Source organism: Argopecten irradians, unplaced genomic scaffold (assembly GCF_041381155.1).
Source record: "Argopecten irradians isolate NY unplaced genomic scaffold, Ai_NY scaffold_0485, whole genome shotgun sequence".
NCBI classification, from domain to species: domain Eukaryota; kingdom Metazoa; phylum Mollusca; class Bivalvia; order Pectinida; family Pectinidae; genus Argopecten; species Argopecten irradians.
This window is the reverse complement of record NW_027187952.1, coordinates 1-54,836: the sequence shown is the minus strand read 5'-3', so window position 1 is coordinate 54,836 and position 54,836 is coordinate 1. Positions and strand designations below refer to the sequence as shown.

Below are 54,836 nucleotides of genomic sequence, written 5' to 3'. Positions count from 1 at the left end.
TGCTGCCTTCCCATTAACCAATGACTAACCATCTCTTCAGAGACTCGTGGAAGGCATTTTTTCTGCACTGTGAGATATATCTATTTGACAACGGTCATTTCGACCCAACAATACAAATATAGATTAGGGTTTGTTTAATGATCTTTTGCGCGAGGATAATTTCGTCCCCCTGAAAAATTAAGTCAAAAGACAGTGTTCTCTAAATTCTTGTCAGCAGTTTTAGCAGTAATCGGGTGTTGCCCAAAGCGAAACCTTATTCAATCATGGACCATTTTATGAACCTTTTTATGGGATGCATGTTAGATACACTCTTTTTAAGCGAGTCGCGAGTTACACGGTGTTGAGGACTTTCTACGATTGTGATGCTATTCATTGCATTCGCATACCGGCTTTCCAGCACCTCTATTTTACACCGAGCTACTGTTTACCAAAACGTGCACTATTGCGCCTGGGTCGATGTGACTTTGGCGGACAAAACCAATTCTTTTTTTTATCTATGGACTCGTTTCTGTAGTTTCAGTGTCATAAATATTTTACTTGAACGTTGTTCATATCTATTTCATGAATTCTTCATGGCATTTATGTTGACGGGGTAAATAAATTTAACATTTTGGACAGATATGTGGACACTTAAATACACGAAAAATCTTGCAAACCTGTTTCGTCTCATATTTTTCATTAATGTATTCCACATGTACAGAGGACCGGACTGAGAGTATTCGATGTACAAAATGGCAGCCGTAAAACGTCACGTGTTCATCTCGCTAGGAAAATAAAAACTCTTTATAAAAAATATTTGTGCTTTTTGATACTGAACCTTAATAATTTGTTTGATCTGACCACTTGGACTTTCGTTCGTTCCTTCAGACGATCGGGATACGATTGGTGCTTAAACAACTTGTAATGTATTCTACATCAATGACTTGTGAATTGCCAGATATTTTGTGATTGCGTCAAAAAGTTTCTGTTTTGGATTATTGATGTTGGTTGACCACTGTTTTTTAGTTCGTTATTTTTGCTGTTAATAGGACGTTTAATAGATCAAACAAACAAATCAAACAAAAGTTTTAAACACACAATTTTCAGATAATATTTACATAAGAACATTGTGGGGGCCTTTTCTTAAAACGGGAATACAATGGTATGTAAAAATATTCAGACACACATACACAGAGCCTTGTGAAACCGGAGCAAATCGTCCCTGTTGAAAAATGTAGTTTTGAGTTTGTCGAAGTGTCTCGCTAAAACTGGCCACAAATTCTCTTCACCAAATTTCAATCATATTTATAGCTAGTAAATGATGGTATCCAATTATACCTGCAAACAGAACAACACTCCATGAAGGGGTCAATACACACCAAAAATCAACACGTGAAATGTTTCTCGGTGTAGACCGCGGATACAGATGCCGTGCTGGCCGGTTATGCCTCGTTCTATTTCGTCCACCAAATAAAAATATCTGTTGTCATTACCGATTCACGGTTTGACTTTCATCAGAAAAAATAACATCTTTCCAAATAGGTTTTCTACAGTCAGATTTCATTTATCCAAAGCAAAATGTTCACACTTGTTTCCTCAAAATTGACTTCCAACGCAACAGACCATGGATTTTTCTTCACTAACCTCAAAACGGTATCCATGATTTTTTAAATTATGGTTCAGATTAGTTTTTACTACTAACCTGTAACATCATTTACAGATTTCCCTGAAGTCCATTTAATTCGGCTGTTCCTGTTATGTCATCCAAACGTTTTTTCTCCTATTTTCTGCGCACAACTTTTAAGAGCCTTCTCTGGTCCCGATACTGTCAAAATATGGACGCTACTTCAACATCGATGTGTATTTCAATGTTTTCCTCGTCTCACATATCTGTTATCACAAATATCTGAAATTGTAGATTTTGGGTATTGACTAATCCTAATCTGGCAACAATTTGTGATTGTTTTATCCCACACTTTCTATCATCGTTTACGACCGCTTTTTCTTAGAGCCTGGATGTCCACTTCATTTCACTCATTGAAACAACCCATAGTTATTTCCGTGAATTCCTTGCGATTTCCGTCTGCACACGGACGGTAAATTATATTTACCGCCACATACATTAACGCATGTACGTCATCCTTTCCGATGACGTATACGATGACGCGAACCCAAGCCTCCAAACTGCGATTTATTCACGATTCTTGACGCGCGCAGCGCGGAAATTTAGCAGTATATTATCACGACTCGTTTGTCCGAATACTTCTGTCCGTACTCTGTAGGTATAAATGAAGCTTTGATATTGTCAATAACGTTGCTGATAATTCTTATACAAGATTTGATGCACAAAAAATGCTTCAATTACGGTTATAGTCATCGACAGGTAGAACTGTTCCGAGAAATGGTTTTGTTTAATACCTGGTATCCTATCAGTTAAAAAACGTATTATACTGGTAAAAATGGGCTGAGGTTAAATACTTTCTCAATCTGGGGACTAACGGTCGGTCTTAATTCCCACGTTTCCCATAACCTGATAGCGTTTTTGGTGCGTTAATCGTTTGATCGCGTCATTACATATACTATCATAGTCACTGACAGTCGGCCACAAGGCGTTATCAGAGCATCACAAATATATGCAATCTGATTAAAAATACATATCCTTATAACCCACTCCGTTATACCTCTTATACAATATGTGCAACCAAGAGTTACTTTTTATTCTTTTATTCCGATATCAGGATTTGAATTTCCGTTATCAAAATTCAATTCCGATATTTGAAATTCTAATTCCGATATCGGAAATTCTAATTCTGATATCGGAATTAGAACAAAAATTCTTGATATCAAAAATTCTAATTCTGGAAGATCGAAAAATTCAATACTCCCGTGATATCAGAATAAAAGAATAAAATGTTAACTTGGCTTGCGCATATTGATCAGAGATATAACGTCCTTGGCCCATGGGTTCATTACACCACACTGAGTTTAATGAAGATCCGTGGAACGGTTTAAACAGTTTAATCGTTGTCCAATCTGTTTTGGGACATTACACACGGACGGACACCACATTCGCCTTGCTATTTATCCCCTTGGCGAGGGTTTTAAAAAAAAAAAACTCCCATTCGAATTCACCCCAAATTACCATTCAGATAAAAAAACCATTTTCATCTACAACAGAATACATAGGTTCAAATACATACAACCACATTCTCCACTATATCCATGTTTTTTTTTATATGGACATATGTTGAGCACTGAGACTCCTTGCACATACTCCCTAAGACTGTGCCACACTGTCTCGCCTTAAAATTTGGAGCCTCCAATTCTTGGAAGACTTTTGGCATACAAGGGACCCCACTCTTCCAAGATTAGACTGGGGGTGATTTGTTAATGATGTGGTCTTCTAATTGTGAAGACTCCAATCTGATTTAAATTGAGATGTCTTCCGACATCTTTCTAGATTGGACTTGGGATGATCGTTCATCGGGGTACTCTGGAAAGTTGAAAGTGTTGGCAATTATTTAATTAACTTTTAATAAGACGAGCTCCCGTCTTCACCAAAATGATAAAGTTTTTTGAACAGTAATATTCCTTGTAATAGCGCCAGCCTCGATCATCACCACTAAAAATGTGGAAAAAACGATTTCCCCCTCTATTATTTTCTCCCCGTTAATTACCGCACATCCTTCGCTAATCGCCATCCAGGCCCTCGGGATCATTACAATACAGAAATAATCCAATCCACAAACACGATATCTTGGTCTAGATGTATATTTTAAAGCATTCCATTCCTGTCCTTCTTGTTGAACCGCCACCCACGCTAATATCGCCTATATTGCGCTGGACTGACGGTGGCGGTATATCGAGATGTTACTGTATGTTATGATATATTCTTGGTTAACTAAAAAAATGATGTGTATGCATGTTTGGTGATAATACCACAGATTGATTATTGAGACACTAAAAGACTACCCCATGTGCGATTTAAAGGCCTCAATTGGGTGTCAAAATTTCAATGTTATATTTTTGTAATATTAATATGGACAACGCATGACAGAACAACGTCTTACTTTCAATAGGTCTACTGAACAAATTACCTAAAACTAATATATATATATGCTTCTGTTCAAGCGGGACAATTTAATGACTGATAATCACAATACTTATCTTGTTATTTTCTAGATTTGAAGTTAAAGGTTCAATCAAGTCTCCATCTTGCATCGATTCCAAGAACTTTTCAGGAATATCTAGTAATTTTTGCAAGTCATTCAGAAAGATGGTGAGTTTGTCTTCTTTGTCACTTTGAATGATGCAGACAGCATACGCATACAATGTGGTTTCATCAGTTCCTTCTCTATACTGTGGACAATTACCACGAACAGTTACTTTTTCTTCTTGCAGCCTACAAAATATTGTTTTATGAATAAATACACACACAGTGATGACATTTTATATGTTAAAAATATAAAATTATGTTTGAAGATACTGATCCAATACGAGTAATTAATATAAAAACTGTATGGTCCCTCACAGATCTGTGACATACCTATAGAATGAACCACTAAATAATCCAGTCGTCAAATATTCCGGAAAACTCATAATCGGATGATGGTATGTCGTCACGTGTCAACAAAAAATCAAGGGCTGCTTCCATAATATAACAAACAAACCTCGCACTCGTTCCACACCACATACATGGACTGCCGTCCATACATGACCCTGACTCTTAATGGGACGTTAAGTAATAATTATCCAAACACACAACAAAATTTTCCTTGAAATATGTCACAGAACCTTTATATACAAGAATCTCCACAGCTACATGGATATCTAAATTCGATCCATATTCTTGCGATGGGCTTTCGAATAAATATCCATAAGTCTATACCAACTATGAGCATTATCCTCTAGCACTACCAAGGCATTGATACTCTGTAGTTCTGTAGCTTCACCACTGTAGGCATGGATATCTAAATTCAATCCCAATTCTTGGGATGGGCTTTCAAATAAATATCATAATTCTATACCAACTATGAACATTATCCTCTAGAACTACCAAGGCATTGGTACTTTGTAGTTCTATAGCTTCACCACTGTAGGCATGGCTTTCTTAATTCAATCATAGTTCTTGCCAATCTGATTAAAATACAGATCCTTATAACCACTCCGTTATATAAAGGCGTAGTGATAATAAGGATCTGTATTTTAATCAGATTGAGTTCTTGCGATGGGCTTTCCAATGAATATCCATAATTCTATACCAACTATGAGCATTATCCTCTAGCACTACCAAGGCATTGATACTTTGTAGTTCTATATCTTCACCACTATAGGCATGGATGTCTTAATTCAATCCTATTTCTTGCGATGGGCTTTCCAATAAATATCATAATTCTGTACCAACTATGAACATTATCCTCTAGCACTACCCTACCAAGGCATTGGTACTTTGTAGTTTTATAGCTTTACCACTGTAGGCATGGATGTCTTAATTCAATCCTTAATCTTGCGATGAGCTTTCCAATAAAAATCCATAATTCTATACCAACTATGAGCATTATCCTCTAGCACTACCAAGGCATTGATACTTTGTAGTTAGAATTGTACCTGCTGCCCCTATTGCATGATCGTAAAAGGCGACTAAATTTAGGATCTTATCTTTTCTCTTCTTCCTAACTGACTTTATCTTTCCTAATGCCTCCCTTGTCACCGCCTCACTTTTGGCCTTGAGTTGAGCGTTCGCCCCTGTGAGGAAGGCTCTGGGTTCTGTCCCCTGGCCGAGACACACCAAAGTCTATAAAAGTGGTAGTTTCTGCTCTTGCTTAGCGTTCAGCATACAGGGAGTGGGACGACTGGTTCGCCCGTTGTCAGTATAATGTGACCGGGTGGGGTGTGTTGCTTGGTGTCTTCGGCGGCATGCTTCAGTGATATAGCACTATAAAAAGGGCAATAGTTCCACTATACAAGAAGACATAACATGAATATACCGCAGTCTCCCAAAACACGCACCTCGCACAACATACACGCAACACACCGCATACATGGGAGGCCGTCCTTACATGACCATAGCTGTTAATAGGACGCTAATTAATCAAACAAACAAATTTTTGGAAGACCTAGCCAGAGTGCTGTGATTAATGGCTTTACAAATAAAACTGCTGTGTCCAGCACTCTCTTTCATAAGGCACTACCAAGACATACTTTGATATATCATTACCCCTTCCCTTGAATATTTTTTTAGTGCAAGAGATATGCCAGACCATGCGAAATATGATTTTTTTTCACAGGACATTCGGTCTGGTGAACTCTGAATGTTTACCAGACCGGGAAAAATTTCACAGGACATTTCGGTCTGACAAAAAATTTAACGGTTTACCGGACATTGAGTCTGTTTCTGATATACATTACATGCCTTACAATACTATTACATTTTTATTTCCAGGTGATAAGAGTCTTCCTGTGTATAAGATTAATCCAGCTGTAGTGTTTGGCAATGTTGTCAACAAAATACAACAAAATTTCAAACAGTCATTTCATCCATACCCTTTATTCTTAAAACTATTACTATTTTGGAGCTCCGCCGCTTTTTTCGTGACCAACAACAGCCGTGATCTTAGCATTCTTACAACCTGTTTACAAAAGTGTTATTACCTCTCAGGTTAGCTGATGTACTCGTATTGTGCATACGATAATGTTCGATGCAGATTTTGCATGTCATCGAGTTAGTGGAGAAATCGAGGTCAAGCCATGGTCTTCCGTCTTGCCACTTACTACTAACACGACGAGAAGGTCGTTTTTCCTCGTACTTCTTGTTAGAAGCCTGTTTTTTAGCTTCTCGTTCCGGTGTTGAAGCCCTACGCTTTAAAGATTTGCCGGGTATAGCCCCGTCGATAATATCGTTAAAATGGCAACTGGCGCAGCATTGATAAAACACCTTTCAAGCGTGTTCGGGACATGGACACTGGGTAGATCTAATACCGGACTAAGTCACGGTCCAGAAACTTTACACCTCGTTACGGTTCCGTCAGCCCCCCCAGACGGCAAATTAACCTGACATTGTCCGATGGACCGGAACGTACTTTCGCGTTGGTCTGGTGTACTCCGTACTATTATTTTCCTTGACGGGTTGTTGAGTATGTGGACTATCCGCTAATGCAAAGATTCCAACAGAGGCGTACGGGGTCGCACATGATTACCCGGAAGTACAGTGTCTTAATATTGTATTTCGCTCGATTGATTTAGCACGGAACACATAAAACTTTCAAAAAATTATATTAAGGATATAACTTGTCAGCGATTTTTTCTTACTAATAATTTAACAGAGACCATTTCACAGTGCATAAAAACATTTTGTTTTTGTGTAAACTACTAAGCGGCGTATCATTTCTAAACTACTTGCAACACGGTAACGATATTCTATGTGTTGCTTATAATTGACGTATTTGTAGCTTGTTCTAGTTCAGAAGCTAAGATCGCGGAGCCAGGCTGAAAATCATGAACACTGCTTTATTGGCACGTCAAATTCACGTAAGTACAATGGATTTCTGGGGAGATAAAACTTGAAGGGGTAATAACTAATATACCAGAGTCTGTTACGGAGGGGAGAACTGGTTATTATCAACATCCTCCCTTCTTTAATGGTAATAGATTGATTTTATCTTCTAAATATTAATAGCAAATAAGACAGTAAATCCACTATCTAAACTTACAAGGTCTATCACTTTATAATAACTTAACGTTATGACACTGATTTGCTCAATATGATTAATCATTACCGCATCACATATAAAAACCACTCACGTTATATAAAGTGGATGTTACATTATCACATAGTGAAGGTCACGTCCAGATTGACCTGTTATTTACCACGTGGGTCTTAATATAGGAATACATTATATACCAAACTGGTATCATCACATTGAAAAACGATATTTCGGTCACTGTACAAATAAATATAACAATTACCACTTATTGTGCCATCTTTGGGCGAGATGCACTACGTAAACCTCAAAATTATTCTGAACAGGTTTTTTCAAAAACTATTGCATCCCTGATATTCTACTGTCAAACTATTGAAATGTAGCCAATTTGATTGGACAATTTCACCATCAACGGTCACCTGGACATGAACACCCTATTGGGTTTTGATCAGATTCCTATTTTCAATATCGCGAGTAGTGTTATAAGGAATATGTATTTTAAATCAGATTGTTGATTTTGCATATAGACATGTTCATTCACGGTTAACGTCACTTGATACTGAGTAATTAACACCTTTTAACTCGAAAAAAATTAGACCAAGACCCTAGATTGAGATCATCTGTATATTGGATTACACGCTCGGAAATTTTTGTTTATTATTGCAATTGCTGAATGTTCCTATGACCATTTGTGTGTTTTTACAATACAATATGGGGAACGAAAGTCCTTTGATAATTATAAAGAGTGCGCGCTATTTCCCGTTCTGGGCACTCTTTCTAATTTGCGAATAGAGTTTTCATGCTTTGGCGTCCTGGGAGTGTCTGGACTTACTGCATGATAACCTTGTCGTCGGTCATCACAGTACTGAGGTTTTCTAACTTTTTTAGCACTCGCTGGTTATGACTGCTAGTTTGACACATCTCGTACTAGACTATCTACATCTAGCGTACCCTTTACTCGCAACGGGGATATATCCACAAGCAAATGCTCATCAAATGGGTCCTTGGTCGAATGTGTTCCAAGATTACGTTTTTATTCTACACTCCAATCAAATGTTCATTTAGGATCTTAACGTACGCTGACCGTGATTATTCAGACAAACAATTATCACCTCGTTTCCACTCTGTTGGCCTTCGGAATGGTGATAATACCAGAACTTGGTCAATTTTTCAAGTTGGGACTAGTTTTTTTGGTTTTCTATGTCTTAACGCCCATTTTCCTTCACGAGACTGTCTTGCGTTTCTTCGCGTTTTGCTTGTCGGTATACACGAGTTTCTAAGTGTTGATTGTCATGGAAGTTTGTGTTGTCTGTTTAGTATGTATGTAAGGTGCGGAGCCAGGCTGGAAAGAAACATAAATTGGCTTTAAATGGAAGCTCAAACTTCAGATATGTAACAACAGTATTCTGGGAGTTTTCTCTAAGGGTGATATCTCAATAATACAGAGTCTGATACGGAGTAATCCTGGATATTAGAAACAATAAAGCATACTGTTACAATACGCCAGTTGTTTCAAGTGTTTATACTAGTCAATGTAGAATATAAAATCAGTTTGACAAAGGTAATATAAACTTGTTAGTTACAGCAACACATTTTATTTGCATTTCTTCATTCATACTAGGATCCTATGTCGTGTTTTTGTTGTTGTTTGTCTCTAGATTTTAGTTACGATACGTCACTCTTAACCGCTATGGTAATGTAAGGCGGGCCTCCCTTGTATGCGGTGATTGTGTTGCGTGTATGTTGTAGCGCGTTGCACACGATTGCGTTTACTAAACCATTGTGACCATTAGACCGCACATTTGGTGGAGTTCTAATTTATATTTGATATTAATGAAAATTACATAAACAAGCACTGTTGCTTGTTGTAGGTGAAAACAAAATTAAAAAAAAACAGCTTGATGAATATCTGAGTCTAAAGTGGTACTGCTGACGATCCTAGGTATCTTATGTTTACACAACGCCTAGTTCAGGCGTTGAAGCATTGTAGTACCAGTCTAGGTTGTTAATTCACTCCATTGCAGGTCACTGTGCACTCGCAGACAGCTGGTACAGAGTTTGTGTTCTTAACGTGATCGCGGCGTACGTCTTGATTGTTAAACGAGATAGCGCAATGTTTATACGTCAGGAGATGTAATGAGTGGATTATATAATAGTATTATACACTCTTTTATTGTATGATAACAGACGAAGGAACTTCAGACAGTGTAATCTTCACATTTTAATGTTGCCTGGGAGGAGTGATTTAGAGAGTAGAACACGGAAAAGGTATTGTTTATTACGCAAATTACAACTAAGAGGCACCTCGTAGAAAACCTATTCTACCTTGCTAATAAGTCCCCTTAGGTTAATTGAAGCGAAAAAGTGTCATACGTACTCCTGTTTGCTAGTAGGATGATGTGTCTATATAGCGGTAAATTTGTAAGCGTAGGAATGTATTCTTGATCCGTTTGCACATTTTATTGTCGCAAATAGACTCCAGAGACATATTTTCTAGTTTCGTTTTTCGTTATAATAAATTTTGGACACTCTGCATGGCTTTTGGGGCTGTCTTAAGACACTTGCCTACCTGCCTGACACCCTATTGCATGACTCGTAACTACGGCGACTATATTTTAGGATCTTATACTTTTCTATTTCTTCAATAACTGACTATATCTTTACATTTATGCCTCCACTTCGGCACCGACATAAATATTTGGCCTTGAGTTGAGTCGTTCGACCCTAGTGAAGGGAAGGCTTCTGGGTCTTAGTCAACTGGCCGTGGACACTCAAAAGTACTTATAAATAGGTGGTACGTATATGCTACGCTGATTCGCGCTCTCAGAATAACAGGGCAGTGGTTGAGAAACTGGTTGGCCGTTGTCAGCTATAATGTAGACAGGGTGGGCAGCGTGGTGTTTCTTTGGTGTCTTCGGCGCGGCTGTTTCAGTGATACCCTGCACTTTAAAAAGGGCTTCTTGTTACATCTATACAAGAAGACAACAACACGACATCTATACATCCCGCCAGTCTCCACAAAAACAACACCTCGCCTCAACAATAACACGCAACTATAACGCTTACATGGGGAGGACCGTCCCTTACAATGACCTTAGATCTGTTAATAGTGAAGTTTTAATAAATCAAAACAAACCATAACTATAACGTGTTAAAATTACAAATCATTGATCTGGACGCTTTGGGCTAGATTAGAACTATGATTGTCGCGCAGATTGTATGTAAGCGTATAAAATAAATTTTGTGTCTTATATTATGTTATGTCAATTGATCGCTCATTCTCAAATGAACAAATTGAATTTGGGCACATCAATAAAAATTCCAGTTCATTACTACCATGGTTGCTCGGTTACAAAGAAAGCTTGAATTAGAAAATACATTCAGATTCACTATAATTCCTAGGTAGCTTAACTACTTTTCTATTGGGTTGTTTGTTTGATTTATTAACGTCCTATTAACAGTTTATGGTAAAGTCAAACTTAAATGTGAAGTTAAAAAACTTAACATCAATTAATGCCGGTCATATTATAACCTGTTGTCATAATTAACTCCGTGGTTTGGCGAAGAACACAGTTGTCGTCGTCAACGTGTATCATTCTACGTTTGATCTCAGCAAAAATCAGTCGGAAAAATTCTTTCAGTGGCCCGCTGTAGTCAGCACCTTGCTCTCCCATAAAGAGAACTTCCATTCCCATCTTTGACACAGTATCTTCCCATAAGGCATATCGGCTTACATAGGACATCTTCCAAATAGAAGTGCACCACTGACTCCCACATCATGGGAAATAAAACAGCAGTACCACTTCAAATATGCATCACATATTAAAGGAGTAGACTAATATGATCGATATTTTATAAAAAAAAAAATAAAAAAAAAACTCGGCTGAAAAAAGTTTAAAAAATGAATTTTAAAATTTTCTTCGATAATGTCATATTCGAAACATTTTTGACAGACACTTGTGACATTTGAACACAAGTATCACAACTGTTGAAATTTTCGAGTATATGTAAATATTTTTTCCTTGTCGCGGTATAAAAAAAAATCCAAAGACGTTGATTTGTTCAGTTCCCAACATACGAATTTGGCTGAAATACATTACATCATCCTTTTCTATGAGTCGAAGTTTGCGATTTTTCCGGAGTGTCCTGAAAATCGCACCCGTAGAAGACCTGAGCTCGAGATCCTAACTGAATGACAAAATATGAGACATTGAATTAAATGTACAATTGATACAATGGATGACACCTGCATGTATATGGCTCTATTAAGGCTGTCGGTACTCGGACAGGTGAGATAATTAGCTTATCTATTTGATCCGAGTCGTAAGTGTCATAGTACTAGTAAGACCAGTTTTGATAATTAACTTCAAAGGGTCTTAGATGAGCTATAAAAACACAATTAAATAAATTACAATTAACCATACGTTATTTATAGAGTAATTAAACTGAAACAGACGTGAATAGATACATGTACAAAATATAGCTTTAAAAATATCATGTCACAAGAAGAAAATAAAGTTAAGAAAGTTTGTGGAAATCAATTAAAATAATACTGAATTAAAATTTGTTTTACCAATGTTCAAAAGATACATAATGTAGCACTTATATCATAAAATTCTTCATGATACAAGCATTAAGTGGAATATTTCATAATTCCATTGAAATATAGGCAATTATTCTTTCAATTTGCACACACTATTATTTTAAGTGACCGAATAGCTTCTATGACTTAAAATCAAAACTTAACAGATAGCACAGTGACAGAAAATCTGCAATGATAAATATCACATTTTGACGGACAATTTTTCATTGTGTTCAATTCAATGAAATGGAAATTCCTCAAACTCATCTAAATATATCTACATCAATAAATTCTCACATATGTTATAAACCGGTTGGTTGGCAATTAAGCCGATAAGGGAGTAGGCGGGACTACACAGATACTGCATAGTGACCAGCCTCTGCTGCTACTTGTAAACATTGACCACATGTGTCTAAACCACATGGTCAGTGTACACACTGTAGATGGTGAACAATGATTGCCACTTGCCAAGCACAAGTAGTTTATTATTCAACATAGAATCTTTATGTAACAGTTATATGCTCACCATGATATATAATATAATACATATATACATACATGTGCATTATAAATATATGGGCATGATTTGCAATTAAAATGTGCCTACTACATTGTTATACATGTGCCCTGCAATTTAAAACAAATATTGTGCATTGTTTGTCTCACTTTGATATATTTTATTGAAAATAATTGCATGTATTGTTACAAATATTTATGAATAACGAATCTGAATTGACCAAAATACATATCTGCATTTCTCTTCATTTACATTTAAACATTTGTTTGTTTGTTTGATTAATTAACGTTCTATTAACAGCCAATCTGATTTAAAATACACAATCCTATGGTCATGTAAGGACGCGGCCTCCCATGTATGCAGTGCTGTTTGCGTGTATGCTGTGCGAGGTGCGTGTTTTGGGAGACGTCTGCGGTATATTCAGGTTGTGTCTTCTTGTACAGTGGAACTATTGCCCTTTTTATAGTGCTATAATCACTGAAGCTAGCCACCGAAGATTACACCAAAGCAACACACCCAGCCGGTCACATTATACTGACAACGGGCGAACCAGTCGTCCAATCTGATTAAAATACAGATCCTTATAACCACTCCGCCTCTTATCAAACGTAGTGATAACAAGGATCTGTATTTTAATCAGATTGACCAGTTGTCCCACTCCCTTTTTGCTGAGCGCTAAGCAGGAGCAGAAACTACCACTTTTATAGACTTTGGTGTGTCTCGGCCAGGGGACAGAACCGAGCCTTCCTCACAGGGGCGGTGCCAAGGGAGGCATTAGGAAAGATAAAGTCGGTTAGGAAGAAGAGAAAAGTTAATATCCCAAATTTAGTCGCCTTTTACGATCATGCAATAGGGGCAGCAGGTACAATTCTAACGCCCTACCCGCAGGGCAGATGTATTTATATACATACATGATTAAATATCAAAGGAACACAATTTAACAAAACATGACAATTTATTGACTCGTGCCCTATCCGGGCACCGACTCGCCTAGCCAAACATAGCTGCGCCTTCTACCACTGCGCCACATCCACATCCCCAATTTTACATGATTACTTGTACAACATACATTTGTTTGTTTGTTTGACTAATTAACGTCCTATTAACAGCTATGGTCACGTAAGGACGGCCTCCCATGTATGCGGTGTGTTGCGTGTATGTTGTGCGAGATGCGTGTCTTGGGAGACTTGCATGTAAGTTCGTGTTGTGTCTTCTTGACATAGTGGAACTGTTTCCCTTTTTATAGTGCTATATCATGAAGCATGCCGCCGAAGACACCATCTTGCAACACACTCCACCTTGTCACATTATTGACAACGGGCGAACCAATCGTCCCACTCCCGATTATGCTGAACTTGCTTAAATGATCTGAAACTACCCACAAATTCCGAGTCATGTTACATAAGGGGAATGAACAGGCTGAAAACCAAGACTGCTGCTTCGCCTAGCACAAAACAGATTTGAAACTACCATCACCGACATCAAACCTTCAATTCCCACTCAGCCATCGAAACACCATTGGCAACAAAGGTGGTCTATCTTGAAACAACACTAAACTGTTTAAAGTTCTACCGGTGCGACTTAATCCTGAAACTTGTCCATCGGAGAGATCCTGACAGGTCCTGACAAAGTGTTGTTATCTCTTTTCGGCTCCGATCCTGGACAACCAAATTTTACACATTCCTATCCAGAGCCGCCATCTTAATGCACATTTGTGACTTCTTCTCACAGTCTACCGGTGCGATTTAGTGCACTGAATTGGTTTTAAGCACATACGAGATAATACTGACATGTCCCGACAAATGTTGTTACTTTTTTCGATCCGAAATCCAAGAGACATAATCGTATTTTAAAACACATTTGAATCGTTTTTAGATCTAATATGAACATGAAATTGGACATGGTCCTCATCATATCATCGTTCAAATCAACATTTCATCGTTTCACAAAGCAATTTTTTTTGCACGAGTTTTCTCGTGTGTTTTAGCCAAAACTATTTTTTCCCAGACCGTGAAATGCTTCTACGTATCTTGATCGGGCACATTATTAGATCCAAACTTGACTCAAGTTCTACTTGTGCTATGGATCGGCTGAAACTTGCTATGAAATGCTTGATCCTGACATGGTCAGGACAAAGTGTTGTTATTTTTCGGGTCGATCCGAACAACACCTGGCCGAAGAGTCGCCATCTTGAAGCTAATGAGCCATCTTTAACTTCTTCGACGAAAGAAATTAATCCTTACAGATTTGGCTGAAACTTCAATGAAATGATCCAACCCCAAAAATGTTGCATTTAACCTTTTATTCGGGTCCACAATCCAAGAAAATTTACACAAGATGGCCGCCACAGCCGCCATCTTGAATAATACATTTTGAACTTCTTCTCAAGTTCTGCCGGTGTAATCGGGCTGAAAACTTGCATGAAATGTCCTGTCATGGTTCCCGACAAAGTGTTGTTACTTTTCGGGTCGATCGAAATCCAGATGGGCCGCCACAGCCACCACTTGAAAACACATTTTGAATTCTTCTAAGTGTTACCGGTGCGATTTTTTGGCTGCAAAACTTGCATGAAATGATCCTGACATGGTCCCGACAAAGTGTTGTTACTTTTCGGGTCGATCCGAATCCAAGGATGGCCGCCACAGCCCGCAATCTGAAAACACATTTTGATCTTCTTCTCTAAGTTCTACCGGTGCGATATTTGGCTGAAACTTGCATGGAAATGATCGATGACATGTGCCTGCCAAAGAGTTGTTATTTTTTTGGGTTCGATACGAATCCAAGATGGCCGACACAGCCAGCCATCTTTGAAAAATCATTTTGGAAACTTCCTTTCAAGTTCTACCGGTGCGATTTGGCTGAAAACTTGCATGAACTGATCCTGGCAATGGTCCGACAAAAGTGTTCGTTACTTTTCGGGTCGATCGAAAATCTGAAGGGGAGATGGCCGCCAACAGCTGCCATCTTTGTAAAACACATTTTGAACTTCTTATCAAAGTTCTTCCGGTGCGATCTGGCTGATACTTGCATGGAAATGATCCCTGCCATGGTACCCGAAACAAAGTGTTGATATTTTTCGGGGTCGATCTGAACCGAAATCCATGATGGGCCGCCCTCAAGCCGCCATCGTGAAAAACACATTTTGAATTTCTCTCTCAAGTTTACGGTGTCTCGGTTGTTTTTTCAATTTTAGGCTGAAACTTGATTGAAATGATCCTGACATGGTCCGACAAAGTGTTGTTAACTTTCGGGTCGATCAAATAATCCACGATGGCCGCCACAGCGCCTCATCTTGAAAACACATTTTTAACTTACTTCTCAAAGTTATCCCAGTGCGATTTGGCTGCGCTAACACTTGTCATCGAAATTTGAATCCTTGAACGGTCCGCGACCAAAGTGTTGTTCATTTTGTCGGGTCAATTTGGAAATCAATGATGGCGCCAAAGCCGCCATCCTTGATAGCACACTTTTTGAACTTCTTCTCAAGTTCTACTGGTGCGATTTGGCTGTAAACTTGACATCGAAATGATCCTGAACTGGTGTCGGACAAAGTGTTGTTATTTGTTCGGGTCGATTCCACATCATCCAGAGATGGCCGCCACAGACGCATACTTGAAAACACATTTTGAGACTTTTACTAAGTTCTATTAGTGCGATATGGCTGACTTGAAACTTGCATGAAATTGATCCTGTCATGGGTCACCGACCCAAGTGTATGTTATTTTTCGGAGTCTAGAATCAAATTCCAAGATGGCCGCCACGCCGCCATCTTGAAAACACACATTTGAACTTTTCTCGCAAGTTCTACTGTGCCCGATTTGGCTTGAAAACTTGCATGAAAATGATCCTGTACTGGTCCTCGATCAGGTGTTGTTATATTTTGGGTCGATCTGAAAACAAGATGGCTGCCACAGACGCCTATCTTGAATAACAAATTTATGATTCTTCTCAAGTTACTAACAGGTGCGATTATGGCATGAAAACTTGCATGAAATGCTCTGATGGACATGGTTCTCGACAAAGTGGTTGTTATTTTTTCGGGTCAATCCCGAAATCCAAGATGGCCACCAACAGCCGCCATCTTGAAAACTCACATTTTCAAACTTCCTTCCTCTCAGTTTTATTGGCGTCGATTTGGCTTGAAACTTGCTTGAATTGAAATGATTTGACATGGTCCACGACCAAAGTGTTGATTATTTTTAGCGGTCTATCAAAAATCCAAGTTGGACCGCCACGCTTCACCATCTTGAAAACCAATTTTGAACTTCTTCTGCAAGTTCTACCTGTGTAGATTTGCTGAAATCTTTGCATGAAATTGATTTGAATATGGTCAACTGACAAAAGTGTTGTTATTTTTCGGATTGATCCGTTACATCCAAGATTGGCCGCCAAAAGCTCACCTTCTCTGAAAAACTTTTCACATTTTGAACTTCTTCTCAAGTTTTACCTCATTGTGCAGATTTGGCATTGAAACTTGCATTGAAAATGATTATCTCGACTTGGTCCCAGACAAAGTGTTGTTATTTTTCGGGTCAATCCAGGAAAACAAGATGGCTTGCACAAGCCGCATCATCTTTAAAACACATTTATGAAACTTCTTTCTCAAGTTGTGCGATTTGGCTGGAAACTTGCTGAAAATGATCTGACATGTCCCGACAGTGTTGTTACATCTCTGGTTTGATCCTATCGTAACGAGATGGCTTACCTTGGCACTATATCTACATTATTAAACTCCTACATGTTAAAGGCACTTTGGCCTCTTGTTTGAAAAGAATATTTGTATGAAAGAAATTGAAAAATGAATCCTGCATTGTCCTGACAATGTGTTATGAACTTTTTACCAGTTTTGCCCAAGCCAGATTTGACGGTTAAAGCCCTTGGGCCTCTTGTTTCATAGACCATGTTTTTTTACTTTTCAAGTATGCTGGTCCTTTCGAGACACCCTGTAATGCCTTTTTCATAGACTTGACAGCATGCTACGACTCATTCTGGTTGGTAGTGAGAGGACGATGGTCTTTGACATACTTGCTGACTGAAAGATTCATATCATGTGTATGCACATTTATGGTAACATCTTTGCTATCAAAATAGTCATACAGTTTTTCAGTTCCAAACCGTTCTTGTGTTTGGGACACAACGTCATAAGCTTTTGTCTCATGGATGCACTTTAGGACCTTCTGCGTTTGTTCTCCAACAGCGACGACACTGGAATCTTTTGCGTTTTCCAATATACCGCAGTCTCCCAAAACACGCACCTCGCACAACATACACACAACATACCGCATACATGGGAGGCCGTCCTTACATGACCCTGGACGTTAATTAATCAAACAAACAAACAAATCATCCAGCCATGTCGGGCATCTGTCATGATGTCGGTGCCGTGAAGGTCCTCATACATTCCAATTTCCTCCAAAAGTGCAGATTCAATGCTCTCTTTGTACGTTGTCTCAACGTGTTGTTTGTATGGCCTAAATATGTTATTTCCTTTCTCTTCATTGACATTTCTAATATTGGAGGCACTGCAAAACCTGGTATAATGAACAGGCCATTGCACACGAATCCATGCATCTCGCGGTGGTTGATGAGATACTCGTTGTTTGGCAAGAAAGGACTTTCCATTCTATAACTAAATGAAAAGCGTCCTAGGAAACGACCCAGCCATTACCCCAAAGGCTACCATTTCATCTGCTTCATCACCAGGTATGATGAAAAAAACGACAAATTGAAGACACTGTAGAATCAGGGGATGCGAGAGAATCAAGTGATAATGGAAAACAGCCTGAAGTAAAGAGAAGAAAAAGTCGGGCTTCAGAATTTTTGGAAGGGTACGTAAGTCGACAGGAAGAGAGATATAAGGGAGGAAAGAGAGCAAAGAAAAGAAATTCATAATGAGAAAATGGAAATGATGAAACTCCTCATTGGTGCTATGAAAAAAAAAATAATTTTGATAAAACGTAATGTCGAGTACAGTTAACCAAAGACAATATGACAATATGTTAGACAATATATATTTGATTATACTTTAACAAATAAAACTGTATAACTACATCAACATTGTTCCTTTATTTTCCATCTTTTATAGTGAGAATCAAGACCTCTGACATTTGGTGAATGTAACAAGCAACAGATTGTGTAGTGAGAGATAGACTCTGGACAACGTTTTTGGATGTTTTCTTGTGTTTCAAAACTAAAAGCTTGTGCAATGTGCAGGAAAACCACCATAAAAGTTGCTCGATAGTGTACTAAAGTGTGCAATATGATGTTAAAAAAAATGACAAATGGAGTGAATAAGTTGCAGTATTCATGTATTATACTCCACTCCTCGTTATATTAAGGAACTGAACTCAATTTCCCCATATGTGGTCACGTTCCAGAGGACCTTTAGACACACGTGGACTTCTTATTCGATACATTTTCTACACTCTGTCACATTACATTGAAAACGATAATTGACTCGTACCAGTATAACATAAACCAATTTAGCTTTTTTGTTGCTCTTTTGGGGCAGGATGACTATCGTAAAACCATAAATTGATTTTGACAGTTCTTTCTAACTATTTCGTTCCCTGAAAATTCATCTGTTCAAAATTTCTGCAAGTAGGCAATTTGAGTGGCCATTTCCAAAGGTCATGCTGGTAGTGCATGACCCCTAAATGGGATTTTCTCAGATCCTCTTATCAAACGTAGTAATAATAAGGATCTGTATTTTAATCAGATTGGAATTTCCAATAAAAGAGTTATTTTGTGATATTTTAATTTAAAAACTGCTCTTTATGTCAGAGGCAGACCATTTACTTGGATATAACTTGTCGAAAATTCACAAGATATGGGGGATTATCATGGAAACGTATTAATTTTGAATATACCGCTCTACCTTATGAAATGAAGATTATGATTGGTCCTAAAACAAAATATCAAGATTTAGTGGATTCTAAAGGAAACTATATTGAAATTCAGTGAAAACGGCAAAGTGATGAAAAGAAAGCTTAAAATATTTCAAATTTGTTCAGTAGGCTTTGTGTTGAAACTAATCTACAGCTACAGGTGTACTAATCTACAGACAGAACAAGTACTTTAACAATAGTCTTAATAAAGTACTGGGTACAACAAAAGATGACATCACATCCATGTTTTAAATCTGCTTAAAATACATATCCTTATAACCACTCCGTTATCAAACGTAGTGATAATAAGGATCTGTATTTTAATCAGATTGCCATGAATTCTGCTTCTATTTGATTTAAACATATTTTATTGCAAAATGTGCAATGGGATTGGGCACAAGTTGTACAACTTATATAAAGCCCGTTCTGCTTCTATCCTCTCTGATCCGGCAACACAAAATCGTATATTGGGCACAAGTTGTACAACTTATATAAAACCAGTTCTGCTTCTATCCTCTCTGATCCTACAACACAAAATCGTATATTCCCCAAAACTATCAAATTAGTTAAAGGAAACGTATATAAACCAATAAACGATTTACAAAGGGCATGTGCGTGAGGTTACAATAAAACAAGAACCCCTTCCTCGAGGGTTCCTATTCCTTATGTTCCTCTTACCCTGCCTGAAAGAGTGCCCTCCCTGGGGAGATAATGAATGGGGATGTGGCATTAAAGTATAGGGGCTACCTACTCCTGTCACCCCTGGTAGGATTGGGCCCGGTGCTGCCATAATTGAAAAGTCTGACTTGGGTGCATCATGTGCAGTTAAAACATGGGAGAAATGGGGGTTGGAACTTTACCCACCGCATTCTCACTTTTCTCTCAGAACATTTCACCCAATCTGCCACAGTCGCACTGATTTTTCGGTCCTCATTTAACAATTTCATGCAGAAACAACAAATGTCTGGATGTGCCTCAAATTGCCGACATGCCGATAAAGCTTTGGCATAAAAGTCTGCCTCAGAGTGCCCAGCATAGCATTCTCCACCAAGATTTCCATTGCTGTAACCAGGTCCGGCCCTTTTGTCAACGAAGGCTTGCTTGCCAGGGACCTTACGTGTTTTAGTGATCCTTCCACCGTTTTTTGCGACATCAGCTTCAAGTCTCCTCCATCCGCTGCATGCGGACCTCCATATCTGTTGATATACTGTCTTGTTCTACAAAACACAAACAGTATAAAATTCAAACGAGTCAATGTGAAATACGCCAGTCCAGAAAAGACCTGTGCTTATTTCTCTCTTCAACCAAGACAATTCAACAACGGTCTCCATGAAAGCTGGGTCCACGTCCCGAGACTGGGTGCACTGCTCTCATGCGGATGCACACCACTTTTGGGGGTGTGATGTGCGTCTGCTTGATATCAGTGTAGCTGAAGGCTTTCACAGTAGCTCCAATTTGAGCCAACCTGTTTGCCGTGGGTTGCATCTCGTATCCGGGGGAAGAAGGTCCTGGTGGTTGAATAGGTTTTGCTCTTTTTTCTTCCTTTTTTTTACTGCTACACACTACTTTGGCTTCAGACTCCGGTTAGACGAGAGGTAATATGGGCCCTGTATTATCAATCGGCTGGTCATGCCGAGCCCTTGGTTCGTAGATCTCCAAGAAGGCGGTGGCTTAGGGTCAATCGTGAGTTTAATTTGGATTGTCTTGATTCTGATCGATCTTGCGGGTGTACAATCTTGCGAGTGTGCTGTCGCAAGCTTGATTTGAATTATGTTTGTTCGAAATATTCTTCCGAGTATACTATCTGTGTAACCCTGACACTTTGACATTGGATATCCATGTCATCATGAGTGTCCCCCCTGTTGGGCTCCGAGGTGGGTGGGGGCACAGCTAGCGAATTGTAATTAACTCTAAAAGATGGCTTCCAAAAACAAACAAAATGAACTACAACCAAAATCTCCCCAAAAGGAATCAACCACAAATCAACAAACAAAAAGCGGTACAACAAACACATTCCCACAGTTTCTGGTCATGTCCTCTACACAGAGTGGCAAGACCACTGCAGGTTTATCACCCTTAATATTGCGAAAGGGCATCAAAGGCATTGCTGGAGATGTCAAATCTGTCAAGCCTTTGGGATCGGGTGATCTCCTAATAGAGGTTTTCCGCAAGCAACAAACGGAGAACCTCCTTGGAACCAACAGTTTTGCCGGCCTCAGTGTGTGTGTAAAACCACACTCATCATTAAATTGCAGCAAGGGGGTAATCAGGTGCCCAGCCTTGCGCAATGACAATGAGGCTGACATACTGTCATACTTCCAAGAGGAGAACATTCCGGTCTCTCATGTTAAACGCATCATGACGAGAAAAAGTGGGAGCTTGGTCCCAACACACACTTTTATCTTAACATTCGCTACACCAACATTACCACAGAGCGTAACTGTTGGATACCAACGTTACAATGTCACTGTCTACATCCCTAATCCATTGAGGTGCCGTAACTGCCAGAGGTACGGCCATCATGAGAACAATTGTAGACGGAAAATGGTATGTCAGTACTGTGGCCGTGAAGGTCACGACGAAAAAGACGAATGTGACATTGTCAACCGTCACTGCGTCAATTGCGGGGGTGACCATGCTGCGTCTGCTCGCACCTGTCCCGCCTGGACTCGGGAGAGGGAGATATTACGGGTCAAATATACCCAAGGTGTCTCTTTCCCCGAGGCTAGGAGGATAGTCGAGCGTTCAGACCTGAATGTGGCAACCTATGCTCAGATCACCCGCGCAAAGACGCCTGTTGACAGTGTCACCGTCAAACATGCGTCGGTCCAGGCCTTGGTTGACAAGCCTAACTGGGACAATGATGTCCCAGATATGGCTGATGCTAAGACCTGCAAAATAATCATGGGGGACCCGAACAGGTTCAAGTCTGGTCCATATAAGCCCCAACACAAACCACAACAAAAATCACAACAAAAACCACAACAAAAACCACCTGGAGCTAAAACGCCAATCCCACCGGCGTCTCCAGGACTTACACAACACCACCAAACACCGAACATTAGAAAAAAAGTTACCGCCGCTCGTCATAGACGTGCTACATCTTCACCGTCTATTGACGTAAAAAAACTCCCTGAGAAAGCCAAGCGACCAGCAAATACACCACCGCAGGAGCAACGCCAGACAAAAACCACCAAGGTAAAGCTGGCGAGGCTCCCTGCAATAAACAACAAACCCAGTAAGGGATCAGATGACCCTATCCTTGGACGGAACATCTATGATGTTCTATCGGACGACAGCGAGTTTGGTGACAACACATTTATCGCCACCAAACAACCTACTTCAAGTAGTCCTGTCGGTCCGACAAACTATCCTCAGGGACCAACATAGAGACAAACACTATCATACAATGGAACATACGCGGATTTAAAGCGAACATAGAAGAATTAAAACATCTTATACAAACAAAAAACCCATCCATATTCTGCCTTCAAGAAATAATGCTGAAAGACACCATCAATCTCCGACAATTTACACTATACACCAAAACTCCAACAACAGGTGGCCGCCCATCAGGTGGTGTGGCGGTGGCGGTGCATAAAAACGTTCCTCACAGACACATTCAGCTAAATACCACCTTACAAGCTGTTGCTATAAGCGCAACTCTTCACCGAAAAATAACAGTCTGTTCTATATATTTACCTCCAAATACTCCATTTAGTTGTGATGAACTTGGTAACATCGTATCACAACTACCAGTGCCATATATTATCATGGGTGACTTTAACGGTCATAATAGCCTCTGGGGCTCCCCAGGCACTGACGATAGAGGTAGACGTATCGAAGATTTTATTAATAAAAACAGCTTATGTCTTTATAACACCAATGCCCCAACATATTTACACCCTGCCTCTGGCTCGCTTACCCACATTGATTTATCGTTGTGCCATCCATCAATTCTTCTGGATTATGATTGGATGGTCAACGGTGATCTCTGTGGGAGCGATCACTTTCCAATTATACTTAAAAACATAGGGTCACCAAAACTTGAGGAGCCTATTCCTCGTTGGAATCTACATAAGGCGGACTGGGTTCAATTTAAAAATTTGTGCGCAGAGGAGCTCATTGAGGATAAATTTTTGAACCTCGATGACCCCATTAAAATTTTCACAGAAGCGCTCACTTCTATCGCTACAAAAACCATACCAAAATCCGTGCCAAAACCTACAAAGTTTCGTCTCTCAAATGATTCATTTATCAATAGATCTGGTAGAAATTCCGCTCTGAGGCGGTACTTGGCTTCGCCAACCGTCTCAAAAAAATAACAATTTTAAAATTTGGAGTTCAAAAGCTCGAAGGTCTATCAAATCCGACAAGAAAAGTACTTGGAAAGAGTACGTCTCAAAAATTAATTCCAATACATCTTCGAAGAAAGTTTGGGAAATGATTGGAAAAATCAGTGGGAAAAGAAAAGCAACACCATCCTCCCACCTCATTAACAACAATAAAATATTTTCTTCAAAATCCGAAATAGCTGACGCCTTTGCCAAAAATTTTGCTAAAAATTCATCCATCAAAAATCATTCCAAAAAATTTCAAAAATTTAAAAAGGAAAAGGAAAAGAGACGTCTTAATTTTAAATCCTCCAATAGTGAAAGTTACAATAGGCCTTTCGAGATACCAGAATTGCTCGAGTCCCTTGAGAAATCAAAGGACTCGGCAGCTGGACCAGACGAAATTCCATATATGTTTTTAAAACAATCACCAGACTCTTCACTAAAATGTCTTTTAACTATATTTAATCAAGTTTACTCTTCTGGCAAAATTCCTGAGTCTTGGAAGGAATCTACTATTATACCCCTTCCGAAGCCCGGGAAAGATGCTACTGATGCCAATAACTATCGTCCTATTTCATTGACGAGTTGTATTTGTAAAACTCTAGAACGTATGATAAATACCAGATTAGTTTGGTTCCTGGAATCAAACAATATTTTAAGTCCTTTGCAAAGCGGCTTTAGAAACCGCAGGGGAACGGTAGACCACTTAGTTAGACTAGAAACATTTATACGAGAAGCATTTGCCAAGAAAGAACATCTTGTGGCCGTATTCTTTGACCTTGAAAAGGCATACGACACAACTTGGCAATATGGAATCATGAACGATCTCCATGACATCGGTATACGTGGTAATTTGCCAAAGTTTATATCAAATTTTATATCTGACAGGCATTTCAAAGTTCGAACGGGTTCAACTTATTCAGAAACAGAAACACAGGAGATGGGCGTCCCTCAGGGTGGTATCCTGTCCGTCACACTTTTTGGACTAAAAATTAACAGCATAACTAAATGTCTTGGCCAATCTACGGAAGGGTCTCTATTTGTGGATGATTTCTTGATCTGTTACAGATCAAAAAACATGCACACTATAGAACGACAACTACAACAATGTTTAGGCAAATTACAAAATTGGGCTGACGAAAATGGCTTTAGATTTTCAAGATCAAAAACTGTCTGTATGCACTTCTGTCAAAAACGAAAACCACACAATGATCCTGACCTCACACTCAATGGAATTAAAATTCCAGTAGTTGAACAAACTAAATTTCTTGGACTAATATTTGATTCGAAACTGTCCTTTGTTCCACATATCAAACATCTGAAGGATAAGTGCTCGAAGGCGCTGAACATTCTACGTGTTCTGTCCCATTCTGATTGGGGTGCAGACCGTGAAATGCTTCTGCGTATCTACCGGGCACTTATTAGATCAAAACTTGACTACGGCTCTATTGTCTATGGATCGGCTCGCAGCTCCTATCTACAGATGCTTGACCCTATCCAGAATCAGGGACTGCGTCTGGCACTTGGAGCTTTTCGAACAACACCTGTGAAGAGTCTCCATGTGGAAGCTAATGAGCCATCTCTAGACGATCGACGAAAGAAATTATCCTTACAGTATGCTGCCCAACTGAAATCCAATCCCAAAAACTCCGCATTCGATCTTGTATTTAATCCACAACACCAGGACATATTCAGACAAAATCAAAAGCTCATACCAACATTTGGCATCAGAATTTCAAATTTTTTGCAGGAACTAAATATAAATTTCGACGCCATTGACGAGTACACCATATCGGATGTACCACCATGGCTCATTCAAACACCTGATATCAATTTATCTTTGCATGAGAGGGCAAAGTCCAGTGCATTACCCGAAGAACACAAATCCTCCTTTCGGGAGTGCATTAGGGCTTTCCCTGACCATGTTCAGATCTACACTGACGGATCAAAAGATGGTGATAATGTTGCGGCAGCATGCTGTACGTCTAATCACTGCTCCTCTATCCGACTTCCAGATGTTGCCTCCATTTTCTCTGCGGAAGCATGTGCTATCGGTCTGGCGCTTGACCACATCGAAGAACACCGCATTGAAAAGGCAATCATCTGTTCAGACTCTCTTTCGGTTCTTCAGGCTTTGAAATCAAGAAGCCCTAGAAATACTCTAATCCAAAATCTTTTAATCCGAACATTTCGATTATCTTCTAAAACTCAAATTACTTATCTCTGGATTCCCAGTCATGTGGGTATAAAGGGGAATGAACAGGCTGATAAAGCAGCTAAGACTGCTCTTCGCCTAGCACAAACAGATTTGAAACTACCATACACCGACATCAAACCTTCAATTCAGTCAGCCATCAAACACCATTGGCAACAAAGGTGGTCTACCGAAACAAACAATAAACTGTTTAAAATTCAACCTACACTTAATCCTAAACTGTCCAGTCGGAGAGACCGCAGAGAGGAAGTTGTTCTCTCTCGGCTCCGAACTGGACACACATATTTTACACATTCCTATCTATTGAGAGGGGAGGATCCTCCTACATGCCATGCATGTGATTCTCCTCTCACAGTGGAGCATATTTTATTGCATTGTATTGATTTTAAAAACACATACGAGGTCTCCATGAAAGCCTGGGTCCACGTCCCGAGACTGGGCTGCAGGGGGGCCATGTGATGTGCGTCCTGCTTGATATCAGTGTAGCTGAGGCTTTCACAGTAGCTCCAATTTGAGCCAACCTGTTTGCCGTGGGTTTGCATCTCGTATCCGGGGGAAGAAGGTCCTGGTGGTTGATAGGTTTTGCTCTTTTTTCTTCCTTTTTTTTGATGCTACACACTACTTTGGCTTCAGACTCCGGTTAGACGAGAGGTATTGGGCCCTGTATTTCAATCGTGCTGGTCATGCCGAGCCCTTGGTTCGTAGATCTCCAAGAAGGCGGTGGCTTAGGGTCAATCGTGAGTTTAATTTGGATTGTCTTGATTCTGATGACGATCTTGGCAGTGTGTACAATCTTATTTCTTGTTTTTTTATTGGCATTGAGCGTGCTGTCGCAGGCGTTGATTTGAATTTTGTTTGTTCGAATAAGTCTTCCGTGTGATTACTATCAGTGTATCCATGGCACATAGAGACATAGTGGATATCCCATGTAATCGATGACGTGTCCCTCCTGTTGCCAACAGAGGTGGGTGGAGGGCCAAAGCTAGCGATTTGTAATTAAGACTTGAAAAGAGGTAGCTTCCAAAACTCAAACAAAATGAACTACAACCAAAATGTTCCACCATAAAAGGAATCGTCCAAACAAATCAAAGAGAAACAAAAAAGCGGTACAACACGCGTCATTGCCACAGTTTCTGGTTCATGTCACTCTACACAGAAGTGGCAAGTCCTTCTGCAGGTTTTATCTCCTTAATATTGCGACAAGGGCATCACATAATGCATTGCTGGAGATGGTCAAATACTGTGAAAAGCTCTTTGTGGGGTTCGCGGTGATCGTCCTTATTGTGGTTTTCCGCAAGCAAATCAAAGCGGAGAACCTCCTTGGATCCATAAAGTTTTGCCGGACTCAAGTGTGTGTGTAAAAAACTCACACTCATCATTACAATTGCAGCCAGGGGGTAATCAGGTGCCCAGCCTTGCGCTCAAATGACATTGAGGCTGAACATTCTGTTCATACTTCCAAGAGGAGAAAATTCCGGCGTCTGAGCTGACTTGTTAGAATCGGCATCATGAGAAAAAAAGTGCGGCAGAATGGGGCTGCCAAGGCTAAACAACTTTGTTCTTTGACATTCGCTGACTACCCCACATTACCACAGAGAGGTATCTGTTGGATACAAAGTGTTACTTTGGTCTACTGTAGACAGCACCTATGTTCCATTGAGGTGCGGAGATCTTCAGAGGTTTACATGGCCTTAATTGAGCAACTACATTGTAGTCGGAAAAATGGTTATGGTCTCAGTCCTTTGGCCGTAAAAGGTCACGACGGTAAAAAACGAATTGTGACATTGTGTCAACACTCTGGCGCTATCTGCGGTCAATTGCGGGGAGTGTAGCCCTGGGTGCGTCTGCTGCGCACCATTGTCCCGCCTGGACTCGGGGTGTGAGGCGAGATATTTACGGGTCAAATGTACCCAAGGTGTCTCTTTCCCCGAGGCGAGGTTGTCGAGCGTTCAGACATTGAGAGTGTAGAGCAACCTATGGCTCAATCAGATCCCGCGCATAGTCGCCTAGTGACTGTGTCACCGTCTCAAAATGCGTCTGGTCCAGGTCCTTGCGTTGGACAAGCCTAGATCGGGGACATTGTTGTCCCAGATGAGTGGCTGATGCTAAGACCTGCAAAATAATCATAGGGGACCCGAACAGGTTCAAGTCTGGTCCATATAAGCCCCAACACAAACCACAACAAAAACCACAACAAAAACCACCTGGAACTAAAACGCCAATCCCACCGGCGTCTCCAGAACTTACACAACACCAAACACCGAACATTAGAAAAAAAGTTACCGCCGCTCGTCATAGACGTGCTACATCTTCACCGTCTATTGACGTAAAAAAACTCCCTGAGAAAGCCAAGCGACCAGCAAGATACACCACCGCAGGAGCAACGCCAGACAAAAACCACCAAGGTAAAGCTGGCGAGGCTCCCTGCAATAAACAACAAACCCATTGTAAGGGATCAGATGACCCTATCCTTGGACGGAAACATCTATGATGTTCTATCGGACGACAGCGAGTTGGTGACAAATACACCATTTATCGCCACCACAACCCCCTCCCCACCCCCATCATACTCAAGTAGTAATCCAGTCAACGGTCCGACAAACTATCCACAGGGACCAACCATAGAGACGCCAAACACTATCAAAGTACTAGATGGAACATACGCGGATTATAAAGCGTAAACATAGAGAGAATTAAAACATCTTATACAAACAAAAAAACACCATCCATATATCTGCCTTCAAGAAATAATGCTGTAAAGACATCCATCAATCTCCGACAATTTACACTATACACCCAAAACTCCAACAACAGGTGGCCGAACCAATCAGGTGGGGTGGCGGTGGCGGTGCATAAAAACGGTTCCTCACATGGACAGCATTCAGCTAAGCTACCACCTTGTTCAAAGAATGTTGCTATAAGCGCGCAAGAGTCTTCACCGAAATATAACAGTCTGTTCTATGATTATTTAACTCCAAAATACTCCAATTTAGTTGTGATGTGAACTTTAAGTAACATCGTATCACAAACTTAGCCAGTGCCATATATTATCATGGGTGACTTTAACGGTCTGATTGAGCCTCTGGGGATCCCCAGAGGCACTGACGATAGTGGTGAGTGAACGTATATCTGAAGATATTTTATTAATTAAAAACCAGCTTTATGTCTTTAGATAACACCAATGCCTCAAGCATTTTTACACCCTGCCTCTGGACTCGCTTACCCTACATTGCTTTTTCGATTGTGCCATCCCATCAATTCTTTCTGGCTTATGATTGGATGGTCATTCCGGTTGATCTCTGATGGGAGCTGATCACTTATCTAATTATACTTAAAAAACATAGGGTCCACCAAAACTTGAGGAGCTTATTCCTCGTTGGAATGCTACATTAGGCGGACTGGGTTCAATTTAAAAAGTTTGTGCGGCAGAGGGAGCTCATTGAGAATAAAAATTTTTGAACCTCCGATGGCCCCGCATTAACAGTTTTCACAGTAGGCGCTCACTGATCAATTTGCTACATAAGAACATACCAAAATCAGTGTGCTCTGAAAACCTACTACAAGTTTCGACTCTTCTAAATGATTTATTTATGATTAGATCTGGTAGAAATTCCACGTCTGCTGGCTTTTCTTCTTTTTTCTTTTTTATTCCTTTTTTCTTAAGTCTAGTGAGAACTTGAGGCTTACGCCATACCGTCTCTCAAACTATAAGACAATTTTTAAAATTTGGATAGCCAAAAGAAGCTCGTATAGGTCTATCAAAATCGACAAGAATAGTACTTGGTGAATGGTAGAACGTCTCAAAATATTAATTCAACTACAGAGTTTCGAAGTAATGTTTGGGAAATGTATTGAAAAACATCAGGTGGGAAATTAGAAAAGGCAACTAACATCCTCCCACCTAATTAACAACATTAAGATATATTTTCTTCCAAAATCCGAAATAAGCTGACGTCCTTGCTCTCAATAACTTTGCTAAAAAATTCATCCATCAAAAATCATTCCAAAAAATTTCATAAAAATTTAAAAAGGAAAGAAAAGAACAAGAGACGTCTTTTATTTTAAATCCTCCATTTGTGGAAAAGATTTACTCAATAGGCCTTTCGAGTGTACCAGAATTGCCTCGGAGTCCCTGTTGAGAAATCAAAGGACTCGGCAGCTGGAAGCCAGAGCGAAATTCCCATATGTGATGTTTTTTTAAAACAATGTACCAGACTCTTCACTAAAATGTCTTTTAAAAATATTTAATTAATCAAGTTTTACTCTTCTGGCAAGATTCATGAGTCATGGAAGGATAGTCTACTATTATACCATCCTTCCGAAGCCCGGAAAGAAGACTACCAGATCGCATCAATAAGATTATCTGTCCTATTTCATTGAGCGAGTTGTGAGTGAGAGTAAAACTCTAGAACGTATGATAAATACCAAGATTAGTTTGGTTCCTGGAATCAAACAAGGAGTATTTTAGTGTCATGTTGGCAGAAAGTGTGCCTTTAGAAACCGGAGGGGAGAACGGTTGATAGACCGACTTAGTTGGACTAGAAACATTTAGTCGCGAGTAGGCAATTTGCCAAGAAAGAGCGTCTTGGTGGCCGTATTCTTTGACCTTGAAAAGGCATACGACACCATGATCTGGCAATATGGGAATCATGTAACGTATCTCCCTTGACATCGGTATACGTGGTGTAATTTGCCAAACGTTTATTATCAAGAATTTTATATCTGACAGCATTTTCAGATAAGTTCGAACGGGTTCAACTTATTCAGAAAACGAAATACACAGGAGATGGGCGCTGCTCAGGTTGGTGGTATCCTGTCTGTCATCATCTTTTTGGAGCTAGTAATAATTATGAAGCGCTGTAACTTAAAAGTCTTGGCCGCAATGTACGGGAAAGGGTGTTCTATTTGATGTATGATTGTCTTTGATCTGATTGTACCAGATTCAAAATCCAGGAACACTTTAGAATACGGACAAGATACAACAAAGTTTAGCTGAAATTACTCATAAATTGGGCTGATCGAAACATTGGAGATTGATTTTCAAGATCAAAAACTGTCTGTCATGCAGATTCTGTCTAAAACGAAAAACACCAGCATGAGATCAAGATCCTCACAGTTGTGGAATTAATAAATTCCAGTAGTTAGGACAAAAGATAAATTTCTTGGACTAATATTAGATTTCGAAATCTGTCTTTTGTTCACCATATGTCATACACATGCGTAAAGGAATAAGTGCTCCGAAGGCAGTTTGAACATTCTAACGTTGTTCTGTCCCATTCTGATTGGGAGTGCTGAGACGCGTGAAATGCTTCTGTCGCTATCTACCGAGGACAGATAGTCTTATGATTCAAAAACTTGAACTATGGCTGTATTGTCTTGTGGATCTGGCTCGCCACGCTCTTATCTTACAGATGCGTGACCCTATTCCTGAATCATGGTACTATGTGTTCTGGCTCTTGGTGATTTTACGTACAAACACCTGTGAAGTGGTCTCCATGTGGGAAAGCTAAATGAGCCATCTGCTTGGGACGAATCGACACGAATGAAATGTATCCGTTCCGTATGCTTGCCCAATCTGAAATTCAATCCACAAAAACCTAAGCATTTCGAATCTTGTATTTAATCCACAACACCAGGGACATATTCAGACCCAATAATCAAAAGTACATACCCAACATTTTGGCTTCTGTATTTTCAATTTTTTTGCAGGAACTAAATATAGAATTTTCAGACGCCATTGACGTGTTTCACTCTATATCGGTTGTACCACTTGGATCATTCAAACAAACCTTATATCAATTTATCTTTGCCATGGAGAGGGCAGAGTCCAGTGCATTTCCGAAAGAATACACATATCATCCTGGTCGGGTATGTGCTATTACGGGCTTTCCATGACTCATGTAAAGATATACACTGGACGAGATCTTGTATGCATGTTTGATATATGTTGCGGCAGCGATGCTGTAGTCTCATCTCTAATGCACTGCTCTCTGCTATCCGGAACTCCCGGATATTGCCTCCATTTGCTCTGCGGATGCATGTTGCTTATCGGTCTGGCGCTGACTGGGACCATATCGATGGTGAACCGATCATTGGATAAAGTCAATCTTCTAGTTCTGACTCTCTCTTTCGGTTTCTTCGGGCTTTGAAATCAAGAAGACTAGAAAATACGCTAATCCACGCTCAAAGTTCTGTTTATCCGTACAATTTTCGATTATCTTCTAATAAATCAAAGAATTACATTATCTCTGGGATTTTACCAGTCTGTCGTGGGTAATTGTATAATCGGGGGAAATGAACAGGCTTGTTTAAAGCAGCTAAGACTGCTCATTCGCCTTCCTAGCGACAAAACAGATTTGATCTACCATTACACCGATCATTAAAACCTTCAATTCAGATCAGGCTCAGTTCAAACTCACTCATTGGCATACTCTATAGGTTGGTCTACCGAAAGACAAACAATTAACGGTTTAAAATTTCAATCCTACACTTAATCCATGAGACATACTGTTCCAGTAGGATTGAAGACCGCAGATACAGAGAGGAAGTTGTTTACTCTCTCGGGCTCGGATACACTGGACAACACTAATTTTACCACATTCCTTTCTATTGAGTAGTGAGGAGGATCCTCAGCCGTACTTGCAAGATGCAATGTGATTCTCAGCTCCTTCACAGGTGGTAGCATAATTTTTTTATTTGCAATTGTATTGATTTTAATAAACACTTCGAGATAAGCCACTACGTTGTCTCCGAACATGTACACGTTTGTCTTTAATGCCGTTGAGACATAATCGTATTTATTATTATCTCCTAACGAGATCCTCCCGGTATTTAAGCAATATATATGAACGTTTCTTTTATCATATCATGTATCATGTCACTATTCTCGACGTATTAACTCACAATTTCTATCGTGTTCATCGTAACATTGTGCATGCAGTTTTCTCATGTGTTTTTAGCTGACAGAAATTTATTGTATCCTCATGGCAGAAACCTAGCTTTTGTATTATAAATTTAACGTTTTAGCAAGGTGCGCTGTGTTTTAGTCGACATTACTTGCATTGTTTTCGTTACCATGAATCTTTTATCCTGATATTAATGGCTATGTTTTGTAGTTTGGCCCCTAAATGAACCTAGTTGTCCGATGTGCCGTAATAAACTCACTAACGCAAAACGAAAAACAAACAAAAAAAGCCGCACAGAGCCATCTTGAAAACACATTTCACATGAACTTCTTCTACAAGTTTTCTACCGGTTGCGATTTAGACTGAAACTTGCATGAAATGATCCTTGCCTCCATGTCTAAACAATGATTCCCCAAAGTGTTGTTATTTTTCGGGTCGATCCGATAATCATGAAGATGGCCGCCACAGTCCACACTTGAAAACACATTTGAACTTCTTAATAGAATTCAAGTTTTTCTACTGTGCACGATTTGACTGAAACTTGCATGAAAATGAGCGAAAATGACATGGTCCGATACTTAAGGGTTGTGATTTTTCGGGTCGATCCGAAATGCAAGATGGCCGCCACAGCCGCCAATCTTGAAAAAACATTTTGACAAAATTCTTCAATTTCTACTGGTGCGATTTGACTGAAACTTGCTTGAAATGACCTGACATGGTCCAATTCATAAAAGTGTTGTTATTTTCGGGTCGATCGAAATCCAAGATGGCCGCCACAGCCGCCATCTTGAAAAAACACTTTTTTGAACTTCTTTTCAAGTTCTACTGGTGCGATTTGACTGAAACTTGCATGAAATGATCCTGACATGGTCCCGACAAAGTGTTGTTTTTTTTTCGGGTCGATCTGAAATGCAGATGGCCAGCCATGACAGCCGCCATCTTGAAAATCACGATTTTGAACTTCTTCTCAAGTTCTAGGGCCGTGCGATTTTGACTGTATCACTTGCATGAAATGATCCTGACATTGGTCCGACAAAGTGTTTGTTATTTTTCGGGTCGATCTGAAATGCACAAGATGGCCGCCACAGCCGCCATCTTGAAAACACATTTTGAAGTGGTAGTTTCTTCTCAAGTTCTACTATGGTGAGATTTGACTGAAACTTCTTTGCAAATGATCATGACATGGTCCAAAACAAAGTGTTGTTATTTTTGTACACTTCGATCCGAAATCAAGATGGGCCGCTTCACAGCCGCCATCTTGAAAAAACATTTTGAACTTCTTCTCAAGTTCTACTGGTGCGATTTCGCACACTGAAACTTGCATGAAATGACTCCTGACATGGGTCTAGGGACAATGTTGTTGTTATTTTTTTAGGTTGATACCCAAACCAAGATGCCGCCACAGCCGGCCATCTTGAAAACACATTTTGAACTTCTTCTTAAGTTCTACGTTGTGATTTGGCTGAAGCTTGTTTCATGAATATGATCCTGATATGGTCCTAACAAAGTATTGTTACATCTCTGGGTTGATCACAAATCGAAGATGGCTACCATGACACTATATCTAATTAATTCCTATATGTTAAGGCCCTTGGGCTTCTTGTTTGAAATAAAATTTGTTGAAAGAAAATTGAAAATGATCCCGACATGGTCCTGACAAAGTGACACCATATGAAATTAATTTTACTATTGCCAATGTAGTCAGATGACCGTTAAGGCCCTTTGGGCCTCTTGTTTTCATACACATAAGTCTCCATAATCAAACTTACTTCAGCTTTGATATCTCCATTGGCGGGGGATCTGAATGACTATGATATTTTTACCTGAATATGTCCGTCTTTTGCAAAGTTTTCCTCTGCTTTTAGTTTATGAGAAAGTACATCCTTCAGGTGTTTTGACAGGGATTGTTGCACTCCAAGACCATCTGGGGTAATTTGTATATCATACTTGCTGTTCTATTCTTTCAGTATTTTATTGGGAGCGTTCAAAAAAACATACTTAGTTCATGATAAGATTCTTTTGAAATATTAAATGAATCCATTATGTAAATCAATGTACAGTGTAACTTCCCGAAACCTAACCTTCTCAAAACCGATCACCTCTAGAAACCGAACATGGATGTCATGTACGGAATGAATTCCTCTTTATTAATAGTGAATAAAACTTTCCAAAACCGATCCCTCCCTATTCTAAATATCGGACCGATTTTGATATCGGAATAGTCAAATGTAACTAAAATACATTTCTGAAAACCGGCCTTACCTGAGCGACACCGATAGATTGCATTGAGGTATGATCAACCGACCGTGAAATACACACGTACCTGTATCCAAAGTTGTCGCAAGCCATATCCTGGGGCATGTATACATATATGAAAGCTGTAGGTACACGGAAATTATGCCTGAGATGGTGGTGTAATTATTTAATCATATATTGTTTAGATATTTAACGAAGGTCTACCACGTGCACGCGGTTTGTTTAGTGTAGGAAAACAAGCAGAGCTAGTAATAAAGAGAAAGTTTCGTATTCAATTTTGACAGTCTCACATGGGTTATCTTTTTACAAATGTAGTTGGAAAATGCAAATTATCTGTATGAAGAAGCCGAAGCCATGTATTGTTTTAGAAAATGTCTATGTCATATAATGTCCGGCATCGACTAGATCATCGTGTAATTAGACCATTTTTAATTTGAATCAACTTAAATTAATTCTTGAAGCTTTAACGGAAGCGATCGGTCGTATGTAGGTTAGTGCAGACAAGAACATCCCCAAGAACAATCACGCTAACAACTAACTAACTAAATACGTTATTTTATAAGCGGTAACAAAGTCAAGACTGTTGTAATCCATTCCTTTTAAACGTATGATTCTCTATTTTGTGATAACATTCACATTAATAATCAATATCGGTCGGTTTTAACGAACACAAGGCATACATGCATGCAGTACACTATAGTGTAAAAAACGACTTCCAATCGTTTAAATCCGGATCGTAATGATCGATAATTCAGTTCACTTCTCCAAACCGAACCCTCTGTAAACCGGCCGAAATTATATGCAACGACCACGACCGGTTTAGGGGAGTTCCACTGAATTCAAATCTTCAATAGTTTTTTTTTCATATTCAATATCTTTCCTTGTTACCATCCTGTTTTATTAGCAGTATCAAATATTTTATCTTTGAAGAACTCCTTCTTTCCGGTATTTTGAAATTTTGTTTGTTTGCTTTGATTAATTAACGTCCTTATTAACAGCTATGGTCATGTAAGGTTTCAAATCATGTATGTGTGTGTGTTGCGTGTATGTTTCCGAGGTGCGTGTCTTGGGAGACTGTGGCTTTCTTAATTCATGTTGCGTCTTCTTGTATAGTGGACCCTATGATTTCTTTTTTTATAGTGCTTTTCTTATCACTGAAGCATGCCGCCGAAGACACCAAGCAACACTTTTCACCCGGTCTTTCCCGTTTCGTAAGATAGTTACTAGTTTTATTTACAGCTCTTAATATCTTTATAATGCAACTGTGAGATCCTCATTATGGCTTTCTTTGCTTTCTTTTATGACTGTTGTCTTTATTTGCAGGTATCTGGATTTCTCCAAAGTTGTTTTCTCTAATATATTTCAGGAATGTTTTTCAGTCTATTTTTTTTCATCTCCTTTCTTTCACTTTAACTCATCTTTTTTCTTTTTGTTCCAACAACAATTTTCATGCCAAATTTTTTTCTCTGACTTCAAAATTAGAAAGCTGTGTCATTTCTTGAAATCAATGCGCACTCAGAAAAAGCATATTTAGTAAGTTTGAGGTAATTTTATAAAATTTTTCAAATGATGTCCTCCCATTACCTATGCCTTTAGTGCTTTGTTTTTTATCCTATAAAAAACTCAGCTCTTATTATCCTTTAAACTATGATCATCTGTGTTGTGAAATTAACTGGACTTTGAATCACATCTGATATTTCTTTAACAGTGTCAATACATAAACAATTTTTTATGCCAAACACAATTCTTCTTTCGACAAAATTAGAAAGAGCCTTTTACTCTACTATCTGAAATTATGAGTTTTTCAGTGAATGTTTCCTTCCTAGATCTGGTGAGAAATTCATTCTGAGGCAACTATGGCATCTGCCAACCGTCTCAAAACTATAACACTTTTAAAATTTGGAGAGCAAAAGCTCGAAAGTCCATCAAATCCGACTAAGAAAAGTACTTGGAAAAGAGTTCGTCTCAAAAAATTAATTCCAATACATCTTCGAAGAAAGTTTGGGAAATGATTGGTAAACATCAGTGGGAAAAGAAAAGCAACAATCATCCCCACCTCATTTAACAAAAATAAATATTTTCTTCAAATCCACAAAAAGCTGACGCCTTTGCCAATAATTTTGCTAACAATTCATCCGTCAAAATTCGTTCCAAAAAATTCAAAATAGGAAGGAAAAGGAAAGAGACGTCTTAATTTTAAATCCTCCAATTAGTGAAAGATACAATAGGCCTTTCGAGTTATCATGAATTTGCTCGAAAAATCAAAGGACTCGGCAGAGTAAATTCACATATATGTTTTTAAAATAAATTACCAGGGACTCTTCACTAAAATGTCTTTTAAAACTATATTTAAACAAGTTTACTCTTCGGGCAAAATTCCCGGAATAGTTCGTAGGAAAGGAATCTACTATTATACCCCTTCCGAAGCCCGGGAAAGATGCAACTGTATGCCAATAAACTATCGTCCTATTTCCATTGACGAGTTGTATTTGTAAAAACTCTCTCAGAACGTATGATAAATACTAGATTAGTTTGGTTCCTGGAATCAAACAATATTTTACGTCCTTTGCACAGCGGCTTTAGAAAACCGCAGGGGAACGGTATAGCACCACTTAGTTAGACTAGAAACATTTATGCGAGAAGCATTTGCCGAAGAAAGCTAACATCTTGTCGCCGTATTCTTTGCACCTTGAAAAGGCATACGGACACAACTTGGCAATATGGAAATCATGAAATCGATCTCCCTGATACTCGGTATATACCGTGGTAATTTGCCTAAGTTTATTTCAAATTTTATATCTGACAGGCATTTCAAAGTTCAAACGAGTTCAACTTATTCAGAAACAGAAACACAGGAGATGGGCGTCCCTCAGGGTGGTATCCTATCCGTCACACTTTTTGGATTAAAAATTAACAGCATAACTAAATGTCTTGGCCAATCTACGGAAGGGTCTCTATTTGTGGATGATTTTTTGACCTGTTACAGACAATAAAATAAAACATTTCACTATAGAACGATACCCTACTACAACAATTTTAAGGTCAAATTACAAAATTCGGGGATGACGAAAAATGGCTTTGATTTTCAAGATCGTGCAAAAACTTGTATGCCTTCTGTAAAACACTACCACTCTTGAACCTGGCCTACACTTAATGGAATTAAAATTCCATATTTAGTTGAACAAACTAAATTTCTTGGACAAATATTTGATATCGAAACTGTCCTTTGTTCCACATAAACAAAATCTATCTGAAGGAAAAGTGATCGAAGGCGCTGAACTTATTTTACGAGTTCTTTCCTGGTCCTTCTGACCTTGGGATGGAATTTGCAGACCGTGAAATGCTTCTAACGTATCTTTGGGGCACTTATTAGATCAAATTTTGACTATGGCTCTATTGTCTAAATCGGCTTAGCTCCTATCTACTTGATTGACCCTATACAGAATCAGGGACTCCTCTCGCACTTAGAGCTTTTCGAATCAACACCTGTGAAGAGTCAATCCATGTGGAAGATAATCATGAGCCATCTAGACGATCGACGAAATCCAATTTATCCTTACAGATGCTGCCCCAACTGAAATCCAACCCCCAAAATTTAAGCTTTTAAATCCTTCCTATTCAATCCAGAACATTTCTAAAAAATATTTTACCCAAAATCAAAAGCTCATACCAACATTTGGCATCAGTAATTTCAATTTTATTAGGGGTCAGGATGACTATAGTTAAATCATGTTTCGTCCGTGCCGTCCGTCCGCCGTGCGTTAACTTTTCACATTTTGAACTTCTTCTCCACCTGGATGCGATTTGACTGAATACTTGCATGTGAAATCCTGACATAGGGTCGCCAAAGTGTTTTTTATTTCTCGGGTCGATCCGAAATCCAAGATGGGCCGCCCAGCCGCCATCTTGAAAACACATTTTGAACTTCTTCTCAATCCTTCTACCAGTGCTTGGATGGATTTCATGCTGAAACTTGCATGAAATGATCCATTGGACATGGTCCCGAAGGAAAAAAGTGTTAAAATTTTTCGGGTCGACCCCCAAGGGGCTGAGGCCACAGCCGCCATCTTGGGGAAAAAACACATTTTAAAATCCTACTCCTTCTCAATCCTTGGATGAATTTTACCAAATATTTGACTGAAACTTGCATTGAAAGATTTCCTGACATGGTCCTGACAAAGTGTTTTTATTTTTTAGGTTGATCTGAACCCCAAGGGGGGGCCCCACAGCCGCCATCTTGAAAAATTTTCTTGAACTTTCTTCTCTGGCCCTACCTGTTTTGTGATTTGATGTCTAACAACTTGCATGAAATGATCCTGATATGGTCCTACAAAGTGGGGTTAAATTTTTTGATGACGATCCAAAATGCAAGATTTTCACAGATTTTGGTATTCTAAGCCATCTTGAAAACACATTTTGAACTTAAGGTTTCAGTCTCCCTCAATGGTGCGATTGGTCTACTTGCATGAAATGATCCTGACATGGCCCAAACAAAGTGTAAACATTTTCGGGTTTCCGAAATCCAAGATGGCCACTGGCCGCCATTCTTGAAAAACACATTTTGAACTTCTTCTCAATCTAAAATGCGATTTGACTTATTGCATGTTGATTACATTGATGGTACCAACAAAGTGTTGTTATTTTCGTAAAGATTTTGATCCGAAATCTAAGATGGCCGCCACAGCCGCCATCTTGAAAACCTGTTTTAACTTTTCTCAAGTTCTACCAATGAATATTGTCTTAAAACTTGCATAAAATTGATCCTGACCTGAAAACCAAATGCAAAATTTTTTAGGTAAAGATTTTGGTATTTCCAAGATGGCACGCCACAGCCGCCATCTTGAAAACACATTTTGAACTTCTTCTAAGTTTTCACCGTTGTCAGATCAATTGGCATGAAAAGCTGGCATTTTAATCCTGATTCACTGGTCCTTACAAAGGGGTTAACTTTCGGGTTGAAGGAAATCCACTTAAATTGGCCACCACAGCTGACCATCTTGAAAACACCATGGGGAACTATCTGAGGTCTCAAAATGGGTGCTTTGGCTGAAACTTGCATGAAATGATCCTGACTTTCCCGACAAAAATTTGTTACTCTCTGGTTGATCACAAATAAGATGGCTACAATGGGTTTCGACACTATATTTAATTAATTTCCTAATTTGTTCAGGCCCTTGGGCCTATGAAATTTACCTTTTTGAAAAAGAAATTGACTAATGATCCTGACATATTCCTGACAAAGTGAACCAAAATATATTTAGTTTTGACTATTACCATTTTTGTCATGATGATAACCGTTAAGGCCCTTTGGGCCTCTTGTTTGCTGGAACTAAATGTTGAATTTCGACACCATTGTACGAGTAGAACCGTTTAGTACCATCATGGCTAAAAAACACCTGATATCAATTTATCTTACATGAGAAAAAATCCTTATATTTAAACAGTAATCCTCCTTTCGGGAGAAATTAGGGCTTTCCCTAACCATGTTAAGCCCTGACAAAGAAAAAGACATGGTGATAATGTTGCGGATGCAATGAATTAGTAATCTAATGGATCTAGAGGACTAATATGACTCCCCGGATTTTTCCTCCATTTTCTCAAAAGCTTGTGCTATTGGTCTGGGCGATTGCCCATATCGAAGAAGACCGCAGTTGAAAAGGCAATCATCTGATCCGACTTCCTTACGGTTTAAAGGGTTTGAATGATCAAGAAACCCTAAAGAAACACATTAATCAAAATCTTTCGATCCGAATATTTCGATTGTCATTATAAATGACTCAATTTACTTATCTCTGGAATACATCCATTGGGTATACAGGGGAATGAAAATTTCTGATATAGCATAAATGCTCTGGTGCCTGTCCACAAAAAGATTTGAAATTTTACCTATACTGTTGAAATAGCTTAACAAAGCCATTGAAATGACCATTCAATTTCAAAGTTGGTATAAAATCATAAATAAACTGTTTAAATTACTACACTTAATCCGAATCTGTCCATTTTAGAGAGACCGCATTTTGAAGTTGTTACTCTCTCGGCTAATAGAATTGGAACACCACGTATTTTACACATTCCTATCTATTTAGATTCCAACAAACATAAATGCATGTGAATCCTCCTCTCACAGTGGAACTTGCTTTATTGCATTGTACGTGATTTTAAACAACATACGTTGATATAGTACTATACAAAAGCCTGGTCTCCGACATGTACACTTTGTTCATGCCGAAAACATTATCGTATTTTCAAATTATCTCAAAGAGATCAGCATTTTTAAACAAAATTGAACGTTTTATTCATCTCGTCTTATATTCATATCAACGCAAAACTCTCGTTTCGTCTACAACAATTGTGCATGAGTTTTCTACAATGTGTTTTAGCTAAAAGTATTTTATCCTATTAATCTTTTTTATATAAATCAACATTTAAATTTTGTTTTAGTTTACACTTGCCTTTTTCTGTATGTGTATGATCCAGAACATATACAGAACATTGTTTATATCCAAATATTAATGCCTGCCTTAAGTTTGGTCCTACATGACCTTAGTTGTTAAACAAACAACCAAACATATTTATAAATTAATTGAAACAAATCTTAGCTTGATAATGTTTTCCTGGTCACTAGCAATCCTCCAACACAAACATTTTCATGTTGTTTTTGTACGATTAAAGATATCCACGCTGAAATATAAAATGGTATTTTTAGCCATTGACTGGCCCCAAGGGCCGGAGCTATGTCATGCGCAGCGTCCGTCGTCTACCCCAGTCGTTACGTTTTCCGCGATTGGGGATTTCCAGGTATAAATATGTCCAGAGTTCTGCATGGATTGTATAAATATTTAAAATTACATAACAAACAAATTGGGGGAAGGGGAAAAGAACTTATATACATTTTGGGATCTGAGCCCCTGGGGGCATGGAGGGGCGGGGCCTAATAGGGGAAAACCAAGGTAAATCCTATAAATCGCTTAACTTGCCCTAAATTCTGCATGGATTGTGACCAAATTTGGCCATAAAACATCCTTGGGGAAAATAGGGGAACAGAACTTGTATAACTTTGTTCCACTCTGACCCCTGGGGCATAGGGGCTCGAAGGCCAATAGGGGAAATTTGAGGTGAATTTTCTATAAATCGCTTCTTGGGGTCCTTGAGTTCTGCATGGGATTGTGACCAAATTTGGCCACAAACATATTGGGGATCAAAACTTTTATGGAAGTTTGTATAAATTTTGGCTCAGACCCCCTGGGGGCAGGAGGGGCGGACCCCAATAGGGGAAATAAAGGTAAATTCTATAAATCGCTACTTGTCCTAGAGTTCTGCATGGATTGTGACCAAAAAGGGTCTCCATTAAGGTAAATATTCATATTCTTCAGAAAAGAAACGAAAGAATGTATCCAAAAGTTACTTGCATTACAAACCATGGCGATACAGGCCCTCTGGGCCTCTTGTATTTAACTTTCAAAAACAGGAGCAGACGATTTAGTACAAAACAAAAGTTACTTACTTTACACCATTTACCACATTGAAAATGTTGGCAGCTTCAATTTTACTTCAAGTTTAAAAATATGAACAGGAATAATTTAAATTGCAAATTTCGATCATTACGAGCACTAAATCCTATATGGAATGAAAGAATACCACCATGGCTTCGCATTCACCAAAGGAAATATCATTATTCAAATGTTGATATTCAATTTAACTTAATGAGAGGCACGAGATATATCACTTGGATTATTACACCAAGAACATTGAATCGAATAAATAAATATCCATTCATGTTCTGTCGGCGGTCGAGCATCTTTATCAAATACTAGTAATCTTTTCGGTTAAAAGAGGTATACCTTTGTTGCGTAACAATACATGCTATACATCATCAACTTACATCTAAAAGAAAATGCCGCATGTCATGCCTCCTTTTTAAAACTGTGATCGACTATCAGTTAAACCACTTTCGGAAGAAACCATATTGACAAATTTTTGCAATAGTTTTGTACTGGTAGTATACCGGTTGTTACTGCAGGCTTGTAGATTTCAAGATGTCTATTCAAAATTCTTGATCCAAAATTTTGTGTTTCCGAAACATTTCAGATTCATCCTCAAAAAACTAAATTACTTATCATCGGTTGCCTTTTATCAAGTAGTACTTCGAAAATGAAGACTTTTTGCATCAACCCCTCAATCTGAAAAAAGCGCTGACAAGGTAGATTATACGATAAACTTTAGGTTTAAAAACGCTCAATCTCATTTTACGGGTGCGTTCGGCTAGGACAATAGTATATCGAGTGTTACCGTGCATTGTAAATATATATAAGGTACGTCAGAAATTGCGTGAACGAAAGCCCAATATTTTTACGCCGAAAATGATTACAGGTAATAACAATTTTTCCGGTATTTTCCGAGTATATTACCGCACATATTTCCAAACCTATAATTTGGCCCGAATTTTTTTTAATTTCTACTTACAAATACAGCAATTTTCCAGGAGGGGAATCCCGACATATACAATACATGTGATTATCATTCTACAGTGGAGCACATAGTATTGTGCACTGAAGGTCATCTGTCACACATACTTAAGCACTACGATTTCTCCGACATGTGATGTACTTTGTATCATGTCTTGAGACATTTAGTTACTTGGGTGTGATAACCACAAATGTACCGCATTCTCCAAAAATACACACCACGCACTTCATTACGCATTAAACATATGCATACATGGGAGGACGTTCTTACATGACCGTGGCTGTTAATTACTTTACAATTCAAACAAACAAACTCTCATGTTCATCCTTAATCTACATTTGTTATTTTAATAGGACTAATTTACTTCCTTGAACAAAGCATTTTAAAATAAACGTAATGATCTCACTCACTATCAGCTAAGTTAGTTAGGTACGTGCAGTAGCGATCCAGAGCTGCGTGCTCGTTTGAACTGTTCTCTTCACTATAAAAAATTGTATTAACACTCCACGCGTCGTAATGTTTACCGAGTCATATGTTGGGATTGTCACTGCTCCATTGCCTTTCCTTTCGCATTTTAGGAGAGTCAGTTGGTTGTTTTGGCGGAAACCTTTTGTGTTCAAAACTACGGTAGCAATGTTTTGTTTACTACGGAGAGCTGGTGGATGTTTCCCATGCGTTAAGATTGAACTGCACTGATAGCCGGTCAGGAGGACACATTAGGATTCCTAAAATATATATTAATTTTTTCGCATACAGAGCGATTTTGATGGGAGATTATATTTTTTCTATTTCATAAGAAATTATACTGGATATATTTACACCATTTTTACCGATTTTAGCCTTTGTTTGCCCGACTATTCGCTTTAATATGTATCTGATATTCTAACTTACACTTGACTTGTATCTAAGGCAACAGGATATAAAATATGCCACTCATGCCATCCTTATTCTCGCTGCCTATATGCTGTATCACATTTGGTTATAATAAAACTTGAAAAAAAATCCGTTACATTTGAGCAGTATGTACGTCATTAGAAGGTTATTCGTAATTATATGTTGTGAGATAATTTTAAGAAACGAAATGATAACTTAATAAGGATATTATTTTATTCTTTTTTATAATCTTGACATTATAATGAAGATAGATTACATTGGTACCGAAAATAGAGATACCTTATCTACATCCACCGTCACGATGACAGGTGTGGGTGGAAGATAATGGACGAACAACAAAGGATGGGTCAGTTTTAGATGTGTCGGGGTCAAGTATAGCCCTTCAATTGATAATAACAAAGCCTATCACACATTGTCTTGCAATTGGTTATCTCCCTTCACGAGTCCTCACTAGTCAACATAATCATGCTGAGCATGGTCAGTTTAACATTAAAAGGTTACTTACATTTTCTGTTGCAAACATATTTTACAAGAGAAATGAACTGAACTGTACCATCAAGATTCTTAGAATGGATATTAATATCATTTTTATTAAATATAATTAGATCGAACTTTGTTCTATTTTCAAAACATCGATATTATCGGTAAGTTTTATCATAAATATTAAACCTGCAGGATGTACCAGTACCTTTGTTTCCGTACTGTATCACCTGGCACATTGACTTATCACTTATAGTAAAACTTCTATTGGTCACTACACAACCATTATCACTTACAGTAAAACTTCTATTGGTCACTACACAACCATTAGTCATTTTGGACTTAACAAACTGTTCGACTGTAATAACCTATATACTAGTACACTATTTGTCTTACTTGTCGAAGAACTAGTCAAAATGTGGTCAAGGGAATTGGTGTAATATCATAATCGGCAGGAGGGATCTAGGTAACAGCATAACTAGGTACGTTGAAACCCCCTGATCGGCGGGAAAGACGATATGATTTATCATCCAAATAACCATCAGGTAAGAAATCATTCCTTTGTTTCAGTTGAAACAAATATGTTTATTCCGTATCATAACTTTGCACTATAGGAATAACGTTGATAGCAGGCGAAACCAACCATGAATAGTAAATAATGATGGTATAAGATTGATTTTCGCTAATGACTGATCGTTTAATAACTTCTGGTTAGGGCATTAACGTATGTCCATTGTAGAATATTCAATTATAATTAAATATATAATTTGTAATGACATACCAAAATTAAAAAGTATAATTTTTGTTTTGCTGATTTTGTCTAATAGAAGTTTATTTTAAATGATGCGTCATTATAGGTCACATGGGTTAAATAAGCTTAGGTATTTAAAATGTTAAAATGAAGGGATTCCAAACTATAGCGTTATAAAAAGGACAATAACACCAATATTACAGTATTGTAACACTCCAAAATGATGATGAAGTAATTTTTTCCATATGTTATTTCAGAGTCCTGATATTTATTGAAATACGGAATTGCTGTACATATTAACAGAATTCTTAATGCAAGATTATGTTATCCGGAAATAATCATGTCAAATGGATTGACTTATCTGTTTGTCTTCCTCCAACTATATTCCGTGAAAGGTAAGTTTTCGTTTTTCACCTGTAATCCCAATATGATTAACATTCATATCCTTACAAGTTGCGCCTTGACCTTGACATTTAAAACAAGTGATCTGGTTTGACCTAGGCCTGTGATTACGAACATCAGGTTTTGGTTGAGATTGAGCCCTGTTTGACATTTCTAAGTCTAATAATTTCTTCTCTAGCATGTCTAATTTGGTCCGTATGTCTGGAGTAACACAGGGTTCTGGTACCCTCTTCACTGCATTGTCTTTTAGCTAAGGCTTAATCTGCAGTTTAAGGATCGTGTTAGTTGTCGAAGGTGTTGGTAAGGCCTGTGATCTATACCCAAAGGAGTCTCCTAGACTGGCACTCTGATTGGCATCCTCGAGGGTACGTGGTTGACTAGAATTCACAAAAAATTGAAGCGTAGGAGGTAATCCATCCGTAAATTTTGCCAACATGTCCATAGGTGACTTACTGAGTTTGGTCCCCACTTTAAGTATGGATGAATAAAAGTCCTCAATGCACATCCCTGGAGACAGCTTTAAGTCATTAAAAACCCGGGTCTCCACGGATACATTCGAAGGGGCAGATCTGATATACATAGAATGGAATTCTAATTTCATCGTATTCCAAGATGCCGTGCATAGTCGGTCTAGTCCTTGAAACCATGTGTATTTTCCAAATGTTATGTTCTGAAGATGTGTCAACCCCTTGAACTGTCATATATGATTCAAAGTCCCGTAAGAATTTTTCAGCGTCCTCAATTTGGGTATCCATGAAATTTTGGGATTTGGATTGGATCAACGATGGAGGCATGTTAAGTCTACGATCCTGGCGATCTGGTTGTGAATCACTTGTAAAAAGAACGGTCCTCACATTAGTTGATGTAAAAGGACTAAAGTCATCATCGAATGATTGTCACCCTGGGCGAGGAGTTTTATCACAGTTCACATGAAATGGTTCGGTACTGGCCATCGTCAACACTCTCCAGGGGTGCGAAACTCTTCTCAATCGTGGCGCGAAACTTTCAGGGATAATCCTGCAGACATTCGATCGAAAATTGATGTTAATATAATACAGTCCATTGAAATCTCACCCCGTGCTGATTCGATTCTCCACCCTGTATCGTGTCGCTTTGTTGCTTGGCTTATTATCGTATGAGAGGAATGATAACGATACAAATTCATCTGGTTCCAGTTCACCATGTTTTATATGCCATATTCGTTCTTTCTAATCCCCAAATAGGACCCGGACTCTCCGGAACCTAGCCGTACATACTAAAATAAGAAATTAACATTTTTCGGATTTCTCTTAAATCATATAAATTCTATGGTCATTTACAGTACAGAAGATGCGCTTAGTAATCTTACACACCAAAGTCTATAAAAGTGGTAGCTTCTGCTTAGCGCTCAGCACCTGGGGAGCGGGACGGACTGGTTCGCCCGTTGTCAGTATAATGTGACCGGGTGTGGTGTGTTGCTTGGTGTCTTCGGCGACATGCTTCAGTGATATAGCACTATAAAAAGGGTAATAGTTCCACTATACAAGAAGACACAATACGAACATACCACAGTCTCTCAAAACACGCACCTCGCACTTCACACACGCTACACACTGCATACATGGGAGGCCGTCCTTACATGACCCTGGCTGTTAATAGGACGTTAAAATAATCAAACAAACAAACAAATTTTAATAGAGATATGACAACTGAATGTGTTACGTTCTGGCGACCTTTGTACTAATTAAATGTACTTCCTATCAGCAATTTGATTGGCCAAAAGTCACCAACATATGACCCTTTATGGTGTATTGTCATGTCATTTAACAAACGTAGTGGTAAAGATATGTGTTTTAATCTAATGAACCATTCCTGGTCGTCGGTGTTTTTGGAATTCACATTTTATTCAGAAAATATTAAAGGCAATGACAATTATTGTTGACAAACTATCTTAAATATGATAAATCCATTTTGATTGAACACGAGTTGGAATTAGTCTTTATTGTGCGAGATTAATTTTATTTATTCAAAATTGCATCAGGATAAATCATTTCCTGTAGTTAATATCTAACATGATTAGATTTACACGTTATGAAATGCGCAAGACTTCTGAAACAATAAATCAACCATAAACAACAATAATAAATAGTTAATCACAGTTTGGAGATACAACATGATCAAACGTAAAAACCAGCAAATACAAATATAGCAATGACGAACCCAAACGATATTTTAAGCTGTAAATATTCAATCATTATTTATTTACATTAAAATCATTATTAGAGTCTGCGTAATGAATATACTTTTTCATATACAGTAGAGTTGGTTATTGTGCATGCTTCAGTGATATAGCTCTACAAAAAGGGCAACAGTTCCACTATACAAAAAGACATAATATGAACATACCGCAGTCTCCCAAAACACGCATCTCGCACTTCACACACGCTACACACTGCATACATGGGAAGCCGTCCTTACATGACCCTGGCTGTTAATAGGACGTTAATTTAATTAAACAAACACACAAAGCTATGACCGCGACAACTTGATCTTCGAAATATTGAGAGACGATTTAATCATATATAAACACATCGCATGAATTTAAAATCCTAAAGTACCAATCTGATTAAAATACAGATCCTTGTTATCACTTAGTTTAGTCAGATAGGTGAAAATAATCGACTGTATGGTATTGACATCGATCTTTCCATTGTGTAGGATCTCCCCCTAGAATGCCAGAGTCGGTCAGCGTAACGTCTGTTGGTGCTAATTTCCTCGTACAGTGGCGCCCTCCTACTGTGTCCTACGGTCCTATTCTACACTACCAGGTTGTTTATAACCTACTTCCGGAAGAAGATAGCGTCACCATGACGACAAATGGACAAACATTTGTTCTTATTCGTAAGTGTTCTGGTCTGGTAGACTTAAGTATTCTCCAACGCTGCCAAATGGTATTATATCTCTATCAAAAACCTGACTATATCACTATGTCCGATATGCAATAAAGTTCTGATTGCGTATACACCAAAAGCAAAGCAAATCATTTTATATATCATTTTTGTGTTAATTTGTTATATTTAAATATACACGATTAAACACGAAATATTTTTTAAATTGATCTTTTCAAGTCAAATGGATTAAATAACAGGCAAAGCCTAACTAAATTCTCTCCAATGATGGCAAAAGTAATAGTTTAAACTGACATCAATTATAGATATTATATTTCAGTTTTGAAATGAAAATTTTACAATAATTAAAGGGAGATAACTTTTGCATTCACACATCACACATATAAATTAAATACAGCTATTCTTTTATTACAAGAACATGTAATATCATACCACATGTTACTCAGATATTGACAGACAATGACCAACAGTCCATGTGTATATATATACACTTGTCATTGCTCTCAATACTGTAAACTTTCTTGAAAATAATTGAAAACGACCACGTATATATACTTTAATAGAATATCACTACGGGGGTTTGAGGCGCAACGTCCTGGGTTATGGAAAATGTAGAAATTCTTGATGGAACTGGCCGTGGATTCAAAAGAATACAGAGGCCTCACTTGTAATCCAGGTAAATATATAAAAGAGCGAGTCCAACACGGTATTTCCTTCCAGTAAGCTGATTTTTTAATCAGATAGTTGTTGACATGTTTCGACTCTTGATTGTTGTTCTGAAGACGACTCGCCTAGAGTCGAAAAATGTCAACAACTATCTGATTAAAATATCAGCTTACTGGAAGGAACTACCGTGTTGGACTCGCTCTTTTATATATTTAATAGAATATGTATATGCTGTATATAACAAAACAAAGTAATAGTACCAAAACAACCATGCTCAACAAAATACTCCAAATCTTTGTCAGAGGATAATTAGAATAGAATATATACAATATTATTCAAATGATATATAGTGAACATTGGATAATTTTTGAGAAAAAAAATCTAAATTTAAAAATGAAAATTCTAAATATTATTTCAAAAGCTTGTCATGGCAAATTTAAATCATATAGAGATTAAAACGTCTTGATTTACCAAAATATAGGTGAACATATTGAAGAAATTGTCTGTTTATAGATTCGTCACAGTCAGGACAGCCTTGAAGAAGAAATTTGGTATCAATATGGTTATGATTTGCATAATTACTAATGGAGGTGATCAGGGAAAGTCTCTGTTGATCATATAAAGGGCATTCGAGAAAGTAGTGGGATATAGTTTCATTTTCAAAAGAACAAGCACAAGATGTATCGTCAGATAAATGGTCAATATATAGGTGGGAATTAAGATTACTATACAAATTTCTTGGTTGACAAAAATTTGGGTTGATTCAATTACAACTGGGACATCTTTATTAAATTGATGTTTAAAGGCTGAAAGAGAAGGAGAGTTAAAGAGATTGTAATCAGAAGTGTTAATAGTGCGACACATTAGTGGGAGAAAATATCAAAATAATTATGAGTTCTGCGTATTGGTGGCTTAGATATTCTTGTTTGTCTGAGAGCATAGCCATTATTGTTTTGATTGTTAATGGAAGGATTTAGGAAATCTTGTAAGTATTTTGGTGATAGGCCATGCATTGTTTTGTATATCTTTGTTAGTTTGTGTTTGTGTCTTCTTACTGATAGTGTTTCCCATCCAAGTTCTGTATAAAGTTTATTGAAAATTTGATCGTTAACGCATATCTGACATATCTTTGTAGCTGTCGACGAGCATCCAGGTCGCCTTTATCGCATCATGGTTTTCGCGGAAAATGCGGATGGTCTGAGTCGGCCATCACGACCTCGATACGTACGGGTAACTAATGGTATGTCAACTAGCATATTCAAATCTGAAACGGAGTATGAATATTGGTCTGTGTTCTAATTAAAGTTAAGCCTTATAAACAGTGATGGGAAGGAACGCATATTATTCTATATCGTCTTGAATAATTATTGAGCACTTACAGATAGTAATAAGGAATGCATTAGTAATAGAACTTATGTCAGATATTGTCAAAGATTTCAATACTGTTTGAATTCTGTAAATCTCCTCTGCAAGTTTACTGTACTTGTCACACACGAAAGAAAAGATCTTATGAACGAGAGGCCATAAACATAAAGATTCTGCCTTGCTGGTAGGGTGTAAGAATGGTCCTGCTGCCCTTCTTGCAGATCATAAGGCCGTCCTAAAATGCTGGCTGTTAATAGGAAGTAAATTTAATCAAAGGAACAAATAGATTAGATGGTTGTGTAAATTAACGTTCATTAAACAGTCCGGGGTCATATACGGAAGATCGGCCGTAAGAGTCCCTAAGATGTTAAGCCGTATCAACCGACATTCACTATCGATAATTGGACGTTGATCATTATCAACCAACCGCTAACAAATGCAATTTCAAACGTCAATCATTTAATGTATTATTCATCTGTTGTACTTTTCAGGTTGTGGTGGTAACAGATACGTAAAACCTGAGACATCTATTAACGTTATTTCACCATTCTACCCGACAAGGTTCGAACACAACTCCCTATGCTCCTGGATTTTATCAACAAATGCATCCTACGTGCTGAGTGTTACAATAAACGATTTTAACTTCAGTGCCGACAGCTGTATAAATGATTTCATCTCTCTCAGAGACAGGAGTGTTAACCATGGCGGAAAGCTGTGTAATATATCCGACGGTGCATTTCTTTCTCAAGGAAACGAGACTGAACTGTCACTTCATACGGGGCCTAACGGATGGGGACGAGGTTTCAACGTTACGGTTCGATCGGAAGGTTAGTTGGGATTTATTCTGTGGACTATATCGCATACATAACATACATTATATAACCCATGACTGGGGATGAGCCAGTAAACTAAAACAAACAATCGTATTGTGATTTGAACCAAACCATCGTCACCAAACAGTTAACCAAAATAGTCTTATTTGCATTTACTGAATCTGTATTCCATGCCTTTCATTCGTAAACCATTTATGGTACCTTGATTACCACGTGTCCTGTATCAATTTAACAATTAATGCAGATCCTTAAATTCACCCCGTTATATAAAGGCTTTGAAACGGAGCTGATAAACTCTAGTATCAGCAACAAGTTCGTAACCAGTAAACTGTTTTGTCTTTTTGTAGTTCCTCTTCCGAAACAACCCGCTTATGTCAAGGTTATCGCCATGAACAACGTTATAACGGTGAGCTGGTCGCCCCCAAGTAATTATAAAGGCGATCATATAACAGCCTATAGAGTGAGATACTCCGTCCTTCCGTTCACAAAGAGATTTGTGATCACGCTGTCCACTAAGACACGAAGGTTTCCAATCAGCACGCGAGGCCACGAAGGTCAGCTGTATGTTGTCAAGGTCAGTGCCATGCACCGGTTCCAGGAGGGTCCGACGTCTTCTCCGGCGTATGTTAGAGCTTGTGAGTATTCAGAATAAATTCCAACTCCCAATGGTATATTGACATATAGAAAAAGTAATTATCATAATTTCGACAACGCTTTTATTTATTGTATATTCCTGCTGGGAGACTCATGCTTTGCGTAGACAGTGTTTAAGAAACAACTTATTGGTTTGTTTCAGTGGAATTATTTTTATGCATTCGAACAAGAATGACCAAACCTGTGTAATGGTATTTTTTATTTACGTTTTGAAATGTAAATATGTAACAATTACATTCGTTTATTTTAAGCCTGCTCTAGAGAAATAGTGTTGGCTCCCGGAAAAGACATCAACATCACATCTCCTGGATACCCTCAACATTATCTACCTCAAGTTTTATGCAACTGGCGAATAACTTCCGGTTCCGGTCAACCATTTTACTTTCGAATAGCAGCACTAGATGTTGAGGAAAGTCTTTTCTGTAGCAGTGATTATTTATCTGTGTCATTGTGGGGAAACACTAGACGGTGTGGTACTGTTTCAAGCCCGGAGGAATTTACAATGGTGTCGGGAGAATTGGTGGTTAAGTTTCTGACCGATAACCATAAAGAAAATACTGGGTTTATCATAGAAATCAAATCAGGTTTGTTTTATTGTGTTTTTATTTGATCATGACAGTTATAACATTCTAAATTAAATTCTAGAATTTAAATCTAAGTTTTCATAACGACGAGTTTCTTTTCGAATAGGAGCCACTCTACATTTGAATTTGGCGAGGGCACCACGTGCTTTTGTAGACATAACTTAAGATAAATAAACTTCAGTGCCAAAATCACTCTTAAAGTTTTTATAAGTTCCCAGTTTACTTCGGCTAGTTGCAGGAAAGGAGTTGTTTAATTTCAAGATTCAATAAAACTCAAGATAATTTTTGAAAAACAGTGGTCTTACACTGCTAATGGTATGAAGTTCCGATAACATATCTAAAAGCGGTAACTGTAGAAGACCGAAAGCACGTGGTGCGTGTTGTGGGATTCTGCGGTATATTCGTGTTGTAGTAACTATTAAAAATGTAGATTGAGTATTATAATCTAAACTACTTTTAACAACCATAGAAACATTTTTTTATGAACATGCATCAAACAGTTATAATATTATTAACACAAATTAAGATATCCGATATGTTGTGCATGTATAAGTAAATTATCCGGCCACAGTAAAAGTACCGAGTGAATTTGCGACCCGAAGTTTAGTCCCTATTCTTCGGCAAATTTTGCTGAACATCTTTTCATTACGCTTAATGAGAAAATATTGAATACAATATGCGAATCCCAAATCCCTCAGCTATTTCACTGTAACATAATTATTTACTTTGTAAATTGTTGTATGACTATTTAAATGTTCAATTTTCCAGTTTCCGTTTGGTCTAATTATCTTAACGTCCTCTGGTACTGATGTTAAAGATGCTCCACCGCCGACAGAGCGTAAATGATATTCATTATTTGAACAATAATTGGCGTTTAATCGTGTATATATATGCCTAATTAGCACAAAAAATGACATAAGATATAATTTAGCTCGCCTTTGGTGCATGCGCAATCATTACTTCATTCCATATAGGATATAGTGCCACGGAATTTTTTCGGGATGCAATTAATTATTTTTCATATTTTTAACTTGAAGTAAAATAAGAAGCTCAAACTTTTCAATGGTGGTAATGGTGTAAAGTAAGTAACTTTTGTAACTAAAGAAAAATACTAAATCGTCTGTTCCTGTTTTTGATAGTGAAAAATACCATTTGTCAGCGGTGGAGCATCTTTAAATTATCCTTCAAACTAAACATAGAATAACGATACATGAGTATGATTCATTTACAGATCATAAATCGTTGAAACAATTAAACCTAACTGTATTTCAATTTTAAGTGCATTGAAAATGATGTGTACATTTTCCGAGACGAGAAAATGTATTAACTGATAAATACATTTCCATGTTTTCAGAAACATCATCGCTACTTTCTCCCAACATGACAGAAAGAACAACAAAATCCACGGAGTTTAGGACGTCAACAGATACAGTGACCCTATAGCACTATAAGAACAATGACACATTGGGATCAAT

General features: G+C 38.3%; 1 protein-coding gene across 1 annotated transcript; it reads left to right on the top strand.

Annotated features, from left to right (window-relative positions):
• The first annotated feature begins 46,236 nt into the window (after positions 1-46,236).
• On the top strand, positions 46,237-54,804 carry LOC138312827 (cubilin-like). The gene is made up of 7 exons (XM_069253581.1): positions 46,237-46,364; positions 49,069-49,251; positions 51,061-51,165; positions 51,782-52,117; positions 52,471-52,758; positions 53,029-53,361; positions 54,716-54,804. Exons 1-7 carry the CDS (start codon positions 46,310-46,312, stop codon positions 54,802-54,804), a joined length of 1,389 nt encoding a protein of 462 aa, XP_069109682.1. The 5' UTR covers positions 46,237-46,309.
• Positions 54,805-54,836: the final 32 nt, after the last annotated feature.

Bases quoted from the DNA above. Each gene is read 5' to 3' on its own strand.
- LOC138312827 (XM_069253581.1), top strand. From the start codon at position 46,310: ATGTCAAATGGATTGACTTATCTGTTTGTCTTCCTCCAACTATATTCC. The intron at 49,252-51,060 runs GTAAGTGTTCTG...ATATCTTTGTAG, and splicing joins ACAAACATTTGTTCTTATTC to CTGTCGACGAGCATCCAGGT. The intron at 52,118-52,470 runs GTTAGTTGGGAT...GTCTTTTTGTAG, and splicing joins CGTTACGGTTCGATCGGAAG to TTCCTCTTCCGAAACAACCC.